Source organism: Ananas comosus, linkage group 8 (assembly GCF_001540865.1).
Source record: "Ananas comosus cultivar F153 linkage group 8, ASM154086v1, whole genome shotgun sequence".
In the NCBI taxonomy this organism is placed as follows: domain Eukaryota; kingdom Viridiplantae; phylum Streptophyta; class Magnoliopsida; order Poales; family Bromeliaceae; genus Ananas; species Ananas comosus.
This window is the reverse complement of record NC_033628.1, coordinates 3002349-3074037: the sequence shown is the minus strand read 5'-3', so window position 1 is coordinate 3074037 and position 71689 is coordinate 3002349. Positions and strand designations below refer to the sequence as shown.

Below are 71689 nucleotides of genomic sequence, written 5' to 3'. Positions count from 1 at the left end.
GAAATAGCTCCAACACTCTCAATTATGGCGTTTTTTTAAAAATAGCCCTCACCTGCCTTTATATTTATCCATATTTATGATTTTTTATTTTTTTTAAATTTTTCAGTATCTAGACTTAATCAGTAACATCATGTGACTAATGAAAGCACCCCACCCATTGGATGGGTGAGTTATAAGATTTACTCTCCAAATGGGGTGTATATGTAACTATTTCTCATTATATTTATAATTTTATATTGCACTTACTAATCTTACTAGAGAATGATAACTAATTGTTTAATAAATCGAATAGTTGAAGATACCCAAATTATTGGTCATTTTATTAAACTCACAGCTTCTAATTATTTTTTACTATATTTTTTAAAAATTTATTAGGTAATTTTATTAAATTACTGACTCTATGGATTATTACCATAAACATATCCATTTTGGTTTGCTAACCGTTATTAAAATTACAAAAGTGCATCTTTAGCTCATAACCGTTTGGTTATTTTGCATTTAGTACCCAAATATTTAAATACAATCTTTGAGATTATAAATTCTTAAAAAGTGTTCGACACTTTTTTATGATTATAAGGAAGAAAATTATTGGCTACATCTGATTCAACACTCATTGCATCTCTTATACTCCTCTAGAATATAATTATTTTGTAAAATGACATTTGTGTACGTAACTCACCATTTTTTGACTATTGGTTAGCTTGATAATTATATTGTTTAACTAAATAATTTCATCACTTGGATTAGCCAGACCTACAAGTCAAACATTTAAATTTGGTATAAGTCACAAAATTATAAAAAAAAAAAAACTGTTTCATCTGAAAAGAATTGGCGATACCCGGTGCAACTACTAAATGTGATCAAGATACTATATTTTGATCCCTAATGCTTAATGATTGTAGAGTTTCACTAAAAACTTCCATTAATTTCATCATAATCAGTGGCCTAAATTTAAAAATTTACTATTTAGTTTTAAATTTTAAGATTTTGAAATTTAATCAACTTTTTCTTGTTATATGAGTTTTTTAGACTTAATTGAGCTAAAAATTTTAATTTTATTAAATTTACTATCAGTTTGTCAAGTTTATTTCCTACAACTTTTTCTTCAATATTTGTCAAACTTAGTTATGTTAATAATAAATATTCCAATATTATGCACTTAGCATGCCAAAATAGATATATCTTTATACAAAATTCAAAAATACCGCTTCAAATTAAATAAATAATATATTTAAATATGAATTCAATTTTAAATGCAAATTTTGAATTTTAATTTGTGAACTAAAAATTTAATTTATATTTGTAATTTATATAGCCAACTAAAATGTTGACATCAACTTTTAAAAAAGTCTAACATTTTGGCGAAGTTTTACAACTTAATATAAAAAATCATTCGAAATTTTTGGTTTCATTGAAAAAAAAGAAGAAAGAAACATGTAGACGGACACATTTGTCAAACTTAATCATGCTAATAATAAATATTCCAATATCATGCACTCAGCATGCCAAAATAGATATATCTTTATTTAAAATTTAAAAATACTTCAAATGATATAGCTCATATTCAACTGTACCGATCACCAATTTGGAGGCTCTATCATCGAAAACAAATTGATGGCAAAAGTGCCGCTATGCTATCGATAGTATTCTAGCTCAACTCACTCTCTTTCTCTCTCTCTCTCTCTCTCTCTCTCTCTCTCTCTCTATATATATATATATGAAGTAGGCTACTATGCTATTAATAGCACCAAGTCATTGGTGCTACCAAGTTTTTGGCCATTGAATTAAGAGATGTGCGGTTAGGATGGTGTAGGCACTTTAGGGTTGAGTGGATGGTTGGTTGAATAGTATGATCTAACGGGTCAAAATGATCAAAAGTGTAGATCTAACGGCGGAGAACTTGGTAGCACAAAGTGTTTCGTGCTATTAATAGCATAGTAGCCGGACTATATATATATATATATATATAGAATTAGGCTGGAATGCTATTAATAGTAAAATGCTCTTTTTGCTATCAAATTTTTAACTCTTGGATGAAAAATTGTAGGGTCAGGATGATATTAGTCGGTTAGAGTTGAGTGGTCCCCCTAAGGTTGAGTGGTCCTCACTGGGTTAGTATTTAATCCAATGGTTAGAAATAATGAAAAGAGTTGATCCAAAGGCTAAAAAACTGATAGCAACAATGTGATTTTCCTACTAATAGTAGCCCAGACCAACTCTCTCTCTCTCTCTCTCTCTCTCTCTATATATATATATATATGAAGTAGGCTACTATGCTATTAATAGCACCAAGTCATTGGTGCTACCAAGTTTTTGGCCATTGAATTAAGAGATGTGCGGTTAGGATGGTGTAGGCACTTTAGGGTTGAGTGGATGGTTGGTTGAATAGTATGATCTAACGGGTCAAAATGATCAAAAGTGTAGATCTAACNCTCTCTCTCTCTCTCTCTCTCTCTCTCTCTCTCTCTCTCTCTCTCTCTCTCTCTATATATATATATATATATATGAAGTAGGCGACTATGCTATTAATAGCACCAAGTCATTGGTGCTACTAAGTTTTTGGCCATTGAATTAAGAGATGTGCGGTTAGGATGGTGTAGGCACCCTAGGGTTGAGTGGGTGGTTAGTTGAATAGTATGATCTAACGGGTCAAAATAATCAAAAGTGTAGATCTAACGGCGAAAAACTTGGTAGCACAAAGTGCTTCGTGCTATTAATAGCATAGTAGCCGGACTATATATATATATATATAGAATTAGGCTGGAATACTATTAATAGTAAAACGCTCTTCTTGCTATCAAATTTTTAACTCTTGGATGAAAAATTGTAGGTCAGGATGATATTAGTCGGTTAGAGTTAAGTGGTCCCCCTAGGGTTGAGTGGTAGCAACAATGTGATTTTGCTACTAATATGTATTATATTATATACTTAATTGTATAATATATTTGTATAATATATTTTATATCTATTTATTTATAAAAAGTCTATTATAATAATAATACATATAGTATAATAATTATTGTATATTAATAATATATATTTAATATATATAATAATAAAAAAATATATAATCATTTTCTATTTGTTTTTTTTTTGTTCTTTCAACAAATAATCGAAAATATATAATATATTTATTAATATCTAAATATATAACTCTTATATACTATATAATATGTTTATTGTAATTTTAAATATATTTAATCTATAAATAAAAATTATAATTATAATATATATAGTATAATAATATTATATATTAATAATATATTTTATTATATATTAAATAACTTTTCATTAATTTTTTTTCTTTCAACCAAACAACAGGCATGGAAAACTATTTTTTTTTACTACAAATCAAACACTAAACGACGTAAATTTTTTTTCCACCAAAAATTTCTTTTCCACAATTTTATGTGGAACCAAACATACCTAAGCTTACAGTAATGAATGTAAAAGATGCATTGTGATGTCGCAGTCTACTTCACACAGAAGTAACTTGTGAATGAAGCTAAAATCCACACCGGATCGAAGTAAGCTATTCTCCAACTTTCGGTTGGCCAATCTGAATAGGAAGCTAATCAAACTGCAAATTTCGGTTGGCCAATAATTTATTCTAAATTATTTTACTAATTGCCTTTGATTGATGGACGTTCTAGCAGTATTAGAGTAGGAAGGAAAAAAATTAGAAAAAAGAAAAACAAAGTGCAGCCTATATACTACATTCTATGGACAAATTATCAAATTGATAGAGAAAGCACCATAAAATTAATCATCGAGCAATGTTGAGCCGATCCAGTTAAAAACTAAATACTTGCTTGACCGAAAACTCTGAACGATAATAATTTTATATATAAGAAAAGACACATTTGTCGAAATTAATCATGCTAAATAATAAATATTATCCATAATCGCATAATGGACATAAGTGGAAAATAGGCCCAAAACTAAAAATTAGTGTAAGAAAAACAGTTGGGAAAGGACGGCATATATTTTCATTATACTCCTAATAAAATGCACCGATAATAACCGTCATTTTTTCTATCCCGCGACTTAAATCTCGTCATTTTTTCTATCCCGCGACTTAATCTCTAATTACGTAAACAGTAGTCTATTGTACAAATACTTATATCAGTTATCAAAAAAAAAAAGTGTGAGATTCCAGATAGTCCTATATATACGATATAATAAAGCTAATACTCTTAATCCGACTTAAACATTTTTGGTGGTGGCAAGGCCCGAGACGTTAATAGAGTTAAATATTTTAGTAAACTTTTAATCATTGTTACTTTTCATAAATATCCTGTACCTAAAATATCTAAATTTTTAAATAAATTTACCTCATTTTTAGTCTTTTCAATATCACGCACTCGGCATGCTAAAATAGATATATCTTAATTCAAAAATTCAAAAATTTGTGCTTCAAATTAAATAGAAAATTATATTTAAATATGAATTCAATTTTAAATAAAAATTTTAATTTTAATTTATAAACTGAAAATTGAACTTATATTTGTAATTTACATAGCCAGCTAAAATGTCGACATCAACTTTTAAAAAAGTCTAACATTTCGGCAAAGTTTACAACTTAATAAAAACCATTCAAATTTTGGATTCATTTTTTTTAAAAAAAAAAGAAAAAAAAATCGAAACCTGCAGGTAGGGGTGAATGCTGGCACGTCCACATTTTTGGGCCGAAACGAGCTCGGGCAGCCCGGCCCGGCCGCCTCGAATTTAATTTTAGGCCGGGCCGTGCCGGGCCCAGCTTATCTACCCTCTGGCCCGGTACGGCCCTTCGGCCTGGGAGGCACGGGCCGTGTTTCGGGCCGGCCTAATAAAATATTTATTTTTAATTTTTTTTAAAAAAATCTAAAATATAAACATCCAATATTTTTATTTAAAATTAACATTTTGATTAAAATAATAAAAAATATAAAAATAATTATACTAAAGTAAATATTTAATTTTTTTAAAAAATAAATAAATTTTTTTAAATAAAAAGGTAGATTTTAGTTCAATGGACTAAAATATTTTGGTCCATTGGGCCAAACTGCACCTCCCTAGCAGACCTTGAGACTTGACAGGAGCCCTCCTCCCCAGGAGCTCAGACCACATGGTCCAAGACAGTTGCCTTGGGGCATGTGGTTCGGGCCCGGCTGGCACGGCTCAAGCGGGCCGGGCCGTGCTGTGCCGATTAGCCAGCTTTACCTCTGCCCGGCACGGCCCAGGCCTGTTTCGGGCCGTGCCGTGTCGGGCCGTCAGACTCCAAAAGGGCAGTCCAGCACGGCCTAGAGCCTCGGACCAGCCTGGCCCGACACGGATGCTACAGTACCTTTGCCGGGCTGTAGCCCGGGCCGAGGTCGTGCCGGGCCGGGCGGCCCACGTGCCGCCCTGCCCGTTTTACAGCCCTACCGCAGGTTGAAATTGATACTCAATTTTACGTAAAAACGTAATCAAAAGTAAACAAGGTGGTATTTGGTGTTTATTTTTATTTCTAACTTATGTTTTAAATTTTTATTTTTCAACTGGAATTTGAATTGTAAATTCATGTTTACATTATTAGCTTTAATTGTGAACCCTACAAATTTAAATTACATTTCAGTTTACACTGGAAATGTTAATTTGAATTCAAGCTTTTAGTTTTAAGTTCGTATTTGAACTTAAATGTAAGTTTGTCCTTACATGCTTACATAATTGTAAACAGTCTTGCTGCAACTACTATCTTATATAATTCTTAGCATTCTACTATAATTAATGAATATACAACCAAATACTGATTGACCATTCCGTATTAATTAATGATAATAACAAGTACTGTATTAATTAATTATAATAAGTACAGTAAGGTACAATTCTGTTCTTAATCCTTTCTTTTGCTTCTCACACTAATTAAACATTATTAATTTATACTTATTTATTACTCTATAAAATTGTTAGAATTTGAATAGATTTGTAGTCAAATTCAAGGTAGATTAGGGTGGACAAATGAAATCTACGCGAGATAAATTAAATAGATTTTGAATTTAAATTAGAATAAAACTTCTAATTAAACTAGAATTGAGTACATTTAGCAATTGCTGAGGAGCGAGTCTACAGTGTCTTGAGGGTGCTTTTGGGTGAGCGGGTACGGCCGATCGAGCCCCCATGGTGTACGGCTCAAGCTTGTCATGATGATATACATCTGGTGCATGAGTGAGAGAGAACGTACGTGTCTTTGGTGAACGTGATTTATTAGTATATTTTAATAAATAGTTATGCTATTAAAGTGGTAAATGAATTACTGCCTCCAAATAAGATTTTTTACTCACAATGTTTAAGCTTCTATCCATCTTCTTTGAATTTCCATCTACAACCAAAATTTCTCCAGGTGTTAGAGCACAGAGTATATTATTTACCATATTTTACTGTTTCTAAATACGGTATAACATTTACTACTTTTACTAGATTTCCCACATCGGTTTGTAGGTCCTTAAAAATGTAGTATGACAACAAATGCAGTAGGAGAATAAATAAATGGATGAATGATTTTTTTTTTTTTTTTTTTGAGATATAGGTAGCACGCTACCCGCTTCATTTATTTTATTTAGAAATAAATTTAGCTGGAAATGTGAATCAACTAGGATTCGAACTTGGGTCTCGGATACCCGCCACCAAGCCTTTTGCCATTTGCTCTACGGACGGTCGGTAATTGATGAATGATTTGTTGCAATTCATTTATAGTATTATATATTTTTTACTTATCTGGCAAAATTTAAATTTATTTTATAAATAATTTAATATATATAAAGTTTTTCTGAGCTATGAATAAATTTAAATTTACTATTTAATTTTTTTTAAATTTTGATTATATTATCTAATCTTTCAATTTGTTTGATTTGAATTATTCAACGATATTTTGTCTTTAAAATTTTAATATATAGTAAATATATTTTATATAAATTTTTATAATTATATAATTGTTAAAATAAATAATTAGTTAAAAATTAAATTGCAACTATTATTGTTTATTTGATTCAATCAAATAAATCAATAGACGGTAAAATTGAAGTTTGAAAGATTAGACAGGTAATTCAAAATTATCAATTTCTCTATTCTTTTAACTTTTACTTTATTTATTTTATTTAAAAATAAATTTAATTAAAAATATAAATTTAAATTTAAATTTGAATTTAAAAATTTCAGATGTGAAGCACCAAGTTATTTGCCAATCGCTCTAGAGACGGTCCGTAGTTTTTCAAACAACTACTTTTATAATTATAATACTTCATAAAATAATTGAAAAAAAAAAATATTTCCGAGCACGAGCTCGAGCTCCTCAACAATGTCGCGAAGCTCCTCCCTCTTCGTCCTCCTCCTCTTTGTCTTCGTCTTCTTCCTCCTCGCGAAGGTATCGGAGGAGTCGAAGCGCACGGTGAGCATCCCCGACGAGCTCGACGACGTGGTGGACGACGAGGAGGACGAGGAATGGCGGCGGTGGGGGGAGAAGCGGCGGGGACCGCAGCGGAGCTCCTCTGAGCCCCCGCCAGATTTCTCCCGTATGCGCCCCTCCGAGATCCAGGCCGAGTTGATGCGGAGCCACACCGGGCCCTCCTACGGATTCGTCAAGCTCCGGTTGGGAGTCTCGCGCTCTAGGGTACGTATGGCGATCAATGATGCCTATCGCGAATTGATTCGTTTCCTAGGAATTTTGAGTACTTTTCGAGTAAATGGAGCTAAAATGTGATTAGAGTTTTTGAGATCATAGTTTGGGGTTTCGATGCTTTGTTCTTATGTTGATTTTGATGCGTTATTGAGAATGCTGTGCATTTAGGTTCTTGATTTTGATCGGGATTATGGTCGTTTATTGTGATTTTTCTCTTGGGGAACTGTTATCTTCTTGTTTATTGTTTGAATTATTACTAAGAACTTGTCATGTTGTGAATATGGGGTAAGAAATTCTTATATACATGGCGTGTGGGGTTAACAGGTGGGATCGAACCCACAATGTAACAGAACGAATGAGTTTAGGATTGTCTCTGATATCATGTTAGCAAAATTTCGATATAAGAGAAAATGACCTTGGAATATATTTAACAATTATATCTGTAACCTTTTATTTATTCAGAATTTAGATTTTAAATTTTAGTTTGGTGATCTGCTTTGCTATCATGATTAGCCATTTTAGTTTTGGTAAGAAGCGAATACTCATTTTCTGTGCGGATTAGTGGCATTGATGATTTCATTGAGTGATCACTGGTCACTGGGTAAGGCCCCATTGTATGCATAATGAAACTGTTTCAACAACTATATATATTGTAAGCTATACTAGTCGAGGTTTTGGTGATTTGCCATGGATGAATGATGGGAAATTTTGTCATTAAACATTGTTGAATGCATGACTATGATAGTTCACTGGTTAATGAGAGATGTCAACATGAGATAGCTTTGCATAACAGCAGTTACCTTAAACATGCCATTGCAGCAATTCATACTCAGAAAGGCTTTAACCTTTGAAGGTTTATTTCACAAAGTTTTTTTTTTTTTTTTTTTTCATCTAGATTCTTTGTTTTTCAAGAAATCTCGTTGTTTGATTGCATGCCAAATTTCTGGCTGCGATGTTTCTCATGGTGTGATATGTTCTAATTTACTGGGACATACTTATGCTGAATATCTTATTTTCCTACTTTTAGTGAGCTTTACTTACTATGATAATTCAAAGTTTTCTCATATGAAAAAGATCTTTATTTCTGTGCTGAATATTGTCTTGGTTGAAAACGAAGGCTAGGGTATACCGGTTTTTGGTTGGTGATTGGGTTGGTTAAATTTTCACTAAAATTTAAGAAGTGCCGGCATGATTGAAACATAGTGTTAACAGCTAAAAAGGTTTTAGTGTGCTCCAGCTAAATACAGTTTTCCGCATCATGCGGAACAGCTTTCAGCCCAAAAATATGGTGATTATAGTTGGTCTCATTTATCTTTTTGTCAAAAATCATGTTTTAATATCTAGTTTTGATTGCTTAGGATTTGAGGTTTTCCTGTTTTGAAGGTTTGATTGCTTGGTGTTGGACTTTTGTCTATATTAGACCTTTGGGCCAGTAACTATTCATTCATAGATAAGTGGAGTTGCCCATCATTTTCCTCCTTGTCTAGGGCATTTCTCATGGAGGATCAATAGAACTCTTCCCTCGATCTGTGATCATTAACCCTGTACATAGTTTTAGTAGCTTCATACTATCAGTTTAAGTTTCATCAGAGAATAATCTCGTTTGTTGGTTTCTCATGACCAATTATTTCAGATTGTAAGGTTAATCACAACTGACAATTGATCAAGGAATAATTGAGCCATCTTGACTCAAAATTATGTTGTGGAAGAATGCTCACATGCTTACAACATTGTTTGGCAAAGAAGATCACTTCTCGTCGATGTCCAAAGTTTCATAGTTACTGGGCATTTGATATAGTTAGAACTAGCATCTGCACTTGTAGCACGTGACAAGATTTTGTTGTTTTGCTATAATTCAGTTATGAAGTGTTGGTTTCTAATTACTTGAACTTATTTAAATTATGGATGTCAATTTGTTAGTTTTGTTGAGGACTGCACAAGTTTTTCTTCAACAACTTGAAGTACGATCAGCTTTGCATTATGTTTTATAGATATTAAGTTTTTCAGGATGATATGAAAGAAATTTTGCTCCATATGATGTTCAAGCTTTTATATTCACGTTTTCTCTAATTTGAAATCTTTTCAGGAGGAAATACCTGAAATTGCTATGAAATGGAGCAAATTACTGAGAACTGGCTCTGTGGAGACCAAGTTCATGGCTTTCGATCTGAGTACCATCATGTTCACTCTGGAGAGGGGGCAAGATATAGAAGAGGTATTGACTTAATTGGAGTCAAACTCAATCCGATGACCTACTGCATATCCCTAATCATGAGTAGGAATTATTTGTTTGGCTTTTTTTATCTATCATGTGGTCATAACTACTTTTGATCCTGTTCAAAAATTTGCTTCAATCGTAGTTTGTCCCAATACTTCCAACTGTACGAAACTAACCTCATTATTTTCAATATTATATTATTGTTAACAATGTACCTTCATAGCAAAGAAAACAAATTTGGAGTTCCTTTATTCGGAACTTTAGAATTTAGGTACATTCTCTTGGCAAATATTATTGATTTTACTGTCATCCGCTTGAGATTTTAGACTACACAAGCAGTTCTGACTGATGATCTATTCTGTAGCTGAAAGAGTTTGTCCTGAGCCAGCCGGAGGCATATGAGATGAAGATCGGGGATCTAGTCTATCGAAGGCCTGGAGATCCTCCTCTCGACGAAGTCATTGAGATGCTGAGGAGAAAGAGGAGTGTTGCTGAGAACCAAGCTTCTACTGAAGATCATGTTGGTTACGAAGATGAGTTGTAGAATTGCTTCGAGGCCGCCTTTGTGTCACCAATAGAAAGGAAGATATAATCAAGTCTTTACTACGTTATTGAATTATAACATCATAATAATAGGTTGAAATTCAATCAATTCTTTCCTACTTTAGGTTGTCAAGAGTGAAGAATGGAAGTGTGTACTCGCCACTAGCGACATTGCAATTATCAATGTTGATACTACTTTTGCATCACCTTGGAAAGTTGCTAGCAAAATTTTGCCTCATCTTCAAGTTCTATGGTCCAGAATCCTGATGAGATGTGGGCTTACTCTGTTTCTTCATAGAACACTAATGTAGTTCAAGTTCTTAGTTCCTCAAGTAGTTCGAGTTTGCTGTTTAGCTACAACTGAATGCACTGGCAAATAGATATCCAATTCGATTGTTTGCAAACTAATATTTCTGGAAATCTAAATAAGTGAAAAAAAAAAATGTGTGAACTTCTTTTCCGTTGCCTAAACAAACTGCATTGAATATTACAGTGTGCAAACATTTTGCCATCTTGACGGTGCACTATTGCATAAAACTTGGAGGACAAGGATGTAATTGTAACCAAACCAGGCCGGCATGTAATTGATATATCTAATAGCGATTTTGACATGTAAGATCATTCATGAATAGGTTTTTAGGGGGTGTTCGGTTTCTGAAAACCAAAATATCTCAAAAAAATAATTTTCTATTTGAAAAATTATTTTTTGTTTGTTTGATTGCTAGGAAAAATAGTTTTTCCGAAAAAAAAAATCCGAATTTTATGGAAAAATAGTGTTTTTCTTTTTTGAATTTTTTATCCAGAAAACAAAAACCGTCGAAAAGAGAGTTTTCACAAAAAAAAAAATTTCCTAAAAGATCATTCCCACATTTTTCCGAGGAACCAAACAGTTTTTTCAACGAGCTCTACTCAAACAACTCATTGGAAAAAGCTCCAATTAGGGCCAAACTGGTTAGCTGAGTTGATGCCCATAGAGCTCCGTGATGCATTCCATGCTAGCAAAAATCTACACAGAAAACTCAATCACCAACACAAAAAAGGGAATAACAGAAAATTCTAGAATTTGAAATGTGGTTTCTTGAAAAAAAAAAATAAAAATCATCAGGTATAAATTTATGTGCTTGCAATTGCCCAAATCTAGTTGAATGAATTGGATTCGCAAGCATTAACAAAGCCTAAAATTCAGTTATTTTAGCTTTTCGCTGAAGTCAGTGAGGTCCAACAGGCGAATCCTTGGGATACTTCCTGCTTCCTCCCTCTCTTTCTCTGTGTTGTATCCCCACCTCCCTGCCAAAAGAAGACAATATTAAGAGCAACTGTAAGAGAGGTACTTAACAGCCAGTACAACACTGAACAAGCAGAGACGAAAAAGATTACCAAGATACAAATTCCATTGATCAAGTGCGGGATCTTTGATGACGTTCTTCAAGGTTGCAAGCCGATCCTCCACAAAACTGGCCAGGACCAAATTAGTAAAATAAGCAAAAGTATTTTCAAGAATGCACTTGTCATAGACAAATAGGATGGAAGAAGTGCACTACCTCCTATTATATTCCCATCAACCCTTCTATCTTATATGTGCATGATTTCAAACTCAAAGATAGCTGCCTATTAAAGGAGCTAAAATCAACTTTCTCTTAAGTAAACTCAGATATTGTTCACCTTTGGTGCATCGCCCATTGGATAATCTATATGGTTTGATATACTATTACTCATTAGACCAAGAGCTATGCCACATTTAATAGGAATGGCTACATGCTTTGGCTGTCTGATGATGCTGGCTAAAGTTAAATTAGTCGCAAACATTTGAACGCTTTCAATGCACTTGGATTTGACATCAGAGTGGGAGAAGAAAAGAAAAGAATTCTTTTCTGTTGCTTTTCTGAATGTCTGGTAATGTAACAAGTAAATCCTATGCTTTCCAGTGTAATAGAAGTAGCACTTGAGATTCTATTTAGAGAGGATATCGTACTTCGGTAGTTAGTTTTGCTTTTCCTCCCCTTTGTTGCTAAAGATTATTTGTTGGGAGTCTTAAAAACCAATAGTTTTACATTTTATGAATGCGACAAAATATGAATTAGGGGAAAAGAACAATAATGTGCAGAATAAGATAGTACTACTACTTGCTAAAAGGAACACATGCAGTATTTAGAATATGAGATGGTTACAATTGTTAATTTCAACATGTACCAAAAATGTTCAATTGACACATTACATGAATATGAACCACAAGAGTTAGGGGAAAAGAATCACAATAATCACAATGTACAGAATAAGAGACTACTACTTGAACAAAGGAACACATGCAGTACTTACAATAATTACAATTGTTAACTTTAACATGAATAAAAAATTGACGCATTACATGAATATGAACCACATTAGTTAGAACTTACTGAAGTTTCAGACCGTCATGCTGTGACATTGACTGCAGCTGTTTTAGCACTTCTACTTTTGGCCTGAAAATCAATAAGATGTCAAATCATAAAACAATGACCTGAAATGGGAATGACAGAACTGAAGTGCACAAATTTATACTAACCCAGTCCCTAAGCCATATATTCTTTCAGAAGGGATATTAACTCCAGCGAGTTCTCGCAACAATGCTTCGGCAAATCTGCTCTGAAGCCAACACAAGACCAATTAGAGATGGAGAGAATACAAGGACAAAAAATGATCCTACAATGTTTTACAGCGGTATAAATATGATAGCATATGCAACTAAACTACTAATGGGAGAACTGTTAGGTATTAAAGAATTTGCTTTTAAAAAGACTTTGGAGTTTGACATGAAGAGACAATTGTAGAAACAGAAAAAAAATCCTTAAGAAAATAAAGACAATACCTGCTTTGTAGTGACAATATACACTTCAGAGCTTGAAAATCTTAAGGCATCGGCTACACCTGGATAAAATCTGCAGCGTCATCTACTGGTCAATATATGAATTGTCGATTTCATTGGTTAAAAAAAGTATATGAGTAAAAGCAGCTATTTACGCACTTACTTTAGAGTCAAAGGAGGAAGCTGTGTAGCTATAGTAGAATTAATTTCACTAGATGTTGTAATAGTTCAGAAAATCTTCTATTACTATTTCGTCATAAGAACCAGCTTTGGTCTTAAATTGTTTAAGATTATTGAAGTTTGGTTAAAAATCATAAATGCATTAAAATACGGCTGCCATGAAAGGCTGTGAGTGATTGGAAACTAAAGAGAACAGATTACAGACATCGACTATTTTGCTATAATAGAGAGGTTGACAACTGTAATGGAGGAGATTACATAGTAACATTAGGACTGTCAAGCTAAGAGAGTCTGCTATTTTATGAAAGAGACTATAAGTTCACAGTTTTCTCCTGTTTTTATTCTCATTAGTTTGTTTGCAAACTCGTTGTTATTACCAATGTTGTTATTAGAAATTAGGGTCCGACTACTATACTTTCATGAGTGCAATTGCCTTCATACTCATAAGTAGTTTTTGATGATAGAGATTCTAGATAAACAATCGATACCATTAAAAATGATTTAGAACATTTGAACTTTACAGAAACTGTTTCATGATTTTTTAACACCATACCATACAATCAAAAGGCCTCAAAATTGATAATTTTAACAATGGGAATGGGGCACTTTCTAGTTTAATGTTATAGAAGAAACCAAATCGGTTGAATTTTTTATAGAAAATTTATTCACTATCTAAATCAAATTAAATAACTCTGATCTTCATTTGAAGAATCCGATTTTCTATTTGTCAAAGGCTGTTCAATTTAACCGTTCATTTTATACCCGCTTGATGGACTTTATAATAATTACGAAGGATAAAGAAATTTAGTTTCTAAATACTTTAAATGCTCGATCATATTTAACGTTATGAATTGTCAATTTAGAAGTTCTATCATTGAAAACAACTAATAAGCACGAAGGCTTCCATACACATAAAACTATAGTAAGCGTTACTCTAGAAGTTAATAAAGTTATTGATTTATTCTCAATATTTGTTTTCCAAAGGAAAATAAGATCTGATGCAAAACTTGTTAATGAGTAACTAAGAATAACAGAATCGACGAAAAACAAAACACAATGAACAACACACCCTACCGGTTGAGGGTTTTCATTTTTGTTTTTTATAAATAATGATAGAATAATTACGTATCTCATGAAAAAAAGTAATTGCCGTAAAAACTTGACAGCACCTTGAAAGCACCAAACACTTTCACAAATTAGAATCAATGCAATGCATCTTATTGTTGTTACCAAAATTACGCGGCTAATATAGTTATAAACTTCAGTTGGGAGGAAATTATGCAATATTTTTTGACATACATTGATATCATTTCTCACTAAAATGAATTTCATAAGTAAATACTCTTAACTATTAACTATTGAACAGTGGACTCTGTCCAACGCAAGAGTCGAGCATTCGTTGCAAGAGCCTGTAATGAATGAGATTGAAGAAATAATGGTTCGTACTTATTACCTGTTAGCGCCTATCCACCCTGAAAAGTCATTCCTTATCCATTCATCCCTCACTTTACCAAACAGATCAATCAAAGCATCTCTCTCTTCATTCCACTCTTTCATAATGACGGGCTTCAGTTGCAACCAGTTCTCCAATATGGCCTGGATACTCAGCCCATCTGCAACCTAGTTTGTATAGAATAGAAGTACAACCTCATTAGACAAAACCTACTGCTTAGTGATTTCTTTCCAACATTAAAGATCTAAATTATTAGATAACAGTGCTTACCGATGATTTTCGAATTGATGGTATCTGAATTTCCAATAGCAACCTAACAAGCAACAGATTTTCATATCCAGTTTCGACCACAGGACGAAGCTGGCAGAAGTTAGAGACATTTGTTAGATTAGACAGCTTTATCACTCAAAATGAATTGTTAAGGTCTCGTTAGGTATTGATGTAATGTTTGCTGAATTTGCTGAAACAAAACACAATAGTAACATAAAATTGCTACTTTTCACATCTATCCAAGTTTCACTACAAGCTATCTGACAAAGACGACAACAAAAGCAAGAAATCCACCAACCTGCACGTCTAATCATATGGTATTTTTTTTTTATTTATAAAAACAATAGACGTAACAACATCAAACAAGGTCTAAATTTTTACTCTTGCAGGATAAAGACAATTTTTTTTTTCATGCTACATCAATAGATTATTCCTAGTGGTTGTTAAGGCCTTACTTCATCATATTTGATTTAAACTCTACAAGCAAGAGAATTGGCTGCCTCTTTGTTCCTATCAAGGCATAAAAGCAGACGCATGTCTAAACATCGCCACTACTATATATTATTAGCAGGTAAAAGAGCTCCAAAAATTGTAGACTTTGATTTCTCAATACTTCTAATAATGTAGATCATGTCTAGGGAAGGAGCTATTGCTAGGCCCACAGTAATCATGGCCCCCCTCAACTTTTTTTAAAAATTACATAAAGATCCATACTTATGGTATAGAAAAAATTAAAATATTATAAATTCAAGAGGCCAAAGTAAAATATTTTTTGTAGAAACCTTGTTCTTTATATTCTGAACTTTTGTTATAATTTACTTTATAATTTTTGGCCCCACCAAAAATAAATTCCGGCTTCGTTCTGGTCATGTCTCAATGGAACAAAAAACAAGAAAATACCTCAAATTTTCGTACATTCAAAGACAAATAAATTGGGTATATTCCATAAATTGGGTATATTCCAACAATCTCTGATGATTTGGAGTACATGAATTATGTAGTTTCTCTTCCAAAATTTTTTTAAAAAAGAAAAAAGTGAGGGGCGAAGCTCACAATGTGCATTTGGTCAATAATCCACTCTTCCGTGGACAAATTCACTTGATCGAACAGAGAAGACCACCGAATCTTAGCAGCCTATTTACAGAGACAGAGAGAGTGAGAGAGGGTAAATAATTAACCTATAATAAAATTAGTCTTTTTTTTTTGAAAAAAAAATTGTAAATTAGAAAATGACAAAAAAAAAAAACCTTGAGAGCGGAGAGGGAGCTCTCGCCGCAGCTGTCGCAGAGGATGCCGTCGAAGTCCAATGCATAGAGATCACCTCCCATCCCTGCTATAAAAAAAAAAAAAAAAAAAAAAATCAGATATAGGTAAATAGAAGTATATCGAAGAACTTTATTAACAAGCTGCTATATAATCTAAAGCTAAGTTATAGAATAAACTCATATGCATATTCATGAAAAAGGAAAACAACAATGCAATTTCACACATTCATATGTTGGCATATAATTTGTTAGGATCTCCCATTCCTCATTGTAGCTTTGATACCAATTGATAGATTTAAATCTCTATCGGACGCCTCTATGCTCCAAGGTAAAAAAGAACCTCCTCTTCTAACTTAGTCTAAACTACAAGGTTCTAAGAAAATCTTAGAAAATCTATCTTGTTTATAACGTTCCATATAAAAGAGGAGAGGTGCTTTATTGGACTTTTTTTATAAAACAACCCTCTAGCATTTTAAAATTTGCGAAATAACCCTCTCAAAATTTTATTTGGAAAACTAACCCTCCTTTCGCCACGTCAGCGCCACGTCAGAATTTCTTTTAAAAGCGGTGAATCGTTTCCCGCTTTCTCCCATTTCTTTTAAGGGCGGTGAATCACTCACCGTCTTTCACTTATTTACTGTTTCTTTCTATATCACATATATAATCCTAACAACCACATAAAAATTTTAACAAACCACATATAATCTTAACAACCTTTAAATCCTAATAATTTATCCATATAATTTCATATAATCTTAACAGCCTAAAAATCCTAATAATCTATCCATACAATCCTAATAATCAAATAAAAATTCTAATGATCCACATATAATCCTAACAACCTCACTTTTTTCTATTTCCTATGTAATTTACGCATAATTTTAATGAATGCGGTGAACGATTCACCGCCTTTAAAAGAATGGGAGAAAGCGGGGAACGATTCACCGCCTTTAAAAGAAATTTTGACATGGCGCCGACGTGGCGAAAGGAGGGTTAACTTTCCAAATAAAATTTTGACAGGGTCATTTTGCAAATTTTAAATTTTCACAGGGTTATTTTATAAAAAAAGTCCCCTTTATTTGTAGGCCTAGAATAGAAATATTAATAATTTTAGTATGATAAGGAAACTACATGCAGAATACATAAATTAAAGACACTCCTAGTCTACCATGATATGACAAATAAAATCTCTTGCCTAATCTACTAATAAAATAATTCTATAATCTAATAATGAGAAAGCTAGCTCTTTGGATCGGCTCAGAATTTAAGATAATCGCAACAAATCCCTCCCCTTTGAAACTACATTGTCTCACACCTTGAGGACAAGGCATGTTTTAAGCGGAAGGGATTGTTGCGATAACTCCGAATCTTACAACGATCTAGATATGAAATCTTTTCATTATTAGATAAGAATTATTTTACTTATTAGATTGGGAAAGATATTTTATTTGTGAGATCTACTAGACTACAAATATTTTCTAAGTTATCTTTCCTTATTTGGTTTTCTTATCATATTAGGATTATTATATTAATTTTAGGCCTACAAATAAGAGACTTCTCCTCTTTTGTAGTTAGCAATCAATTTAATTAATTAATAAAGAAGTGATTCTTCTTCTGGTTTCTAGTTTAGACTAGGATAAGAGATTCCCCTTCCTCTTAGAGCAAAGAGGACTCCGATAGAGATTTTAACTATCAATTGAGATCAAAGCAACAAATAGAAGTAGAAGGCCCTAATATAATTATTGCACTCTTTATTTTTTGATCTACAAGAAATATCCTCCAACTTCATAACGATCCTCAAATCTCATATAGAACTAAAGGACTACAATTGTTGACGACATGCTAAATTACCTTAGGCCCTGCTTGAATGCGTGAATAACTTGTTAGGTATATTCTCTTGATTTATTCAAGAAAATTGTACATTTGGACGATGAGAAGTATGATCAAATGTTTAAAATAGAATATTATTTTTGGCTTTCAAGTCATTTTTTTAGAATAAGATAAATCACCTCATAGGTGAAATATGCTATCTTACCAAATCATCGATAGCAAGACCTTTCAGAAATAAAAAATCAAACTTTCTACTTCCAATCATACTGAAAAAAAAATTCAAATAAGTTATCCTTAGATTAGAGCTGTAAACGAGCCAAACACGAGTGAGCTTGTGACGCCCCACTTCGCAGGGGGTCATCCATCCAAGAATTACTCTAGTTCTAACACGCTTAACTCACTTAACCTCTTGGGCTAGCCACTGTCTAAAATACTATAGCTGGGTTAAGAGTTTTAGAGCTATCATATCTTATGTATAGGATTACCTGGGTCTCACAGAGCTGGATCCATCTTGAGCTCGGGCCAAAATGTTAGAGGCTGGCTAGTGTTCAGCTCGAGCTCGTGATGAGCTCGAAGGTCTAGCTCATGATCAGCTCGCAATTTCTTCAAGCTAGATCGTGTTCGGTTCGCTAGCTCGATTAATCAATGCAACCTCGTTAGTTCATTAACTCATTAGCTCGTTAGCTCGTGACTCGGCTCGTTAGCTTGTGTTTGTGTTCGACTCGTTAGTTCACTTAGAAATTATAATATATTTTAAAAGTAAAAGCCATATTCGTAACAAAATATAGATAGAAAAAAATTAATCTAGAGCAAATCACAACTATTTACAAGTAAACACAACAATGTAAAATCCATTACCATATAACACATTGTCCAAATAAAAACACATCACAACACAACAATTTAAAATGTATTTTAAAATAAAAAAAATTAAGAACAAAGGGTATGCACAAAGAGACCAACATACAACGAATCACAACATAATAATTCAAAATGGAAAAGAGATATCAATGTTCAAATTAGAAATTTGGATCAGTGTTCACATTAGAAATTTTGGAAATAATAATCCAAAGGAACATAAAATGAAAAAAATAAAAAAAGAAGCTATCAGTGAATGAACATACACACTCTAACTAGTGGAATAATCAGAATTAAACAATGCAATGCAGCATAAACTAATGGATATATAAGTAGCAACGGTGATCATATGCTGTCAAAGGAGATACTAGAAATGCATCTTGAGCACAATACAAATAAAGCTAAACTCACGAAAGCCCCGAGGTCGGGGGCAGGAGGACGGGGCGCCGAGCTCGAAGGGAAGGATGATGCGCGGAGGGGCGATCTTTCAGCGGTGGATGTCGCAAAGGAGGCGCCGCTCGCCTCGTTGGAAGCAGTCGTTGGCGAATTCCCACCGATCCAGCGCGATCTACCTACCTAAATCCCTGTTGAAAAATCAACACTAGATCCTCATTAGAAGCCAAACTCCGAAATAGATCGATCGATCGATCGATCGATCGACGAAGCTAGAGAAGTTGTTGGTGCCTGAAATACTTCGGGCGGCGGTGGGGGGAGGCGAAGGTCGCCAAGTGGGGAGGCGGAGAGAGACGAGTCTGCGGAGCGGTGATGTCGAGGGAGCCTGTGAATTGTGATGCTGGGGAGCGAGTCAGGGAGAGGAAGGATTAAAAGGATATATAGGAAATAAAATTTAATTTTAAAAGATCTTGACCTTTAAATTTTGATCCACAAATAAATAGATCCCTTTGATTTGAGTTGGGCTAAAATCTATATTTTACACACATAATTATATATTGAATAATTTATTTAAATATAAAAAATATATGTATTCAACTTATTATTGGATTGAGCGAATATTTGTTAAATAAGTTAGCGAAACGAGCAATTCGATATCGAATTCATTTCGAGCTAAATATGATTTAGATTGTGAAGTGCAAGTTAGATTATCATCTCTACCTTAGATAACTTATTCTAACATTAAAGAGAACGTTAGTATTTGTGACAGATACCACAACAAAGTCAAATAATTTTTTCTATTTTTTTTTTTTAATAGATTAATAATTAATACGATGAAAAGATAAAATTACAAATTATATTAGTCTCACAATCTTAAAGGAATGGTCACCGCCACGAAGGTTGCCGTCATTCGACATTGTCGTTCTCGCCGTTAGTTCTACCCTAATATTCTCTCTCTATCTCCTTCTATGCTGGAATTTTCAAACTTTTAATAGTATAAAAAATAATACTTCTAGTCACTATATTACCAAAATGAAACTTAAAAACTGCTTTGAATTATATGAAATACTTTGATTTACAAAATGAGACTAATTCATTACCGCAGACACCACAAGCTTACCAAGTTGTCAAAAATTTTGATCCTACACATTCCCATTTATTGAGTAGTATGCGGAAAAAAGTGGAAAAAAAAACATCACAAACTACTTCTAGTTCACAAATATATATAAAATAACTAAATAAAATCATTTTACTAAGCGCCGACTTGTAAATAGTTTCTCAACACCAACAAATTTCTCAACTCCAATATAGAACAGCCGCATATCCGACAAAAACACATGCTCTAATTTGTGCTTGTTCGAACAGTTTTGTTTAAATAACACTTACAAGAAGCACTAATCATGACTAGTTAGTCAAATACATCCTAAGATAAAATTAGGCAAAAAAAAGAAATTTTCAATAAACTGAGAACATGCATTTTTAACAGTCACACCATAGAGAATGTCGCAAATGATATCAGATACAAAAATTGCATCCGAACAGGGTCTAAGTCTTGGATGGTGACAATCTCACCGTCATAAATGGAAATGTAGAGGAATCATGGAATATTGCAAATTAGTGAACGGAACAACTCCAACTTGAATATTCAATCACATACTTCATCAAAGAAATTTGCCTTATCATTCTAATAGATTTAGTCAATGAGGTGAAATTCTTCCTTCTGGCATCTTTCTCTCTCTTTGACTTATCCTCCACGGCGGCCAAACCACATGGGTCACCTGCCCTCGAACTATACCCAAAGGAATCTACAAGATTAAGCCCAAAATCATCAAGCTTGATTAACTCATTGTGCTTAATTTGCTGTAATTACTAAACACACTGCATAATTCTATCAAATAGCCAAAAATTTTACACTAAAGATGAGATAGGAGAGTGAAAATTCCAAATTATCAGTCTAATGCTATTATAGTTGTTATGTTTGAAGGTCGCTATTCATACCATATTTCATATTTTGCCTCGTCTTCCACCGACATGGTCACAAAGGTTGATATCAGTAAAAACCCAAATAATCTAACTTTTTAAGTATAATTTACTTTTTAAGCAGTTGTCTAGTAATATAACCAGGTTTCTGGTGAATGTCATCGGTACTGAAGAAAAATTTCAAGGCTGCTTCTTCGAGTCAGATGTATAGTTTACCACTTTTTTTCAAAAGAATTTTTGTCTGCTAAAATTGCTCTATATTATTTATTCTAACAAAAAAGTTTCCAACAGAACTAATCTTTCACAAAATGTTTTACATATCATGGTTAAACAATTCTAGCGCCAAATTGAAGAACAGTTCACTCAGTAGTAAAATTAGGATTATGACAACACATGCAAGTAGTCCCAAAAATCTCAAGTCAGCTGCTTTTTTCTTTGTAAAATAAGTACATTGGTCCGTTAAAAAATGAACGTCTACTAGTTCCTTCCTAAATTATCGTGTCCAAGTCCATTTACATTCTTTTCTTACTCTTCTAGCTTTTAAACTTAAATCAATGTACACCAAGTAATGCAAAATGACAACCTTTACCAATATTTTCACAATTTATTATTTCTTTATCTTTTCTAATTTCATAAATTATACATTGCATCATTCTTATATTGGCTTAGATTCAACTCAAAATATTGGAAAATCTTTTTGATCTTTTATTATAATATTCTTTAAAAATCAATTCGAAAGTTTAATTTCAGGTTTAAAAAAATTTCGAAACGAAACAAAATAAAAATATTGTAAATATAAGGATTAGAAAAGACATGTGGATCGAGACGTGCAGAGCACTGTCCTATAAGCGAAATTGTCCCTCCACGTGCGAGGCTTTCCGGCAATTACTCCTAGTGATACAACGACCACGTTCTACCCCATCGGCACGCTTTCAAGGTGGCACAAGACGAACCCAACAAGCTTCAAATCCAGCAACAAAAGCTCGGCGAAAATCGGAGGAAAAGATCAATGACGAGAAAGCAAGAAAACGAGGTAGAAGGTAGGGTTTATGCGTCGGTTCCACCGAACTCGTGCAACCTCGCCCAATGTTTATAATCAAGGCAAGAATCTTGCTTCAACGCGTTAAATCTATGTAGAACAAGATAAGCCCACGATTATACAAGATACGGATTAGGATTAAGATAAAGATAAAACCGAAAAACTAAAATAAACCGGGTGTATGAACCGCGCGCATTGGCTAGGCTCGTGATCGTGCCGTGTGTTTAAAGGAGAGCATTACTCTTATTTTCTTCCAAACAACTAGCTTGAGAATAAAGCAAATATATATATATATATATATACCATCAACATTCTTTTGGTTTCCAATATGGGATCAACCCTCACACATTAAAACTTTAGTTGGGCTTCCAAGCAAAATCCATTAATAATTATTGGGCTCGTCAAGATGCCTAACAAGTTTTAAATCACAATCAAATCCAATAAAATCCAACACAAGACACAAAGCTCAGCATAATGGTTCAATAGTAAAATAGTCAGTTAATTAGGAATTGGTAAATGCAAATTTATAGCAAATTGTTGATGGCTTGATGCATATCCACCACAAAAATGGAACAGACTAGAATGAGAAGGATGAACAAACCATTTATTCTGTAAACTTATTAGGAGATTTTTGATAAATGATAGTGTACAAGCTCTGATATGAGTTCATAAACAAAAAATGATGCAATCTTCGAGTATACATGTAACATGATACAAACGAATAAATGAAGAAAAAAAATACGCTGGTCACACTTTAGTATCCTTGTCTTACATTCTCTCAACTAACGTATCCCTAGAGCAAGTGGCAAAAGGCTTGGTGGTTGGTACCCGAGACCCAAGTTTGAATCCTAGTTGATTTACATTTCCAGCTAAGTTTATTTCTAAATGAAATAAAACGAAGCGGGTAGCGTGCTACCTATCTCTAAACAAAAAACGTATTTTTGGTGCATTTTATTTAGGGACTATATGGAAGATATGTTATCCTACTACTGTTGATAAGTGAAAACAAAGTCGGTTTCCAGCTTGCAACAAAGAGATAAAATTTTGATTGTTATGGGGCAATCTAGGATGAAGGAAAATGGATAGCACCACTCAAAGGTGTTAACTGGAACGCCAGTTTCCAGGTTTCATCAAAACAATCATCTGTCGAACTGTTTCTTGTTTTTGGCAGAATGAGGCAGTTAATATGTTTTCTCTTATACCCAGATCAAATGTAAAAAAAGTATTTTTGGGGTAAATTAGAAAGCTGAAAATTTTTTAGGAGTATATAAGCAATTGCCCCAAAATAAAAACTGCAATTTCTCTAAAATTGAATTGTGTTAGAAATTTAGCATTGTGAAAGATGGAAAAAATAAATTACCCCACAAAACATGTTTTTTTGTTTTTTTATAAAATTGAATTTTGCTTTTGTGCAGTTGACATGGTTTTCTTGACTTTTGCAACCATTCGATTCTGAAACTGTAAAATTCGCTGAAAAGAATTCTTTTATATAAGTAGTTAGTGATTTACTTACTGTAGGTGTATGTTTGTTGTAAAAACATAAAAAATTAAAAACTGCAATTGATCTCTGAAATTGAATTTTGTAGACATTTTGCATTTTGAAACATGAAAAAACTAAATTACCTCCTAAAACAATATATATTAGAAGGAGAAGAATTAGCAAATTATCCGCAATTTGCTTTTGCTTTTGCTTTAGCTGCTTCTTCATGTCAGCCTAGTAGAGAGTAGAGAGGCAACCATTAATCCCAAAAGCTCACTTAAAGCGTATAGATATAATTATAATGCCCACAGATTTCGATTGTGACTCAGCCCAACCAGCCTCATGCTACTGCGAACATGACTCAGTCCAACATGGCCTCCCGCCACAGGGTAGCATACTGGCCCATTTAAGCAAACAATCCCCCTTCCAGCATCTACACACATTTGTAGCATGCAGGAATCAAACCCATGACTACTGACTCTGATACCATTTGTCGGATCATTGGCGCTAACCATTAATCCCAAAAATTCGAGCTATTAGAAATACGCAACTAATTCACTTAAAGCGTACATGCAGATGCAGCGCCCACGGATCTCGATTGTAACTCGGCCCTACCAGCTTCACGCTACTTCGAACATGACTCGACCCATCAGCCTCACGTCATTTCGAATATGACTCGGCCCAATATGACCTCTCGCCATAGAGCAGGATGCTGGTCCATTTAAGCCAACATATTTAATGTTATTAGATAAAATGAAGTTGGGATAAAAGAATATAGAAATATGTTTCTATGTTCTCTGATGGGATCGCAGAAAATATATCGTAACCGACTGATCGCAATATGCAGAACATAAATTTGTGTACGGAAATAAATAAAATATTTTCTCATCGTACTTTCTCACCGTATGTAACGTAATCTCTCCCGAATCTCAAACTAAGCCTGAATCACAAATGGCGTCGACCTATGTCAGATTTGGTTGCGGTGAGATTCGGCCTCCTTAAGGCGACGAAGGCTTCCAACGCGCGATAAACTAGAGAGTCTGAGACTGCATGAACTATAGCCAAAGTGGCAAAGGCCTCAAAAGGTTGGCAAAGGCCTCCAAAGATAAGGATATTTCAGGCTATTGAAGTGTATATCTAGCTTACCTAACAGCTCTTCGAGCGGACTGACTTTGGCCAGATCTCGAGTACTGGAAGAGAACCCAAGTGAATTAGGCCAAAACCCTAAACCGAAAGTATGCTAGAATAGCTTTAGCTTCGGCATTGGAGGCGGGGGCAGAGGAGCAGCTCTCAAGAAGGTCAGCAGAGTAGTGGATTTGAGGATTGAAGGGAAGCCCTCTAAATTCGTCGTGCACAAGACCGCAAAGATCGAGAGCAACCTGAGATTTTCTCCCTTCAGCTGCAAATTAAGGAGTGACTTCGACAAGACGTTGCCTGACATCAATTTATTAGGATTCAGCGACCCGTCCGTCCTCTCGTTAGTTCCACATTAGAATTTCTTATCTTATAGAATATTCTTATATGTATCTAGATCTGATGAAAATTGTTTAATTCCATAGCGAATGATAATTTTAGCTGGATTTTCTTTTTATCGCTCTATATATGATCTTTCTGTTGAAACATAACAAAAAGAATATTTTCCTTCTCTCTCAGTGATATGCGGTGAGTTCCTCCGTATCCTTGTGCTATAGTTTACAGCAGTGTGGTTTTACATCTTATCGACTACCGATATTTTTTTTTGTTTTAATTAATTGAAATTACCTTAATATTGAAAAAAAAAAAAAAAAAACTGAAGCTGGGAGCTGCGTGATACACTCTATGCGGTCGCCACCTCTGTTGCAGGGCCCTAATTAATTAATTAATTAATTTGATTTGATCTGTTAGTTGGAGTTATTAATTTAATTTTTTAATATGAATCTTCGAATTAGAAGAACTTTCTCCTTATCTGTTAACTGGTTTAGTTCGCAACTTTGTCTTTCTATATATGCACAAATCGAAGTTCATATTACCATTTATTAAAAACTATATAGTACATGGTGCAACCAATCTTTAATTAGCTATTGCATGTTCGAATTTTCACGCATGTATTAATATTAATACGTAGAGCACGTATCTATCCTATTAAATTATTAATTAAATTAAATATAATAAAATCACAATTTGGAGTGAGCGTGGAGCTACCACATTCAATTGAATTTGCGAGGGCATTTGTTTTTGGTATATTACACCTCTAACCTTTTCTTTTTCTTTTAAAATTGGATCTCCCACTTAACTTTTTTTTATTAATTGAGTTTCTAATCACCAAAAATTTTTCATGTGGGCGCTGACGTGACGGTGAATTGGCGTAAATTTTGATCTCCAACTTTTTTTTCAAATTTTCAATTGGATCTCTTTTCTTTTTCTAATTAAAAAAATTTATATTTTTATTAAAATTTTTATGTTAGGTAAAAATGGTTAACAAATTTAGTGACGCCATTAGTTCAACAATTAATCGATTTGATTTTATTTAATAAGAAATTATTAAAAACTATCAAATTTCATAAAAAAAACAACAAATTTTTACTAATTTTTTTACTTTTATCATTTTAAATCCAAGAACTCAAAAGGGAAAATAAATCATGTAATAAAATTTTATATTGAGAAATCAGATATTGATCAAATATTATATTTAATGTATTATTTTAATAAAATATTATATTTTATATATAATTTATTTTCTAAATACTCCAAATACTCTTAGATCAAGGTTTACCGACGGAAGTCAGTAATCGCACGATTTCAATAAGTCGCACATCGGAAAAACGCAGCTGGAAGAGGAAAGGCTCCGTGCTTCGGATAGATAGTAGCTACATATGGTAATATAATATAAATATATATATATATTATATATTATATATATTAATAAATATACTATTTATACTATAATATATGAAACGTATGCTATCCGAAAATCTAGAGAACGGATGAATTAGTTAGTTGGAAAAGGGAATACGGTTGAAAAGCGAACGACTTGACAGAAGGCAGCCAGGGTGACGTCCTAGAACTGTCGTTTCATTTGTGTGCTTGTTCGGATTGGAAGATTAAAGTTATATTAATTTCTGGTTGAGAGTAGAGAGCGCCGAATATGCAGAGGCCAGATCGTTAGCGAGATGTAGCACTTGTATGAGTACGGACGGATAGGGGAGGTAAAGTGCGATGGAAAAGCAGAGAGACCATACATTTTCGGTGGTAAATTAAGAAGTGATGCTCGGGAAATTTACTCATGAGAGCAACTTACATTGACAATGGAAAGAAGATATTTTAAGGAAGAGGAGAAAACAGAAGCGAATTAAGAAAGCAACTTAAGAAGGAGATGATTTTAACACGTATCCGCAGGTAACGAAAGAATGCAGGATTTTAGGCAAGATGAAGTAGAGCATTTTGCGCAGCATTTTTACGGCGGTGGTATCGTATAGGCGATATAGAATGTGCAAAGATAAGATAGAGGAGCGCAAAAGTGAACACGTCATATCCTACATTGATCGGGTACGCAAAAAGAATGCCAATCAGAAAGCGCATATGGCAGCAGGCAAGATATTCTATATAGTTACTGCACTCGGTAGTGGTTCAAGGATTGCAGGATAGGGGCTGGCAATTCAGCTCGTGTTCGCGCAGGCGTCATGTTTCGGCATGGAATGAACTCCGAGATCGGCTGTTGTTTAGTAAAAGCGATGTCACGAAGACGAGCTGGAATTTTTCAGCTGTTTAATAAATGAGCGAACATTGAGATAGGTTTGTCGTCTGGTTCGCGTCGGATACAGTTCGAATAGGATATGATTTTATGAGTTTAGTCATAATTTAGTTTAATTTATATTATTGTATATATAAATAATATTGATATGTGTGAGGGGTAGTGTGTTATTGATTTAGTTTTAGGCGGGGATAGGAAGGAGTAAAGGGTGCGGGCGGTAGATTATAAAAACTATTTATATGTGAAAGTTTCAACTATTACATCAAAGCAAGTTTATGGATAAAATTTATATATTTATTTTTTATAATATGATTTAAAGTATAATATTTTTTTAATTTATTTGTTCGTATGGCAAATCCTGAAGCCAGTGTGTTCGGCTTAATAACACGAGCCGAAACACAGGCGTGGAGTTTTTCGAGTCGGAGATTACTGTTCGAGTGGAGCGCAGTCGTGTTGGCTCGTATTGAGATAAGGACGAGCGAAAGAGGGCCCGACGGCTGCGGTTGGTCGGTCGGTCTACACGGCTAGTGCGGAAAGCTTGAAGGTAGTGGGTTAAGGTCGAGAGGTATATATATATGCAAACTATGCTATCCGAAAAATCTAGAAACGATAATTAGTAGTTGGAAAGGAATACGGTAAAACAACAACTGCCAAAGCACCAGATACTCCTAAAACTTCATTTCATTTTGCTTTTTCGGATTGGAGCTAAAAGTTTATCACATATTAAAGCATTTCCTTTTGAGGAAGTAGAAGAGCCCGAAATATGAGACCCAATCGGTTAACAATTGAAACACTTTATTGAATACGACGATAAGTAAATCATGAAAAGAGAGAACCATACATTTCGGCTGGTAAAATTAGAAGTGATGCCTCGGAAAATTTACATCATAGAAAGAAGCAACTACCATTGACAATGGAAAGAAGTATTAGAAGAGAAGAAACCAGAAGCAATTAAGAAAGCATAGAAGAGAATGATTTTAACACTATCAAGTAAGAAAGAATGCAGGATTAGGCAAATGAGTAGAGCATCTTGCACAGCAATATTTTACGGTGGTTCTATAGCTATAGAATGTCAAAGAATACGATGGAGGCCAAATAACCGTCCATTCCTGGACATTGAGGTACCGAAAAAAATGCCCAACAGACGAACCACTATAGCAGCAGGCCAACAGCTATTCAATTATTCATGTACTGCAATCGAGTAGTGGTTCAAGATGTCAGGAATAGGGGTGGCAATCCAGCTCGCTGTTCGCGAGCCAGCTCATTTCGGCTCAAAATGAACTTCGAGATCGGCTCGTTCGTTTAGTAAACGAGCGAACACGAGCTGAATTTTTCAGCTCGTTTAATAAATGAGCCGAACATGAGCTGGGTCAGCTCGCTCCTGTTCGGCTCGATAACAGCTCGAATACATATATTTATATATTATATAATTTATTAATTTATATTTTATATATAAATAAATAATTATATATAATTATATTTATTATTTAATTTTTAGCAAAATAAAAATATAAATGCGGCTTAATTATAAAAAAACTCATTTAATGTAAATGTTTCAACTATTACATCAAAGTTTAATGGATAAAAATTTTATAAATTTATTTTTTATATATATTTAATATAATATTTTTAATTTATTGTTCGTGTGCCAATCTCTGAGCCAGCTCGTGTTCGGCTCGTTAATAAACGAGCCGAACACGAGCTGGATTTTTCGGCTCGATACTTTAGTTGAGCCAGCTCGTGTTCGCTCGTTTAATAAACGAGCCGAACACGAGCCGACCCCAGCTCGCTCGTGTTCGCTCAAGTTAGCGACCCTAGTCAGGAACTCTAATACAAGATCCTACATCAAGCAGCTACTAAGGAATCACCAAAACCAAAAATTAATGGTAATGGATTAACCTATTGAAGGAAGTTTGATATACAACAGAATGGAAGGCAGAAAGGGTGCATCCTCCTATCCTTCCAAACAAAACAGAAAACTGCAAGCTCCTTAGTTAACAAAACACTTTCCAGCAGTCAGTTTGGAGTTTGCAATAAGAGTGCAGGCAAATACAACAACAAAATATAGACTTTTCTACAAGGAAAATAGCTTACTCTGCATGCAACATTCTAGTATAAACAGGATTTCTATCTTTCGCAGTTATACCATCTCACCAGATCATATCATGAAAGAGACGCAAAAACCAGAAGAAACACGCACAGACACCACCAGTAAACCAGAAACAAACATATTAGCGTTATAGTGATCAAAATACGCCAGCTCGACTTAGTTGCAAATTAATCCGATTAGATAACATCACTGCACAAAACGATGCTATTTGCAACTTCTCCATTCAGCAAAATATTCACATTCTTTGCTACTCTAACCTGTACCCTGTGGCAAGAACTTAGATATCTGGAGGTTGCGAAAATAGGAATTGTCTCAACACTAATCGTCGTGAAGGGCTCATTCACTCATTTGTCACTGCATAGGAAAATAGTTTTCGCATATTATGAAACAGTACCAAATCAGTGCATTAGAACTAAATGCTTAGTAGCAGCATTACCTAGTGCAAAAGGGAGGATAACCTCCAGGTGCCCACCAAGGCGGATCGGAGAATGCGACGCCTCTCCTCCTAGCTACATTAACGATATCCATATCACCAAATTTCGCGTCGATATTACTGGACAACATGTCGACGCAATCGCGAAGATTAGCCGGTGGTGGCCGAGCTTCAGCTTTCTCCCTCAATCTACGCCCAGCATTCCCCTCCTCAGTCGGAGGTTTCAGCACGGAATCCGGAAGCATTCTCTGCGACGGAACTGCTCCCGAAGCATCTTGAAGGGTCTCCAGGGGTCGATTACGAAATTTCTCGATTTCTTCGAGTGAGGGATTCATCGGTACAGCAGCGTCCTCTTTTGATGTCTCGGCATTTCTACTTTTACCAAACCCTAACACTTCGTTACCTCTGGTGGGGGTCTCTTGCGGGGAAACCGACGATCTGATGGTGCAGCCCCTCGATCTGGTGCTACAAACCCTAGATTTTCTCTTGAGACCACCGGAGGATGTAAGAGCGAGCTCCGGCGGCGGGGTAACGGGATCCCGCTCCCTAGGGTTCGGGACCGGAGCATTCGAGAACCCTCCGCCGCGATCGTCGCCGTCCGATGCGGCGCAGGGGGAGTCGGGGAGGGAGCACATGAAAATGGGGGCGTCGGCGTGGGGCGTCGGGGAGGGTGTGGCGCCGCCGAGGGCGGCGGAGGAGGGGGAGACGACGATGGTGTAGGCGTCGTCGGAGGAGTCGCGCTCAGGCTCACCGCACTCGTGCTCGATACAGGAGAAGGGGTCGCCCATGGCGCATTCCCACGCGCAGAAACGACGACGGGATCGACCAGGCGGGGAGGGAAAGAAGAAAATGCCGATCCATGGGCTGAGTACTAGTATTGAGCTGGGCCTAAGATAAGCCCACGTCCGGAAAATAAGCCCAAACCGAATTCAGCCCTGAGTTTCTTTAGTTGAGCGGAATGGTAAGTAGGGATGCAAATGGATTCGGGTTGGTGGAGCTCCCGCTCCAATCCGGTAAGGATATGATGATAAAAAGTAGAAACAAAAATATTAAAAAATATAATCCACCCCGAATCCATTCCGATCCGTTAAGTAAATAGAGCAGGAGCGAAAACCCCTTTCTTCTTTCAATATGCTCCGATCGGTCAAAAATCTGCAAAAAAATCACTCTCGATCCGATCCACCGCGAATGGAGTGGTAAATGGGGGAACAAAAGTAGGATTAAAATTTACACGCTCCGAATCCGTCCCGATCCAACAAGAAATGGAGCCATTGTTAGATAGGGATGTGGGAAACCCCTCCACCCCCGGATCCACCTCATTTGCATCCCCAACGATAAGAGCTTATTTGTTTGGATGAAAGTAGAGAGAAGTGAAGTTTTTTTTGACCGCAAATGATCACTTCTGCTATCTGATTTGCCGTAATAAAGATTATGTCAGAATTCAAGTTTTCGAAACCAAAGTTAATTACGATGAAAAGAGGTGAAGGAAGAAATAATAAAATAATATGAATGATAATGCTTGTTATATTTAAATATATTTAATTATGATTACTCTTTTATTTAGTTTGCATATGTAAAATATGATAAATATCGATTAGTTAAACTTTAATATTTTCTTCATTAGTTTGTACTTAAATACAATGAAAATTGATTAGTAAAGTACTAACAATTTTTTTTACTTTATAATGTTATTGGTGTATTATTATAATTTACCTATATGTATAAAAATATAATTTAGTGATTTCAGATTAAAATTTTTAATTATAAAAAATATAATTATATTATTTTCATTTATTATATTGTATTTTATTATTTATTAAGTTATTTATTATTTATACATAAATTATAATTTTATATCATTCACCTTCTACCAAACAAATAGCTAAAGAAACTCTACTTCCATAACTATAGAAACAAACAATTGGGGAGAACTAGTTTTCATTTGAAGTCCGTTTTAACCCAAAGTCTAGTTTTGATGAAACAAACAAATCCTGATTCAAAGTCGACGCCGAGTTCTCTATAGAGAATTTCACCTACATATAATCACGAAACAATCACCTACCCTAATTCGACTCCTACTCTAATTCGATTATTCAATACAAATTTACGATCAATCATACTCGAATTTTGCTCACCTTATTGATTATAAATTAACTCACGGTACTCCCGCAATGCTCTCATTATACAATTGAAGACAACTTTCTTTGCTTATTATCTCTAGTGGTTGATCTACAACAACAATCAATCAATGGTGGAGCTTGCACGTACCCCGGAGGTCATTGGAGAGTGATCGGCTTCCCTACCAAGTGCCTCGCGAAGATGGCGATGTTCGCCCTTCATCGCCAGTCTCCATGACCACCTCCCTGACTATGGTGCCTGCTCCTATGTCGTCATATTCGTCTACCTCCATTCCTCTGGAGGTGTCGGCACTCCATCACTCTCGACTTCGTCCATGTCCGCCGCCTCCTCCTCAATAGCCTTCTCACATCCACGAAGTTCGAGTTTGAATTGTAAATTATATCTACAAATTCTCTATTTTCTTTGTCATTAAATAGAGATAGATATTACTGTTAAATTACATTAAATAATCACTATTCTTCACAGGCCTAATTAAGCTATTGGAGAACTGTATTTTTTTTTATTCATACGAAGCGTTCTATCTTTGAAACAACTATTATTATCCAAAATTTTTTAAGTTATTAGATGATGATATTTTTAATTCATATATTTGAAAATTATTATGCTTATTTTAATTGTTTATGACAAATAATGCTAAAAGTTAAGTAACTAAGGAAAATTGCAGTTCTTGATTCGCATACTTTTAGATTTTTTTTTTTTTTAATTATCACACGTTTTTAAGACACTCAAAAAGGGTAAAAAATACTATGTTATGTATACAAGAAAGAAAGAAAGAAAAAAGTATATTACATTTTAAATAATATTGAAAATGAGCTGTGATTTAGCATGCTTCTTGAAATTTAAATTCTATGAATATTTTAACCCTTTTTCACTTTTATATTTTTCCGAAGCAAGTGACCTTTGAATACACATAACTACATATTCAAATATAACTAATTAGTTTTTAATTCTAATTAATTACTAACAAATTTGTTTGCACAATTTTTTGAGAGCCTCTACAATAATTCGCTGTTCGTGAGCATTGGGGGGATAAAATTAGAGGGCATGAACATATGGAGATCGTGTTTTTGGGCGGCGGAGGAGTAGGCGGCGCCGCCGAGGGCTGCAGATGAGGGAGAGGCGGCACGAGTGTAGGCGTCATTAAAGAACTCACACTCACCGCACTCGTGCGTGATCCAGGAGAAGGGGTCACCAATAGCGCATTATCACATGTGAAAAACGACGATAGGATCAGTGAGGCGAGGTGGAAAAGAAGAGTCTTTGGCTGAGTACTATCAGGCTGGGCCTAATATAAGCCTATGTTTAAAAAACAAGCCCGAATCGGATTTGATAACAAGTTTCTATGGTTTAGCAGAACCATAATGAAAGTCAAGTTCTGTGTAGAGAATTTCACCTACATAAAATCACAAAATGATCTCCTATCCTAATTTGACTCCTACTCCCAACTCTAGATTATCCAATGCAAATTTGCAATCAGTCCTATTCAAATTTCGTTCACTTTATTGATTATAAATAATTCATGGTACTTCCACAATACTCGTTATACAACTAACGACAATTTCCTCTGCTTGTCTCTAGTGCTCGATCTCACACCAACAATCAATGGCGGAGCTCACACTCTGTCCCAGAAGTCCCTGAAGGGTGATCGGCTTTCTCACCATGTTCTTCAAGAAGAGGACGGAGGAGGATGACGTGCGCCGCCTAGGTAAAAAGCTATAGGAGTAGAAGCCGGTTTTTGACATGATTATGAAATCGGGACATGCCGTTCACCCCTTCCTCGCCGCCTCCACGACCGCTTCCCCGACTGCAACGCACAATCCTACGTAATCGCATTTGTCTAACCCCACTGCTTCCTTTGGAGGCACTGCCACTCTTTTTCCATCACTCTCGACTCCTTCGATGTCCGTCGCCTCCTCCTTACTAGTCTCCTCAGCTCCACTAAGTTCAAGCTCGGATTAATTGTAAGTTACATATATACAAATTCTCTCTTTTCTTTCTGTCTTCGAATAGAGATAGATATTACTGTTAAATTATATTAACAATCAGCCTAAGCTATTAGAAAACGGTATTTATTTTTAATTGTACGAAGTATTTTATATGTGAAACAACTCTTGTTCTGCAAAATTTTTAAAGTTATTAGATGATAATATTTCTAATTTATATATTTGAAAATTATTATGAGTTGATCTAGGATACTTTTACAAGTATCATCCCCAAGTTGCTATCACCTTTTTAGCCATTGGATCTACTTTTTGATTACAAATAGCCCTTGGATCAAACACTATTCCACCTACCACCACCTACCACCACCTACCCCCATCATCTCAACCTCCCATCTCTCAATCCAAGGGCTAGAAACACACAAGTATCACTTAGGTGATACTTGTAAAAGTATTTTAGCCCTACTCAATTATTATACTTATTTTAATTGTTTATGACAAATAAAGTAACTAAGAGTCTAAGAGGCATCCCAATTATTGATTTGCATATTTTTAGATTCTTTTTATCACACATTTTAAGATACTCAAAAAGGGTAAAAAAATACTATGTTACTTATCCACATAAAAAAAAAAGAAAAAAAAGAATATTACATTTCAAATAATATTGAAAAAGAGTTGTGATTTAGTGCATTTCTTAGAATTTATATCCTATGAATATTTTAACTATTTTTTATTTTTATATTTTTTGAAGCAAGTGTTTTTTGAATATGCATATTTACATATTCAACTATGACTAATTAGTTTTTAATTCTAATTAATCATTAACCTATTCATTTGCACAATTTTTTAATAGCCGCTACAAACTTTTCCCTGCTCACGAGCATAGGGGGATCAAATTGGAGGACATGAACAATATGGAGAGCGCGTTTGTGGGCGGCAGAGGTGAAGACGGTGCCGCTGAAGGCCGTGAAGAGGGGATGGCGGCAGTGTAGGCATTGTCAAATAACTCGCGTTCACCGCACTCGTGCTCGATCCAAGAGAAAAGGTCGCCCATGACACATTATCACGTTAAAAAATGAAGATAGGATCCACGAGGCATAGTGGAAAGAAGAGTATTGTGCCGAGTAGTATCAGGTTGGTTCTAATAGAAGCCCACGTCTAGGAAATAAGCTCGAATTGAAGTCGGCAACAAGTTTCTCTAGTTGAGCGGAATGGTAACTAAAGTCGAGTTTTGTGTAGAGAATTTCACCTACATAAAAATCACAAAACAATCTCCTATCCTAATTCGACTCCTACTCCAAGTTTGGATTATCCAATACAAATTTGTGATCTATCCTGCTCGAATTTTGCTCACCTTATTTATTATAAATAACTCACGGTACTCCGACAATGCTCATTATACAACTAATGACAGCTTTCTCTGGTTGTGTCTAGTGCTTGATCTCATACTAACAAACAATGGCGGAGCTCACACTGTACCTCAGAGGCCACTGAAAAGTGATTGACTCTCTCACCACGTGCCTCAAGAAGATGATAGAGGAGAGCGACATGCACCGCCCAGATAAAAAGCTGCGGGAGCAGGAGTCGATGTTTTGTAAAAGGCTGCAAGAGTAGGAGTCGGTGTTCAACATGATTATAGAAAGCCTGAATGCACCATTCGCCTCTTCGTCCCTCGCCTTTCCGATTGCAGTGCCTACTTTTACATCATCGCGTCCGTCTACCTCCACTGCTTCCTCTAGAGGCACCGCCACTCTATTACTCTTGACTGCTTCATTTTCCACCACATCTTCCTCACCAGTCTGCTCATTTTCACCAAGTTCGAGCTCGTATTATAAGGTACATATACAATTTCTCTTTTTTTCGTGTTTGAATAGAGATAGATATTAATGTTTCTTTACATTAAACAATAATTATTTTTCAAGAGTCTAAGCTATCGAAGAACGATATTTTTTTTTATTCATACGAAACGTTTTATATGTGAAACAACCTTATTTCTCAAAATTTTTAAATTATTAGATGACGATATTTCTAATTTATATTTGAATATTTCTATGCTTATTTTAATTGTTTATGACAAATAATGCTAAAAGTTAAAGTAATTAAGGGGCATCGACTTCTCGATTCGCATATTTTTAGATTCTTTTAATTATCACACATTTTTAAGACACTCAAAAAGTATAAAAAATATTTTGTTATCTATACACATAAAAAAAAAAAGAAAAAAAATATTATNTAAAGTAATTAAGGGGCATCGACTTCTCGATTCGCATATTTTTAGATTCTTTTAATTATCACACATTTTTAAGACACTCAAAAAGTATAAAAAATATTTTGTTATCTATACACATAAAAAAAAAAAGAAAAAAAATATTATATTTCAAAAAAAAAATCGAAAAAGAGCTGTGATTTAGCTCACTTCTTGGAATCTAAATCCTATGAAGGAGCTGCGATTTAGCCCGCTTCTTGAAATTTAAATTCTATGAATATTTTAACAATTTTTCACTTTTATATTTTCCAAAGCAAGTGATCTTTGAATATGCACAACTACATATTCAACTACAACTAAATTAGTTTTTATTTCTAATTAATTACTAACCTATTCATTTGCATAATTTTTGATAGCCGTTACAACAATTTCCTATTTGCGAGCATTGAGAGGTTTAAATTGGAGTACATGAACAATACGGGGAGCATGTTTTTGGGCGTCGGAAGAAGAGGCGGCGTCACTGAGGGCCGAGAGGGGGGATCGATGAGGTAGGGTGGAACAAAAGAGAGTCTTGGATTGAGTAGTATTGGACTGTGTTTAATATAAGCCCACATCCAGGAAATAAGTCCGAACCAAATTCAGCAATGAGTTTTTCCGGTTGAGTGGACGAACAATAACTAAAAATCAAGTTCTGTGCAAAGAATTTGACTTTAATAAAATCACAAAAGATCTCTTATCCTAATTCGACTCCTACTCTAACTCTGGATTATTCAATACAAATTTACAAATTTGTGATCTACGCGACGGAATCTTCCAAGCTGAAGCCGCTTGAGTGATACATACATATTGTAACATCCTCTAATACATTAGGAATTGAAAATAGATAACATCTTCTAATACATTAGAAATTGAAAATGGATAATAGTGTAAGTTATATAATATAATTAGATATGTAAAATGCAGATTTTTATCATTGAATTTTTTACTCAAATTCAAATATAAAGAGGTGCATCTATTACATTACATATAATGAATTGTGAGTTTTGATCCAGGTGGCGGGGTGTGGGAATAGCCGGTGGGGTTGGGGGTGGGTGGGACAAAATTTTATAGGCATGATCCCCAAACTAATTAGTTTGGGGACCATGCGGATTGGCGCCATGTGGCCCATCCGACGGCCACGGAAAGAAAAAAAAAATTGCATTGTATTTTTTTTGAGAGAGAGAAAGCAGCGGGTACCCGTCGGATCGGCCACGTGGCGCCCATCCGCACAGTCCGCAAACTATTAGTTTGTGCCCTGTATTTTTTTTTTGAGAGAGAGAAAGCAGCGGGTACCCGTCGGATCGGCCACGTGGCGCCCATCCGCACAGCCCGCAAACTATTAGTTTGGGGACAGTGTCCATAAAATTTTTGTCCGGGTGGGCCCCTCGGGGGCTCAATTTATTTTTTTTTCTTTTTTATTATAAAATGTTAAAATATATAATTATTTATACATAATTTTTAAAATAGTTTAAAATATATATATTAAATATAAATTTTATTTTAATAATATTAATTAATTAGATATAAATTGTATAATAAAAAATAAAAAAATATTGATGGAGTTTAACTTAATTATTTAGTTTAATAAATTTAGTTGCAAAAATTATATGAAATATACTAGCTAAATCTGTAAAGCTAAACGATTCATCAATATTTTTTTATTTTTTATTATACAATTTATATCTAATTAATTAATATTATTAAAATAAAATTTATATTTAATATATATANATTTTAATAATATTAATTAATTAGATATAAATTGTATAATAAAAAATAAAAAAATATTGATGGAGTTTAACTTAATTATTTAGTTTAATAAATTTAGTTGCAAAAATTATATGAAATATACTAGCTAAATCTGTAAAGCTAAACGATTCATCAAATTTGAAGTCAAATTATCATTAACCGATTCAAATCTAATATATAAAAATGTCAAATAGTAAAAATAAAATTTTGAAAAGTTAGATAGCTGATTCAAAATAGTTCGTGGTTCAAAACATTCTATATATTTTTATTTTGATTTAATATCAAACTTTAATACTTTAATACTATATTTATAGTTTATGAGCGATCAATTTCACATTTAAAATATTTTGAAATATCTAAAATATGATTGGTCAACTTTTAATTTTAACAAATAGGTATTTTAAAATTTATTAAATAGTTTAACTTATTCTTTACTCGAATAAAATTACTGATTGAACAAAACTGACCGATACTCAACTCTCTCTTTATATGAAATAAAATTAAAATATAAAAGGGTAAATTATACTTTTGGTCTTCAAATTATAAGACGTGTGACATTCTGGTACTGGAATTTTAATGAATTTTGTTTTTTATTCAAACTATAAGGCATGTGATATTTTAGAGCTCATACTTTAATTAAATATAATTCCGATTCGAATTATGAGACATATGATATTTTAATTCTCAATTTTTACTGCTATTATAAATATAATTTATTAATTTTATCATTTTTTTATTATTTTTATACTTTTACAACAGCTGTTACTGTATTTTCTTCAGTTTTCTTTTATTTGTATTTTTTGTTTTTTATTTTTTTAATCTTATTTGTTTCTATAGAACGCGGGATTCTCCGCTAGCTTATTTGTGAAAATTCAGTTGGATCAAAAATCTAACCGATAGGATTTTATTATTTTATTTTTCTTTTATATATATATATATATATATATAAATATATAAATATAAATATAATATACACCCCACCTTTCAACCCTTACCAATCCTAATTCCTCCCCAAATTCCCAATCCTATTTCCTCCCCAAACATCGCAACTCCGCATCTCTCTCTCTCCGCGTCCCTACCGCCGCCGCTCGTCGAAAACCACGCCTTGGACGAATCGTCTCTCTTCGCCTCCCGACCTGCATCGTGTATCCCCTCGTCGAGTTCGCCCGCCACCTCCGCCCTAGGTATTTCAAGCACAACAGACTTCTCTAGCTTCGTCGAAGCTAGATCGATCGATCGATCGATTTCGGAGACCTCGATCTCGTTTTTTGGCTTCTAATTATGATCTAATGTTGATTCTTTGGCAGGGATTTAGGTAGATCGTGCCGGGTCGGTGGGAATTCGCCAACGACTGCTTCGAACGAGGCAAAAGATCGCCCCTCCGCGCATCGTCCTCTCCTACGAGCTCGGCTCGGCACTTCCGTGAGTCTAGCTTTATTTATGTTGTTCTCAATATGCATTCCTAGTATCTCCTTTGACAGCATATGATCACCGTTGCTACTCATATATCCACTAGTTTATGGCGTATTGTGGTAATTCTGATTATTCGACTAGTTCGAGTGTGTATGTTCATTCACTGATAGCTTTTTTTTTTTTTTTTTTTTTTTTTTTTTTTAATGTTCTTTTGGTTTATTATTTCCAAAATTTTCTAATTTGAACATTGATATCTCTTTTGATATCACTTTTCCATTTTGACTGGTTTCCGTGATTCATTTGTGGTTTTGTGGATTTGGGGTGATGAATTATGCTATTGAGACGTGAATTTTGATGTAAATTAGGGTTTTATTATGCACATTTGTTGTTTCATCTATCTTTGGGATGCTGTTGGGTTAAAGGATTTGTCTTTAGGAATTAATAGTTGATTTCTAAGTTTCAAAACCAAAATTTTCATTCCATTTTATTGCAAATACGGGGAGATATTGCTTCCCGTCCGGACTGGTGAAATGCGTTTTATGTAGTCTCTCTTTATTTCAAATTTGGGTCACATGAATTCCGGATGCTTGTTTTTATCTTATGTAGTTCTTTGATTTTTGTTTCTTTAGATTGTTAGCTAATTTTGCCTTTTGGGAGGTCTATGGTCTTATGCTAATTGAGTGATTAACTTCTTAAGCAATAGATATGAGAAATGGGTGTCTAATACACAATATTTCATTTCATTTAGGTTCTGACAATTGCAGAGTTTCTTTATGAATTACGAAACTTTTTCAATTAGTCCTAGGGCATCATTGTTGAAGCTTTATTTCTGAGCACATATGTTATCATTTAGAGGTTTGATTACTTCAGAGTGATTCATTTGAAACTGTTCCATTTTGTTTTGATGCCAGAGCGTATCAGCCTTTTTCGAAGTAGCATCTTTTTGTCTAGTTTTCATGATTATCTACTTTTATGATGCATTTCTTTTAACATTTATATGATCTAATTTGATTAGGTTTTCAAAATGTCTGGTGATGAGAAGGAGGTAGAAGGGAGTTCTTCTCGTGGAACCGACTGGGAAGTAGTGTCTCTCACAGCATCTACCTATGCAGCTGCTCCAGGTCCAAAAGATCTTGACACAGGAGATGAGAAAAAAGAGAAGGATGTTAGCAAAAGCGAGCGAGGATCTTCTAGTGATTTGTTCATGTCTGAACACTTTGTATTCCCCCCCAGCGAACATGAGAATTTACCTATAGTACCTGACTATAGTGAAATACATAGTGAAAGTGAAGGGAGACAAGTAGCTGGTGATGTGGCTACAGTTCATGAAACCGAGTTCTTTGATGAAGGAAAAGGTCTTCCTGAGGGGGAAGAGCTGAATTTGGTTGGTGAAGAGGAATTTACTTTAGCGAACGATGATAGTGATGAGTTTGATGAACCATCACAGCAAGGAGAATCACCTACAAAGCATGCTAAGAAGGATGAAGATGATAAATATTGTGGGTCCGGTCTTCCTTGTGAATCGTGGTTGAAGAGGCATGCGACATGCTTATATCGCCACGCAAAGGAGACAACCACATTGTGGTCTGTTGTGGTGGCTGCAGCCCTGGTGGGTCTCGTGATTTTAGGGCAGAAGTGGCATCGCGAGAAACTGCAGCTTCATCAGCTCAAGTGGCGGTTCAACGTCAAGAAGTGAGGTGCGCTGATTTTAGTTGCTTTGGGTTTGCCTAAGATACTTCTCTATTTGGGCTTTCGCTCTTTAATAGTCAACATGACAATTTAATTTAATTTTTTTTTTTTTATCTAAGTCATTGTGAATAGCTTTTCATTTTGGCAGTAGATGAGCAATGGAATTGAAATAAGTAATTTTGCTGAGATATATGTTTGGGAAACAAATAATTTATTTTATGTCAGCTAAAAGCGGCAATACATTTGGTTTTTTTATATTTCATGTGAGTTTTAAGTACTTGTGCAAAGTAAAACGATTTGTAGATAAGCATTGTTCCTCCGTGTGTAGATCTTATGCAGTTTACTCTCTTTTTCTCTTTGTTGTACAATTACAATTTTTACCACTTCACATCCATCTTCTCCATTGCTCATTTTATTTTTTTTTGCCTTACTGAGTTATTTATGGGCCTTTGCTATACATTAATGTCTAGTTCAACATATTTAGTTCATTCATTCTTGTTAAAAACTATATGGAGATATTCTCAACTATGGCACATTTTGAGATGGCTCCTGAATTTTATTTTATTTTTTGATTGGCACCCTTATTTTGTTTATTTTTTTGATTTCGGTAATTTTAGTCATTAAATTGAAGATCTTAGCAAATTCAATAGCATTTTTTTTTAAATAGTGTAATTAATTTTATTTTATTTAGTGTAATCAATTTTGAGAAGAATAAAACTGCAACAATTAATGGCTAATAGTTAATAGATCTATTAAGTTTAATAAACATTTCAACGTTACTAATTATAATAGCTGAAATCAAGATGTTAGAAATCGAGGCAGGGTGTCAATCAAAGATATATATTTGAGTGGCCTATTTCAAAATGGCCTATAGTTTAGGGACTCTTTTTGCATTTTTACCTTTATTTTTTGTTTATTGGTAAACCGTGGATGAGGACTATGACAAGATGTCTAACTGCATAGTAGATGCAGCCTATAATTCATTTTTCCATAATATGATAATCACCTTGCGAGTAGAATGCACCATCTTAGAAAATCATAATCTTTAGGACATCGCAAATGACACAATCAAACTCCTATTTTATAATCCATAAGAAGTCTCATATGGTACAAGTTATTGCTGTATTATTAGTTCTGGCATTTTGATAGGTTCTAAATGAATAAGTGGTTGATTATCGCACAGGCCTCGTGTAAAAAAAAAAAAAAAAAATCCAAACAGGTCCATATTGTTGTTTTCTCTTACAAAGCATATCATTCAGCTTTTTATAATTGAAAAATGTCAACAAAGAGATGCTTTATGACATTGCACCATGTGTGTTCTATTATTTTGTTCATGTGTTTCTTAAATGATTTTACTTTTTTTTTTAAAAAAAACAGTTATTTAGTTACTTATTACATGCTTAAGCATTTCGATTCAGTAATGGGGTATTTAGCATGTACAGATACTTGAATTCTTTAAGAGTCACTGGTTTGAGTAAGTTGTATTGTACTTTGATACAAATGTTGTCATATGCGTAGTCATGCATTTTCTTGTACATGAACTTTTTTAGTCCTTTAGAAACTACTTGTGTTATAGAATTAAAGCCTTAATCTTTGAAGTATGTTGTAAATTTCCTTCTCTTGGGAGTTCTGGTAATTTTGAACTGACATGCTCTCTTTCTAAACATAGAGGATGGGCATGTGCAAACTTATGTGGAAAAATCAGATTAGAAGAAAAAGGTAAATGGCTATAGAAAAACTATAACATAGCAGAATAGATTGTGATTAGTTATATTAGACAATAATAGTATGTGTTGTTGAAAATAGCTGATATTAGTTGATATTTTTGATATCTATTATCTTTATATTCATATAAAATTATGCAAAAGGCGATGACTAGAAACAGAAAATATTTGAATGGAGATAAAGCCTTGTGTATAACATCCATTTTGTGGAACGTGCACAATGCCGTATGTGAACGTTACTATGGGAGATAGGATAAACATTCATCAAATTAATTAAAAGAAATAAAAGATTTTTCTTCTTGAATTTGGCAGAGTTCAAAGTTAGACTACAGGCTTGTTTGGGTCAGTTGGGGCTTCTTTAAAAGTGAATTTCAGGTAGAGCTTGGTAAGATGCCAAAACATAATCTTTGTCATAATCCGTTATCAGTTTTTTCAATCAAGCCAGAAGCTGAAGGTTCAAAACTTTGAGCTTATGTTTGTGTGCATTCGACAGCTCCTTTCAGCTGTCCCCTCAAACCAGAAGTTCTAGAGATTTTTGCTGCCAAATATCTGACTTCTTCTTTGCAAATAAAGGATGTGTTTCAGAAGCGAGGCCAAAACCGGTACTAAGGTTACTGGACCACTCATTAATAAATCTGGGATTCTAGTGTCAACAATACTCGTTGTAACTTATTTTGCTGGAGTACAACTTTGTTGCAGAGATGCCATCAGTAATGAAAAGTACATGGTGTAAGAGAGAGGGGAGAGGGGTTGAAGTGGAGAGTGAAAGAGGTGTTAGGTTAGCAAAATAATTGGCAGTCTCTTGGTTTTCTATAAATTAAGATGTGAATAGGCAAGTATTTGGGGATATGGGGAGAAAGAGATTGAGAAGGAGATCATCAAAGTGTATAGGCTTCTAGAGACAATTTTTGGATAAATACCATGTGTTTTGTGGTACTAATAATGTGAGAAACACTAAGAATGGTGAAAGACTATGATATGTGTCTATTACTCGTGGAAATTTTATGTTAGGTTATATCAGTGACATGTAGTTAATTAGAATGAAAGTAAACTGCATATTATGTCCTTGTCCAAAAAAGCAAACGTGGTCATTAGAAGTAAACTAAAGCTTACTCCTGCAATCATTATCTCTGTAGCTCGCAAAGGTGATAGAACCAGGCCCCAAGTCACTCTTTTCGTTATAGTATAGATGTCTTTGATTTGATAATGGTAATGATCTTATTCATAAGAAGAGTAATTTTCTGCTTTTTGGGTAAAGTTGATGTATTGTCAAATTTTTCCATCCACCTTTTTGTATAGTTGATATACCTTATGCATATTATGATGTCTTGATTCAATCAAAGCGATCCTCTTTGTGATCTTATCCAATCATTGAATGGATACTCTGTCAGTTTCTGGTAATTCTATTTATGAGAAGATAATGCTCACTTCTCCATATCATAGCCCTGTTCCACCTTGATTGGCATACTCGACTTCCTCCCATATAATTTTTTTGCATGTATAAAATTGTGAGATGGTCCAATTTTAGCCTTGATTAAACCTTTAACTGCAGTGTGTGTACTTCCATTAGATCTTCTTTCGTGTAGCCATGTTGCATTTAAACTGAATTGCTGTTCATACTTTATGATAAAGGTTTATCTGCTTTTGGGTTTGTTTTCAACTTTCCCAATTCTTGTTGATTATTTTGACAGAGGATGGCAGTGTGCTCGAACAAATAGCCTGTTTAAAGACATTTGTTATGTGGCCGCCATCACAGCGCACTTACCTTTGGCGATGGAGCCTCTCTGAGCGTTCAATTTAATGATGATGATGATGATGATGATGATGATGACGATAAAATCTATATTTTGGACTGAGACAGGATTTAATAAGGAAGGATTGGATGTAATTTATGATAAACGCCTTTTTCTTATTGAGGAGACACTCGCGTTATTCCGTTTCTGAGCTTTTCTTGCCCCACATGGTTTTGTCACCCAAAAGTTTGAGATTTCCTTATGTCTTATGCAAAGTAAGTCCTTAGTGTTATTAAGGTTATCTTTTGTTATTTTTCTTTTCTCTCTCTCTCTATATATACTTATATTTGTTAAGGCCTAGTTTCTGAATGATTTATCCACCTTGATTTCTAGATGGCTCTAAATATTTTTGCAAATTTTAGGTCGTGTTACATGTTGTGGTTGTCTTTACAGTGCATTCCTAAAATAGGCCTATGTATTGTTATTGAACATTTCTGTTTAATAACATGTTGCAGTTTCATGGTAACTACTGTAGGGTTCTGTTCGCGCTTCGCGGCGGGTAGATATTGTTTTAACCAATTAATATATATAATAATATTTATTAAAATTTTAAGGGCATAGGAGAAAGATCAAGAAAAAAAGGTTTTTGAGCTTGTAAGTCCCTACTTTCATCTAAGAAAAACTCTCATCGCAGTGGTGAAATTTAGAATATTATAGAATATTAATGTCTTCTCCTAGAAGATGATGTTGTGAGATGGATTTCATAAAACTGTAAATCCTTGAAAAAACTAACAAATTTTTCATTACTGATTCTATTTTAAAATATTTTAAGGATGATAAGTGATTATAATGTATTGGATGCAAGAGTATTAATATGGATTTCGATGGGCCACATAAAAGTACGATATATCATTTTTTTATTTTCTGATGGTTTTGGTGGGATGATTCCAAAAATAGGTTTAGCTCAATTTTTCCAATATTTTTATTATTCAGCTTGTGGTGTGAATTTTTAATATATCTGTCTAGTTCCATGGCGAGATACATGTGTTAAGAAGAGAACAAAATTACCATTCTATTTTGTTGACTTTTATGAGTTAAAAAATTTCTGAAAATTTTTAACTTAGTTACTCTTTTTTTTTTTTAATTATTTTTTGATGAATTTTACATCCGATTATTTTCTTGTCTAGAAATTAATGCAACATTAATTTGCCAACTAAAAAAAAGGGCTAAGTAATTACATATTTGCCAAAATAAATCCCTCAAATTAGAACTTCTAGCTAAATATCTATGGAGTCACTCATAAAGAGGGAAAAAATTGGTAACAAGCTAATCCTCCAAATAGTAGAGCACTATTATCTTTTTGTGACTTTTTAAAAAGTTGGCAACTTACAATTTCATCTCTTGACTAAAAATATATAAAATGATCGCACAACGTTGTATTAAAACAATAATTTGATTTTATTGTATTAAAAAAGTAATTTGGTACAATTTTCATTCATGAACTTATTTTAAATGTTTTTTGCGGAACTGTTGCGGTTAATACCCACAAAAATTTGTCTATCTATATTGTTATTATTATTATTATTATTATTTTTTTTTACTTTTTTTTTTTCCTTTATCTATTCCGAAAAGTAAGACTAATATTTGGTAAATAGAAAAAAAAAAACAAAGTTTTATTGTGACAAAAGTTTAATCTTTAATGTAAAACTAGTGAAAAGACCCGCGCTTCGCAGCGGATAGAAATTATAGAAGTTACCAATAAAAAATAAAAAGTATTCATCAATAAAAACAAAGAAGACGTCGTGGCCAGGGCGATTGGTGCATTGGAATGTTAACCCTCATCTCTAACCCCTATTAATGATGGAGCCCTATGTTGCTGCGGTCGCAAGATGCTGCGTCGCTGCCATTGCCACAGACATTGCAGGGAACCTCATCCTCATCCTCGACTACGGATTCCAGTACACCACCCACCATATCTGTCAACTCTTCTCCTCTCTCTTTCTATGCATCTTCGGAAACTCTCCTGTCTCCTTCATCTCCAACAAAAAAAAAAAACAAAAAAATCCAAAAGAGAGAAAGAAGTGATTAAACGAAGCCGACTTCGACACAGCCATTTACAACGGCGATGTGGAGTGTAGAGAGGAGGTCGTGGATAGTGGTGTGGCGGAGGAGATCGGGATCGACATAGAGGGAGGAGCGGACGGCATTGGCGCCCTCTATTCGGATCGTGTCGAAGAAGGCTCATCACCCACCTTTTGGTGGATCTACACTGAAAAAGACAAGATAATAGAAAAAATAGCAATGAAGAAAGTAGAGGAACCACAACATATTGGAAGAGAAACAGTCGCATGGAAAAGAGAAACGGTCGTGGGGAAGAGAAACGGGTAAAAAAAAGGGAAGAGGTCAGGGAGAGCAAACTTGAAGATGGAGCCCACACCCAGCCTTAAAGGTGGGGCTGCCACGTGGTTTTTTTTTTGGGATTAATATAGAGTTATAGATTATAGATTTTTGCTCATGTTTCATTGAGAAACTGTTGAAAGCACTTATTGTTTCTCTGTCAATATTTATAAAAGTTGTGCCACTGGCAAAACAAAATAAGTAATTTCTAGTGACAGTTGAAATGAAAATAAGCTTCCAAATCTTTAGTAAGGAGATGTTATTTGCAACATTTGAATCTAGTTGCGGTGAAAAGCCGTGTAGTTGTGGTATCAGCAGAAAATCTATTCAGGTAAAAATATATGAAACTTGAACTATGAGTCATTGTGAATAAGCTATGCAATCTTTCAAAATTGATTTTATTACCTAACTTTCAATTTTTTTTAATTTCTTTTAGTCAATAGTACTTAATTTTAAAATTTAAATTAATTACCTTAATAAATTTATAGTTGTGAGAATTGCATGAATTGTACTAATATATCTATAAAGATAAATGACGTATTTAAATTTTAAAGTTGAAGTATCGTTGACTGACTTAAATAAAACAAATTAAAATATTAGATAATAAAATCAAAATTTTAAAAGGTTGAATAGCAAAATCAATGATCCATAGTTTAAGTAAGTTTTATATGTCTTTACCATCTATTAAATGTGACTGTAAAACATTCTCAAGAACAAAAATTTAAGTGAACACGGTAACACAGGATCGTACCAAAAACTTGCTCACATGGTAGGATATGATGTGTGCTGTACCTTTTTGGATCTCGGTGTATACTGGTCACAAAAATACGTATGTACCGACTATTTTGACATGAAATATTTATTTTCGTAGGCACGCTTATATTCTAGTTGCTTATTATACATCTTTTTCAAATCTTTTACATTTTATTAAGATAGCTATTTATCAATTTCAAAGAAAAGAGATTTCAAATTATGTATCGTGTAGATATCGTGTTGATATGATATGATACTGTAGGTACGATTTATATCAATGATCACTTAAATTCTTACTCAACAAGCTCGAGTCGGGCCAAGCCCTGGATAAACTTTTAAATAGTCATTGACAAAAAAAAAAAAGAGAAAAAGAAAAAAAAAGAAAATAAAAACATATGTGGATCAGAAATTAGGCATGTGTTAACCAATTTAGCTCTTTGATTGAGATTTTGATTTTCTTATCTAATTTGTTTAGAANAATTACAGTCATTAAATTTGATAAAATTAGCAATAAATTTGATTAGTTTAGTAAAATCATTTAATTCTAAACAAATTAGATAAGAAAATAAAAACATATGTGGATCAGAAATTAGGCATGTGTTAACCAATTTAGCTCTTTGATTGAGATTTTGATTTTCTTATCTAATTTGTTTAGAATTAAATGATTTTACTAAACTAATCAAATTTATTGCTAATTTTATCAAATTTAATGACTGTAATTACTTTAAAGCAAACAACAAAAAACCAATTTACAATTGATAACTAATAGAATTATTAAAGTAAATAAAACTTTTAATGTAACTAAAAATGACAGAATTAGGTACACCTACATTCCCAAATAAGCAACCTAAACATACTTATTCATACAAAGTTTTAGTTATCATAAATGAGTAGGGCTACTATACTCTTATGAGTATAGGAGCCTTCGTACTCATAAGTTATTTTCGATGATGGAGCTTCCGAATCGACGATTCACTCTGTTAAATATGATCTAGAGTATTTAAAACTTCTAAAAAATAAATTTGGTAAATTTTCGAAATCATAATAAAGGCCATCAAGCAGGCATAAAATGAACGGTTAAAATTGAACGACGTCCTAAAAATGAATGATCGGATCCTTTAATTTAAGATCGGAGTTATTGATCTTTATCTAGGTAGTGAATAGAATTTTCTATAAAAAATTTAACCAATTCCGATTCTTTTACACCGTTAAACTAGCAAGTATCCTATACCTGTCATTAAAAATTGTCAATTTTGTGACTTTTTGATTGTAAGGTAAATGATGTCGAAAAATTATAAAATTTAATTTCTAGAAGTTTTAAATGCTGTAGAAAACGTTTAACGGTATGAATCATCGATTCGGAAGCTCTATCATCGAAAACGACTTATGAGTACGAGTGCGATCGTACTCATAAGAGTATAGTAGCCAGACTCATCATAAATATCCCTTCAAAATGGCATAGTTTATAAATATGTCACTATCCATTATTTGACTAGTTAAAATTAATTTTTCCCTACAAAAGAACCATTCTAACGTTAAATAAATATATTTTTATTTATATTTATCATCATTTTTCAGTTTTAATTTTTTTATTTTATCTTTTCTGTCATTCTATATGAATTATAAATTATAAATTCTATTTTTTTTAAAAAAGACAATTTCTCACAAGGGCATAATGTTGTTAATGGAGAAAATTTGAAGGTCAACTAATGGTAGTTAAGTTGTAGAGATAAATTTCTATTTGATATAGGGATGAATGTTTAATTCTAAACCTTCATAGGAATACATATGAAATTATCCCCACAAAAAAAGAAGAATTAGAAGGGGGATACACATGAGATTAGAGGAGGTGGTAAATATGAAACTATTCCTAATTAAAAGGCATTGATGATAGATGAAGGGTAAAGTGAAAATTCTAATAAATTTTAAAAAAATTATTGCTATAAATTTAAAAAGTAATTTTGATACAAAACAGTTTTAGAGGAGCTACTATATAATAATAATAATAATAATAATTAAGATTAAAAGGGAGGTATACACCACTCTTTGGTGTTAAAGATAATGCTAATGAAATTAGAATTAGATTATTTGATCTTATCTATTATTATATTCGATTATGGTTAAAATATATTCGATTATTTAGATTATGGTTAAGGTGAAATCGAATGAGAGTAGGATTCTATATAATTAGTTATAAATAGATAGGTCGGGATTATTTGGTTAATGAAGCCGGAAGTTGTCATATTTAATTAGCGCTCGTCCCGAAGATTGCATATGGTGATGAATTATTTTATTTAATAAAGTTATTTTATTTTGCTTTCATGACAACGTACTAGATTTTTTGATTTGTCTTCGTCCTCTCTTATCTTTTTTATTTTATTTTTTGTGGAGATCTTTATATACCATTATAAGTATATAGAATGTATTTATTGGAGGCTCACCGTAACATTTGGGACATATACCTAATATTTTTTAAAAAATAAAAGTTGAAAGATCCTTTTAAAAATTGTTTATAGGTGTGGGGTCTGTATGCATGTTTACCTTATTTTCCTTTTTTTTTTTTCCATAAAATACCCTCGTCTCCGTTCTCATTTTATTTTATTTTATTTTCCATGAGATTAGAGGGCGTGGCCTTCGTCATTCGGCGCGATCGGGTTTTCCACCGTTGTCGCATCCGCTCCCGTGGCGGCTTCTAGGGCTTGAGGAGCCGCCCCCCTCCGCCGGGAACCCGCACCCCGTTCCAAACCCTAACCCTAACCCTAACCCCAATTCGAAATCCAGGTACGCTTCGACCTCTCCTCAGTCGAATCAGATTCAATGGTTATAATTCATAGCTAGGCCCTAATCGATTTAGGTTTCTTTGTTGGGAAATCCATCCTTTGTGCTGTTCGATTGCCGTAGCGTTTGGAATGAGTTGTGCTCGTGTTGAGCTCTCCGTGTTGGATGGTCTTGGATCGATAGAGTCTAGGGTTTTGATTCGCCGACGAGGTGGAGTGCTTATTGTGGCGTTACTTATTGGCAGTTTAGATTGGGACGAAACTGTGCTTTATAAGATTAAGGTTTCCGTTCCCTGATTTAGGGACACTATTGCTTCAAAGATCCTTCCTTTAGCTTGTTTAGGTTTAGGTCTTAGAGTGCTTGAATCAGGTGAGGTGCTTCTTTTCTTTTTTTTTCGAAGGAAATTTAGGATTGTTAAATTCTTATTCTTTTTATTTTTCCCTGGTTTTCAGAGACGAAACACTGGGATCTTATTTCCCTCATTGAAGAATTTTTTGCTCTATTAGTAGATTTCGCCAAGAGCTTTTGGGAAAACCTGTAAATTGGTAGTCATGAGTCATTTTGATTGTATTGAATGGATAACTCATCCAGTGGAAGCGAAATCTGTAATTTAGATTGGAGAAAAACTGAAATTAGAAGATTGAGGTTTCCATTTGCTGTTTTAGAGCCGCTAGTGCTTCAATGATCCTTCCTGTAGGTTGTCCATGTTTAGGTTTAGAGTACTTGCATCGTTTGAATTACCTTTGTTTAATAAATTTTGGTTATCTAGTTCTTATTGTTTGACCTTTTCTGTGCTTTCAGAATCAAATCACTTGGAACACGGTTTCTCTCTGTGAAGATTTTTGTCTTTTATTAGTAGATTTTGCCAAGGGCTTTTGGGAAAAGCTATAAATTAACGGTCTTTAAGTTTTGGGAAAAGCTATCAATTAACAGTCATAAAGTCAGTTTGATTGTATTGAGGGGAGGTATAGTGCAATGGATGCTGCCGAATCTGGCCGAAGCCGCAGCAAGAGAGAATATGAGTATGATTTTGATGCTAGGAGTAGTAGAATGGATGATGAGGGGGACAGGGAAGATGCCGACAAGAGGAGGAGCCGATCAAGCAAGTCGAGGAGGCACGGCCAGGCCGATGAAGTAGAGGAACTCGAAGATGGAAGGAGGAAGGTTTCAGGGGAGATGGATGACCTTCGGAAGAGGTCAGGTAGTGGGGATGATGATGATTATGATAGGAGAAGGGAGTCCCGATCCTCCAAGTATGTGAGAAAAAGCCCGAATGATAGAGGCGAGAAGAGATCGAGTGATGCGTATTATAAAGACAGGGATGGGGATAGCAGTAGGCAGCGGAGAGATGAAGAGAGTGAATGGGACTCTTTGAGGAAGGAGAGTAGTAGAGAGAAGAGTTTGAGGTATCCAGACAGGAAGGATAGCAGTAGAGAGAGAGAGCGAGGGCAAAGTGAAGAGGAAAGGAATCCCTCTCATAGGAGATGGGATGAGGCAGATGTAGGGAGGAAGGGTGATGAGAGTAGCAGTCTTGATAAGTCAGAGTTGAGAGATGGGAAAACTTCTTATCATGATAAGCATGGGAGTGCAAGAGATCGAAATGAATCGGGTGAGAAGGGTGGGAGGTCCAGTAATAGGGAGGAGAGAAGGGAAGTTGTTGAGAGGAGCAAGAATCAAGGATACAATGAAGACACCAAGTTGGATACAACTAGTTATGATGATAAATCAAACACACTCAGAGATGATAAGCATCAAATGGTACAGGAGAGATCTCCAGAAGAGAAAGCCGAGAAGCACAGGAAACAATCAGATGCTGTACAGGGAAGTCGTGATGAAGATGGAAAAAGGGAAAGGTCTCTTAATTTGGATGAAGATGGACGGTCTGTATTGAGGGATAGCAGCAATAGAGAGAATCGCCGTAGTAAAAGATCTCGGTCACCTGAGAGAAATACACGATATCACAGAGAGTTTGCTGAACGAGATCAAGCCTTTTCAGATTCTGACAATGAAAGAAGCATGAGTATGAAGGGTAGTAAAGACGGGGAGGAGGCCCATGGGGGTGATAGGTATTCAAAGGGAAGGGATAGTAAATCAAGTGAGAAATATAGGGATCACGAGGGGTATAAAGAACAATGGAGAAGGAATAAAGATGGTGATGAATATGATCCTCTGAAAGAATGGGATTCACAGAGGAGCGGGCAAGAGAGGGTGGACAGTGGCAACTTTCACAATCGGCCCGGATATAGGAAAGAATCTAGAATCAGGTCTGAAGGTGCAAAGGGTTCCGACTCGATTGAGATTAGACCTAACAGGAATCTTGACTTCGGAAGGGAGGGTTCTGTTTCGGGATATAGCGGTAGGAGAGCTGAAGTGGGTTCGCAGCAGAATTTTGGTTCAGGAACTAGTGACGATGAATGTGGACCAAATTACGGCTATGCGGATGATTTACAGGAGAGATATCATGACGATGGCTCATCTATTGATCAAATTTCTGGGAGAAATTCTCTTCCTCCTCAATCTGGGAGAGGAAGGATGACTAAAGGAGCTATGACTTCTAATCGTATGGGTGCTGGTGAAGGTGCTTCTAGTATCTTGATTTCTCCACATGGAAACAGCCCTGGAACAGCTTCTTTCAATAGGGCTTCTCAAGGACCCAAGGGTGGCCGACCAGGTAGAGGGGGAAGAGGCAGAATGACCGGGAGAGATTCTCAACCAGTTGGGGGAGTTCCAATGCCTATGATGGGCCCTCCATTTGGCCCTCTTGGGTTGCCACCTGGACCAATCCAGCCTATTGGGGCAAACATACCCCATTCACCGGGCCCACCAATTGGCCCTGGTGTATTCATTCCTTCATTTCCCGGGCCCCTTGTTTGGCCAGGAGCTCGAGGTGTCGACATGAATATGTTGGCTGTCCCACCCAACATTCCGCCTATCCGCCTTCCTGGGCCTGGTGGGCCTAGGTTTGGGCCCAATATGGGGGCTGGCTCGAACCATTCAATGTACTTAAATCAGTCTGGTCCAGGACGAGGAACTCCACCAAACTTATCAGTTCCAGGCTTCAACCCTATAGGAACACCCAATCGTGAGATGCCACATGATAAAGCTCCATCTGGTTGGGCCCCTCCAAGAAACAATGGGTCCTCTGGTAAAGCTCCTTCGAGGGGAGAGCAAAATGACTACTCACAGAACTTTGTTGACACTGGTATGAGACCACAGAATTTCATTAGAGAACTGGAGTTGACAAGTGTTGTTGAGGACTATCCAAAGCTGAGAGAACTTATACAAAGGAAAGATGAAATTGTGGCCAAGTCTGCTTCACCACCTATGTATTATAAGTGTGATCTACGTGAGCATGTTCTCTCTCCAGAATTTTTCGGTACCAAGTTTGATGTCATACTTGTAGATCCTCCTTGGGAGGAATATGTTCATCGTGCTCCTGGCATTACAGATCATATAGAGTATTGGACATTTGAAGAGATTATGAACCTGAAGATTGAGGTTGTTTTCTCTTCCAGTTCATGTTTTCTTTGCATAATCTTATGTCTTGTACATTATCCTATCATTCTCATCATTTACAGATTCTTAATTATGTTTCCATCTGATTGTCTATTGAGCAGAAGAGTAACATTGTTCAATCGTCTTACTAGGCAATAGCTGATACTCCATCATTTATTTTCCTCTGGGTCGGCGATGGTGTTGGTCTGGAAATGGGACGTCAATGTTTAAAGAAGGTAGGTAGATTTTGGATGTTGCTATCTTTTTTTTTTTTTCTTTTATTATTTGTATTCCTTGTCTGGAAACTTGCTCGAAAAGTTTACATCCTTTAACTATATTAGATATCTGGCAAATGCAATTGCCAGTAATCGGGCATTCGAAGTTAGATCAGAGTTTAAAATTAGCAATCATATTTTGCACTTTTTGCCACGACTCAAAAGAGTATGTAATATTAGAGTTTTCATTTTTCGTGCAGTGGGGATTTCGGAGGTGCGAGGATATATGTTGGGTTAAAACCAACAAGAGAAATGCGACTCCAGGTCTACGGCATGATTCGCATACATTGTTTCAACATTCAAAGGTTGTAAAGAGGAACCCTTCATTCTAGTAATTGTTTTCTACCGTCTTCGAGCCCTCTTTTATCTTTGTAATTTTTTTCCCCCTCTGTTCTTAAAACATCAATGCTTTTTCTGAGCAGGAACATTGCTTGATGGGCATAAAAGGAACTGTCCGTCGGAGCACAGATGGGCATATCATCCATGCTAATATTGACACTGACATTATCATAGCTGAAGAACCTAGCGATGGTTAGTAGTTTTCCTCTTGAGATTCTTATCTTTGCTTCTTGTTCTTCATTTCTAATTTTCCCCCAAGATTGTAGTAAAATTCTCTTTGCCCGCCTACCCGTAATTCTTTACCCTTCCTGTTCAACTGTATCAATTCTTTTTTCCCCCGGCTACCTTATTGCTTTAGAATATTTTAAGCTCGATGACCAATAGTAGTAGTCATCCTATCTTGTCACCTTCTCATCTAATAATTTTTGATGAACTGTAGTTTTCCTACTATGTTTTCTTGGTTTTCTATGAGAGAAAAGCTTGGCTTCAATATCTAGTTTTCCGCTCACATTATTATTTCTTCATGGCAAATGTTGGGGAAACTGTTTTAGGAAGTATCAACATGCTTTAGTTAGATTATTTTGATGGTATTGATCCTTCTTTTCACCTTTGTGTTTAGTGGGAGCTGTCGCTAGTACACACGTTACTGGTTGTTCCGCGACTTGCTCATATACTATTCAACTGTTCATGTGTCTAGACAGTTGTTTTGTTCTTTGTAACTTAGAAGAAATACTGTCCTATTTGCACCGTGATTTTATCAATTTACATATGTGAATGCACACTTTTGCCCTTTAGACATTTTAACTTAAATTAGATGGGAATATCACTCTGGGTTAACACAGTACTTGGTTCTTCCTTGCAAGCAGGTTCAACTAAGAAGCCTGATGACATGTACAAGATCATAGAGCATTTTGCTCTGGGCAGGAGGCGGCTTGAGCTCTTCGGCGAGGACCACAATATCCGTTCCGGTTGGCTAACTGTCGGAAAAGGATTATCATCCTCAAATTTCAACAGAGAGGTAGCTGAATCATTAACTAAACATGCATCCAAGGCCACTCTCTGATTTCGAAATTCCAAAATAAGCTTCACTGCTCTATTTACATAATTATTCTGCAGGCCTATGTCCGGAGCTTTGCTGATAAGGATGGGAAAGTCTGGCAAGGCGGCGGCGGTCGGAACCCGCCCCCAGATGCCCCCCATCTAGTGATGACGACCCCCGAGATCGAAAGCCTTCGTCCTAAATCACCTCCAGCTAAAAGCCAGCAGCAGCAGCAGCAGCAGCAGCAGTCTATTCCCCCTCTGCCACCTTCAAACGCCCAGAACCTCCGGCGGCTGTCTTCAGGGAACTCGCCGCAGAACCCAATGGCCTCGGTCCATCCCGGTTTTATTTTTGATACTCCAATGTCGGACCCTGTGGCCCCTGCCCCCGTCTCGGCCCCTTGGGCTTCTTCGCCGATGGTGGGGTTGAGAGTGCCGGAGGAACTACATGCCAGTCTGGAAGATAGGTTTTTTGATGGTTTTGGATTTAATTCGGTCAATACGCAGAATTTTGGAGATCGTGTTGATCTTGAGTCTCATAAGATGCCCAATTTTTTGTAACTTTGATTGATTGAATTTAAGCTGGGTGCTGATCCAGTGGAATTTTTTGTGTTCAATATCAGATGCTATTTTCTTATTGTCAATTTGCAATTTGCGGTTATTTCTGACGTAGGATGGGAAAGTTGTGGTAACTGTGTTTCGATTAGTCCTCAATTCGAGGATCTGAGGCTGTTTAAGTTCAATCCTTCAACTAATTAGCTATTTATTTGATTCAATTCACCTAATCCTGTAGTGTAATTGAATGTAAATGGAGGAAAAAAAAAAAAATCTTTTTCAAGATTGTTAGGTTTCTTTCTTATTGTGAAATTGGGAGACTCTTTTTTAACAAATCAGGAAGAATAAGCTGCAATGGCTAACCCAGGATCTGGATACGCCTGAGCTTTTTCAGTTTGTACTTTTTTCTCTTGTTACAAAATGTTTTTAAAATTAGCAACGTGTTTAAAATTAGCAAAATATATATATTTTTTTAAAGGAGAAGGGTAGAATACAACATTTGACAACTTAAAGAGGTTATGCCTTTTTTTTTTATTTTTGATTTCACAAGCGGAGTCAAATTTTGGTCCATGCGGGAATGTAAGCTATACTCTTTTTTGGAGTGTAGAGGTAGTAGTGTTTTTTGTTTACCGTTTTCAAATTTGGGTTTCGCTAGTTAATAATTTTTTCTAGTTCAGACCTCTGACTCATGAATCTAATAAAATTTTTAATTAGGCTAACAAAAATTACTCAAATTGGACATAGAAAAGAAGATTAAAAAAAAATCTGGAGGGGTCAACATTTTTTTTTTCTCTTGATTTTTTTTACGAATGGAAAATATTCTACTGTCTGCGCCCCCTCAAGTATCGGCCATTCCCACATATCTTTCGGAACTACAAATTTTTTTTTTCCTTTTTTTGATTGTGACATTTTTAATTTTCTAACTTTTAAAATTAAATTATTTTAGCTACTTGAATTAAATGTTCGGTTGACTTTAATAATTCCGTTCCAGTTTATTTGTTAAAGAGTAATTAAATTTTGGTAAAATAAGCGATAATTGGATAAAATGTCCAATTTATGGGGCTAAATTATTTTACTTCGAAAAATTGAAAGTTAGGAGAGTTTTAAATAGTTTGATAAAACCCGAATAGGAAACGAATCGACCAGTAATTTATTCTGAATCCTTGTAAGATTAGGAGGGCGTGTATTAGTTAGAATAGAAATATTATGAATCTGATCCTCTTGTTTCCTAATTTGGAAACGAAGTAATAATCCAAATCATACGAGGAATCTTTTCCTATTTATATTTATATATGTATAAATACAAAACTCCCCTCGGTGGCCTTTGCGTGTGTTCTTCGCCCCATTCAATCGCCCTCTCCCTCACTCGATCTCTCTTCACGCCTCTTCTCTCCAATATCTTTATTTTCATTCAAAATAAAGATTTTTCGTCTATTATATCATAAACATTCAGGATATTCTCGTACTACTCATATTCATTTCATATTCATTTTGAAGTTAGTTCCTTAGAGAAACTTTATGTCCCATATCTAATACCTATGAAATAGGAATGTGCTTAGTTACATTGCGCGAGAGCTGAGGGAGAAGCCCCTGAGCTTCTGGGCACCCGGCATGGAGGTGCGCTGCGACGCCTACGTGTTCACGACCCACATGCAGATAGGCGTCCAGCACTCCAATGTCAGGACCGTGATAACGACGGAGAGGGACAGAAGGCGCACCTGCCGCTGCAGCGGACGCACGGAGGTCTGCTTCAAGTTCCCGCTTCCCCGGCAATGCTGACCCCCAAGCGGAGCAAGTGCCGCACCAAAGTCTACGAGGAAAACGGCGTCGTCAAGATCACCATTCCAAAGTGGTGAATTCTTGTCGCTGCCGCCGTCTGAAGAAGCCCCACCTAGAATCAGAATTTCCTACAGTCTACGACTCCTTTCCCAGCGATTTCATTTCGTTTTCTTTTTTTCTTTTTTTTTCAGGGGGGGTTTCGGAGATAAATGATAGGGAAAGCAACGGTCACAGCTCCGTCGTGAGTGGCAATGAGGATCATGCTACTGATAGTCGCTTCCGAGGATGAACTTGTCGCTCGCACCTCTTCCTCCTTTTCCTCATCCTTCTTCTCCCTAGCCTAATCTACCTTTCATAGTATATTTCCCCATAGAATCGTCTAGATGCTTCTATAATGTTCTTCTAATATCGAATTGAAAGATCGAATTGAAAAATTGGATCATCAAACCCTTTTCAATTGAGTTGTAATCGAATACCATAATGATGCCAAAACCTTGATATGCTGTGAATAAAGCAAGGGATCTGCTATGAATAAAGAAAGAGATCAACAAATGAAGACTTCTAACATGAACAGTAGCAAGGTTTAGCATATCTATCTATAAAAGCAGTAGGTATGGTTAGACCAAAAACAATCAACACCAAGAATGATATATCTAAGGGAGATACTCATAAAGAAACAAAGAGTCGAGAATATTTGGACTACGTCGGGTGAAATCATACCAAGAAGCTCTTATAGTTCAATATTCAGCTTAAAACCTGTAGGAAAACCGATCAACCGCATGCAACCAGTATGTAAAACATTATCAGTCATGTAGTGTGCAATAGTAAGATTAGAGAAGCGAATGGCTTCCATATTAGTAAATAATGTCACTCCGAGAATGATTTCTAATATAACACTGACGCAAGGTTGGACCAAACAAAGTGCTTCTTTTGGGCATACTCAACACTTGATAGGTAACAGTAGATAAGATAAATTGTCGTGAATAATTAAGAAGGTTTGGGAAATGCAATAGTATAAGCTATGAAGCAAACATTTTATTTGATTTATTTGAGAACAGTATTTTGAAGGATAATTTGCCAAAAAAGAATCTGACAACTGTAAATGTGAGCACTTGCATGAGTGTCTAAATACCTTTTGTGCACCAAAGAAGGCTGTTCCAAATTGGCCAAAAAAAATTCTTGTGAAGAAATTAGAGAAATAGGTGACTGCTGCTAAAAACTGAAGCCACAAACACTATAACAAACTGGCATAGTATTGCTTTAGCCCACTTTGCAAACTTTAGGACCAAACTGCCTCTTCACTGCTTAATCAATAATACAAAAATATTGACAAAGATAATGCGAAGTTTTATATGTCTGAGTAGACAATTAAAGTAAAATGAATATCTACCGAACCAAAAATACAAACCTCAACTAACTCCAGATGCTAATTCAAACGAAATCTTACGTGAGAATGCATATCGGAAAAGAACCATTTCATCCATTCTCACATGTGCTAAACTTTAAGGACCACAAAAAAGAGAAAAAAAAATGTTGTTAAAAATGATTAGGAACCTATAAATGCCATTAAAATCATCACTGTTAATACATTGAACAGTTGGAGTGCATGGTAAACACCCGTGACATCGCGATCTCCAAACAAACGATGGCCTTGTTGACCTCTCCTAAATGCGAAGAAATGAATCGTAGATTAGAAAGATTTGATCAAAAGGAATAGATTAGAGGGTGAGAGAGAGAAAGGTAGAGAGGAAGCTTATAATGCCGATGATGAAAGAATCGAATTGGACATCAGATGACGCAGTAAAGGAGGATGGCAATTGAGAGAAGGCAAAGAAGCGGGCGCTGCTGCTACAGCCGACGGAGAGGTGGCCGTGGTGAGGGGTGAACATTTTGTTTAACTTTTTGGTAGTATAATATGCATGCTCTTAAAAAGAAACATTATAATAAGTTTTACCATGTATATTTTTATAGATATAGCTCTAAGTCTCAAAGACAAAATCAAGTAGAAAGCTAGGAATATATTTTTCTCCTTATCAACCACTTCCAACCACTAAAACAAACAAACATTGAGATATTAATTATACTTGCCTTCTCAGTCTCCTAAAGGCTATATAATACCATGTAAGAAGACTAAAAGTAAATATAAAGAAGTAAAAGAGAACACTCTTCATGTTAGCTTCGCAGAATTTGATGATGAGAAGAAGAAGAAGAACAACTTTTTTATCAAAAATAATGATCAGAGTCATATGCCATGTGTAACATATATATATGTAATAATCTAATAGAGAGGAAAGAAGTAAAGTCTATAGGAGAGAGGAATCCTTAGCCATGGCCTCTCCTACCTACGGTGCCACCAGCGGCCTCGCTTCACCAGCTCTGGCGGTCCGCGTGCACCACCAGCAGACCCCGCACTCTGTTGGCCTCCCGATGTTGCCACTGCCACCCCAAGATGCGTCGCCTGGCTGCCCACAGAATTCTTCCTACCGTAAGCACAAAACTAAGATCCTGTTTCTCTTCCTTAACAATGCAAAGAGCTCGTATAATAAAGAAAACCAACACATTCTATTTCTAGATGGTTCGGCTGAAAAAAAGACTCTGTAATTCTCGGTTTAAAAAAATTTCACATGTTTCATTAGTGTTTGCTTATACTCATATAGCAGTTATTCCAAGGATGAGAAGGAAACGGAAGAGGAGACGGAAGAGGAGGAAAATGAGGGAAGGAATCATGTGTTCCTTTCCCCTCTTCCGCCTCGGATGATTTGTCATGTAAGTCTCTTACTTTTCTTTTAAGCTAATATTATTTTATACTAACATTATTTTCTTTTCATTTGTTTTTTTTTATACTAATATTATTTTATACTAACATGATTCCCCATCAGAATTATGTTTTCTTTTCTTTTAAGCTAACATTATTTTCAGCTAACAATATTCTCTCTCTCCTTCTCTCTATCTTTCCTCCATCTTTCCTCTCTCTATCCCTATCTCCATCTTTCCTCCCTCTTTCCTTGTCCCGTTCGATTTTTCTCTCTCTCGAACAGATGTTGAATCCGAGCACAAGAAAGCGGAGGATCGGAGCAGGAATCGAGAAAAAAATACTACATCTCATATTGATCCACATTTTCATGCGGCCTTTCTTTTCTTTTACAACTTTTAGCAAACTCTCTCTCCATCTCTCAGGTTCTTACGTGGTAATTGATATTATTATTCTGGAACTAGAGTACCTGGAAGAGTGGTCCCAGGTGCCAAGACGGGCAAGTTTCCAATAAAGAAGACGGCAGAGGGGGACGGGAAGGAGAAAAACAAGCTGCTGGGAATGGAGATGGTTTCTCATCCTCGGCCGACCACCGCCGCGACAGAGCAGTGCATGGGCGGTGCCCCTCATTATCGGCGGAGATACGTATCGACGTGTATGATTGACGCACCACGATCACGAGAAAAGATGAGAAGGAAACGGGAGAGGAGGAGACGGGAGGGGAGGAATCATGTGTTCCTTCCATCTCTTTCGCCTTGGATGATTGATGTCAGATAACACTCCTACTTTTTTTTTTTAAGCTAACATTATTTTATATATATATTATTTTCTTTTCATGTGTTTCTTTTATACTGACATTATTTTATACTAACATGATTCTGCCTCAGAATCATATGTTTCTTTTCTTTTAAGCTAACATTATTTTCAACTAACAATATTCTCTCTCACTCTCTCCATCTCTTCTCTCTCTTTCCTCGTCCTGGCTGATTCCTCTCTCTCTCGAACAGATGTCGAATCCGAGAACAAACAAGTGGAGGATCAGGGCAGGGATCGGGAAAAAGATCCTATTCTCACGCTAATCCACATTTTCATGTGGCCTTCTTTCCTTTCACAACTTTCAGCAAACTTTTTCTCTATATCTCGGGTTCATACGTGGTAACTTTATGGGGACGTCCATGATATTTTAGACTTTGGGTGGAGTATACATAAAATTGCCCCAATTTTAAATTAGATGTTGGAAAAAGTCAAACTATAATCAATTTTTTATTTGTTTATTGATTTGATTTTTAAATTTATTATTTAATATCATATCATTATTCACAGAGGTCTTAAATAAATAAATTAAAAAAGGATTAATTTCATAGATACTCTTTCACCCACCCCTAATTACATTGATACCCTCCAAAAATTGTTAATATAAAAAATACTCTTCAAATTTAGTAAAATTATCAAAATTATCCATACTACCTGTATTTCAAAAAAAATATGGCTAAAATACTCATTTTACCCCTCTCACTTTTATAACTATTATAATACATATTTTATTACCAAGATAATATGCTTTTATTATAAGTATTTTTTTAATTTAATTTAATTAATTTAATATGTCTTCATTTTAGATAGTTTAATATGTCTTTAGTTTATTTCCTTTAATTAGTGTGTATATATATATTCATTTTATTCGTTTAAATACAAATGGAAGAATTAGATATTTTTGTTAGATTTGTTTTGAGATTTTTATATTGTTGTAGACCTAGTTTGAAAATTCTTTATTTTATTTAAATTTGAATTCTAGAATTGAAATTTAAATTTAGATCCAAATTTTAAGCAAAATATCTTTAGCTAAGAATTTTCAAATTGAACTTTGAATTCAAATTGTTCCAACTATAAATTCAAATTTATTGACTAAAATTTAAATTTTAAATTTTAATTCTTAAAATAAAATTTAAATTTATGATTTAGATTTAATTTTAATAATGAGTTTCAGTTTGAATTTTGAATTCAAATTATGAATTTGAATGTTTAGTTCGAATTGTGATTTAAATTTAAATTTTAATGTTAATTTAAATGTGAATTCATATCGCAATTCAGAATTAAGGTCAAAGAATAAATTAAAATATGGTTTAAATTTTATATTCAAATTACGAATTCAAATTTGAAGAAATGTTCTAATTTCTATGTTGAACTTTTATTTTAGAATTTAACTTCAGTTATTAGTTATAACTTAAACTTTAAATTAAATTATAAATTAAATTTATGTCTTAAATTTTAATTATAAATTTAACTCGAATTTAAGTTTAAAGTTAAAGTTTTAAATATAATTTTGAATTGAATTATAAATATAAATATAAATATAAATATAACTTGCGCATATAAATTGTTTAAGGAATAAAAATTACAGTTTGTCATAATTCATTTTATAGCCAACCAAATAACCGAACAAAAAACTCACTTTTGCAAAAGTGAGTTTTTTTTTTTTTTTTCATTTCAGTCACTTTGGAGCAACCAAACATGTCTTAAGGGGTCAAAAATTTTTTTTTTTTGCCAGTGGAAAATATTTGACAAATAAAAGATAAAATATTTTTGGTGTGAGATACATAAGTTGTTTAAATTGCTGCCAGGGTCCAGGGAGGTCGCCTCTTACAACATATCAGTAATTTTGTTTTGATGGAATGCCACATCATGCGGATTGGGGATTACCTCAACTATTGGCCATTCAGAAAAAGTTTTCTAAACAACAAACTACAATTTTTTTTTTTCTTTCGATTAAGATATTTTTAAGTTTTTTATTCTTAAAATTAAGTTGTTTAGACCTCTTAGTTGAAAACATTGTTAAATTAATTAGTTAGTTCCGTTCTAGTTTATTTGTTAAAATCTAATCATTAATTTGATAAGATTATCTACAATTTGATAAGATGCCAAATTTGTTATCCTTAAACTATTTTGTTGTGAAAATTTCAAAGTTAGCGAGTTCTCAGCTAGGAAAAAGAAAGTTTAAAGTTAACATAAGCTAACGTATAGTTTGTTAAAAGCCCCTCCTAATCATCTTCGATTGGTGAATATTAATTGCAGCAGCGTGTGTATTAATTAGAATAGAAATATTATTAATCTGAGTCGATCTCTTGTTTTCTTATTTGGATACCGAATTATTAAAATCCAAACTATATAAGGATTCCTTTAATCCTATACTACTCAGGCAAATAATTAACTTCAATTATTTCTTTCCCTCCTGTAAATATAAATAATAAAATCTTTAGAGTAAGTGGCAAAGGACTTGATGGTTAATACCCGATGTCCTAAGTTCGAATCCTAGTTCAATACATGCATGCATGCCCCGTAACATTCTGCGGGAGCTGAGGAAGAAGCCCCCGGGATTCTGGGCCCCCCAGCATGGAAGAGCGCCGCGACGCCTGCGTGTTCACGATCCGCATGCAGATAGGCGTCCAGCGCTCCGACATCAGGAACGTGATGACGACGGAGAGGGACGGAACGCGCGCGCACGCTCGTCGTTAGTAACGAGCCCACCTGACGCTGCAGCGGACGCGCGAAGGTCTCGTGCAAGTTCCCGCTCCCCGGCAATGCCGACGCCGACCGGAGCAAGTGGCGCGCCATCGTCTACGAGAAAGATGGCGTCGTCAAGATCACCGTGCCCAAGTTAAGCACTAGCAGCTGCAGCCTGAGGAAAAGCCCAACTCAGAATCGAGCAGATCTCCCTCCTACGTCCGTGCATGATTCGTTTTCCTCGTTTGTTTGGGGCTAATTAATCACAGAAAAACTTCGTTAGCTTTGTTATATTTCACTGCCCTGAAATGTTTAGAATCTTTTTATTTACAATTGTGCACCTTTCCCTTTATATAATAAATATAAAAGGCTATTGGTACACCCAAAATGCGTGTAGGATAAAAAGGTTAATTTTATTTGTACCCTCACAAAATTATAAAATATTATAAATATACTTTGAATCATTAAAATTTCATAAATATCTCTCTAAATATAATATTTCTTTTCATAAATATCCTTACGGTTAATTTTTGCTAACTTCCCTCAACTTAGCATTTTTTATTTTATTTCAAAATACAAAATTATCATTTTATCCTTAATTTGTTCACTATTTGCTTAAAGGGTTAATTTCATCCGTACCCCTCTAAATTTCAAAAATATTATAAATATTCCTATAAATTTTGTTATAGCATAATTATCCTTCTAAATACATATTTTCTTTCAAAAATATCCTTGCCGTAATACTCCGTCTCTTCAAATTATATTAACATTAGATGACAGTCCAACAATATTTAAATTTAAATTTAAAATTTTAAAATTTAAAATTTAAAAATTTAAAATTGAAAATAAAATTTAAAATTTGACAGTTCAAAATTTTATATTAAAATTTTTAAAATGACATATTGAGAGAGTTACCGACCGTCCCTAGAGCAAGTGGCAAAGGGCTTGGTGGTTGGTACCCGAGACCCAAGTTCGAATCCTAGTTGATTAACATTTCTAGCTAAGTTTATTTCTAAATGAAATAAACGAAGCGGGTAGCGTGCTACCTATCTCTCAAAAAAAAAAGAAAAAAAGAAGAGAGAGAAAAAATAAAGATCATTATGGAGGGGGGATTGTCGAGATTTGGACTCACACTTCTAATTTATATAACATGCAGTATTCACTTCGATATCAAGGACACCTTCCTCTCTTCGGGGGGGGGGGGGAGTAATAGCTTCTTCAAGTTTGTATCTGTACCTCGACTTTAAAGCATACATACATTAATATGGATGAACCTAATAGGCGAGATAATCTTTAGCAGGAATTGTTGTAATCGACGAAATCAAGATCAAAGCATCCTTAGTACTATTTAGCTCCTAACTTTTGATAATTATAGGGGGGGTGGTATTTTAGGTTAGTTTATATTTAAAATTGTCTATTTAACTTAGATTGCTCATGTAAACTATTAATCATATTTTTTTTTATTTTAACTTCTACAAAAGTAATTTAAAATTTTTAAATTTTTTGCGAATCATCAATGGGTGATAAAAATTGTAATTAATTTGATAAAATCAATCAATATATATATATATATATATATAATAATATACTATATAATATATATATATATAAAGAGAGAGAGAAGGATTAGAGAGAGAGAGAAGAACGGGAGTAGCCATTACTATCAGGTGTACGGAGGCCTCCGTGGTACCAAGTTGTTTTAATGATTCGGCTTCCAAATTATGCGATCAGCTACGTGTTAGACTTGATCTCACTATTGAAGTATATTTGGAAACTATAATTTCATAATTTTTCGGGAAGTCCGACCCAACCTATCACTTAGCCAAAGTTTAAAGACGAGCTAGTCGAAAAAAAATAAACGGCTGAAAATAAAATATTAATTAAAAAATGTGGTAAAGAGCTTAAATTTAAGATAAGACCAGGTACTGATTTATTTAATTAGTGAAAAAAAATTTTTATAAAAATTTAATAAGATTGACATTGTTTTACATGTTAAATTCCATACAAAATCGGCATCAATCTACATTAAATTGTTCAATTTAATAAATTTTGAATCCCTAGCCAAAATGATTATTCGAAAATGGTATGAAATTTAGTTTCAATACTTTTAATAGTATAGATCATGGTTTAACCGGGAAGCCGCGATTGACGATTGGAAAGCCACATGTATCGAAACAACTTGGTGACAGGGGCTCCGTCACCGATAGTATACCGACCTGGCTCTCTCTCTCTCATCTCTCTCTCTCTTCTATCTCTGTCTCTCTATATATATATATATATTTTATATTATATATATATATTATACTATAATTATATAATATTACAGGTTTCTTTACAGGGGATTTCGATATATTCAGATCTCTTCGATTTTACATGTGAGTTACTACTGATACTGTAATATTCGCGCGTGTTTGGCTTTATATGTGAGTAGATGTAATGATACGATATGCAGTGGTATATAAGATTATATATTTAGTTCATCTTATATTTCGTAATTTTGACAATAAAATATAGTTTATTCCAAAATTGCCCTTAACGATATTTGGCAATTTTTTTACTGTTTACAAATAGTATTTTTTACTAATTTTTTTAAATAATTGAAAATAAAATTTAAAATTTAAAAGTTAACAATTTAAAATTTTAAATTAAAAATTTTAAAATGACGTATTGAAAGGGTTTTGAGAGTTTGAGGGATAAACTTGTAATTTTATATAACAAATAAGGTTAACCGGCATTCACTAATCCAAGGTACACGTTCCTTCTCAGTAATATTTTTTGTATAATCCGACACCATTTGTAATGCTACCAAACATAGTAATTCTAACAAAATTGCCTCCTATAATTCTGCTAGAATAACCCGAACCAAACACACCCTTAAAAAATTTATAAGAATATTGATGAAATTGCATTAGAGGTTAAATTTGGCATTTTGACTCTGTTATAGCTGAACATGACGGAGTATTAGTTATGAGGGCATTTTTGAAAAAATTTATGTTTTTGGAGAGCAAATATGATATTTCAAAATTTTTAAAAGATATTTAATATTATAGTTATTTGGAAGGGTAGTGTCACGCCCCGGATTACACGTTCCTCGGGCGCGCCGACAAATCCGCCGTATACAAAGGAATTTTCCCTGTATACGAAGCGATAGCTGTACCTGTAAATCAAACAATACTACAAACAGTAGTATAGAACTGCTAGGAGAAACAGAAGANGTGGTCTTTCAGACCTTTTTGAGCCCTATGACAGGTTTGTGAGCTTGGAGCGTTAAACGCTTCCAGGTCACGCAGTGTATCTTAGTATAATCATATTTTATTACAATCATATTTTCATCCTCACAATAGACTGTAGTTAGTAGGTTCCGCCTTCTCTACCTTCCTTGTGTACTAAGGAGGGGAGGGCAGAGGAGGAGAAGGTAAAGGAAGAGTAGAAAAGAGTACTAGCACCACGCAGTTAGTATGTGTAGCTATGCATAGAGGCGGCTATTACTCCCCGTGGCGGGCACGTGACGAGACAACGCCGCCACCAGCCGGCTCCTACTCCCTGGTAGAGGTAAGGGTCGTCGAACAAAAAGAGGAAGGGCAGGGGAGACGGCAGAAGAAATAACCTTTGAACGGGTAGAACCGTGGACCCTGGTGAGAAGATCCATGAGATCAGGGTCTTATTATTATAGTTAATGGTGCATTCTTGGACTCTCTACCTCTCTTTCAAACGACTTTTCCTTTCTTTCCGGTGTACTTTTACACCTAGTTATACTCTACATCATAGAAAAAGAGCTAAGGACGGGGCTAGGAGGCGAACGAACACGAGCCTAAGTTGTAGACAAGTTCTCTCTCTTTTTAGCTTGCCCTGCTCCTTTCTCCCTCCTTTCTACCTCTATCCCTCTCTCTCTCCTTTCTACCTCCTTTCTACCTCTCTTACTCTCTCTCTTATAACAATCGACTTTTATTACAATCGAATTTTCTTTTCTTTTGTACTAAGACTACGCCTTAGTATAATCATATTTTATTATAATCGAATTTTCTTTTCATTCTCTGAATGTACTGTTTAGTAGGCTCCGCCTTCTCCCCCTTCCTTGTGTACTAAGGAAGGGAGTAAAAGGAGGAGAAGGCAGAGGAGGAGAAGGCAAAGGAAGAGTAGGAACCTTATTGACGATATACTCATATTCGTTTGTGATTACTTTGTACACTTTAAAAAAATTTGGCTCTTAATGTCAGAAAAAAAGTCGGCATGGTAGATCTTTATCTTACACAACCAAAAGAAATAATATGCTCGAGAAACGTAACAATTTCGTTCTCTTTGTCCTAGAATCAAAACACGAATGCCATCCTTCTTAAGACACCCGTCGGTCCGCTGTGTAGAACCCCACCGTCACCGTTGTAGCCCTCCGGTTGTCTCACGCTCCAGACAACCATCACGTGCGCCTGGCGGTCTCGACCACTTCGCTCCGGCGACCACCGTGGCATCCATCCTCTCCGGTACCGATTCCTAAGGAGAGAGGATATCTGAAATGAAGAAAGGAGAGATAATCTAATAATGTATATATATACCGGTCGTTGACAGTGTTCCGACCTACGGCTCGCATCCCGAGAATTGTAGTATTTTATGCAGCGCTAAGGTCACCAAAGAGTTGGATTTAGCCTACCCTCAGATTGCATTCTGCACGAGGTGTAACCGGTGACAGGTCGATGGCTGTATCGGTACACATTTTGTACCGATACACTTTTGATGGTTGTACCGGTACACTTGTGGCGAATTTCGAACCTGAGCCTCGGGTTTGCATTTTCGTAGAATGTGTACCGGTACACTTTCCCGTGTACCGGTACACTTCGGCAGAATCTGAGCAGTTTGAACTGCAGGGGGTTTTTCGCAATTGTGGACTTCTATTTGACCACCCACGCCCCCTTGGGCCTTCCCTGAGCTGAGTAGGGTGGAGATCAAGGTAAGAGAGCCCTCCATCCCTTTCCTTCCATTTTATTTGGTTTTTAAGGCTTTTATGCCTCATTTTTGCTACTTTTGCATCTTGGAGGCTTTTTCCACCATTGGAGAGGACTTGGGGCTTTGTTAGAGGCTTGTTGGAGGAAAGATCTTCCACCCCATTTGATTTGGAGCCCAAGTTGAGACTTCTAGAGAGGTTAGCAACATGATTTGAGCTTTTGATCCATGTTTTGCTAAGTTTTTGAGATGAAACCCTAGATTTGATACTTAGGGCTTATTTTGGATATTTTGAATCTAGGGCTTTTGGGGCTCAATTGGTTGGATTAGAACCTTCCTTGGGCTTGGATTGGAAGGGATTTAGCTATTTTTTGGAGCTTGAGAGAGATTTTCTACACATTAGGTGAGTTTTAGCCCTTTTGCTAAATTTGTTAAAGTTTGATCTTACAGTTGATCGTAATACCCGTGTATCTTTTCGCTCGATACTTTTAGGGCATTTTGAGACTCGGGGATAACTTTGTTCGGCGAAACGAGGCACTACGCGACGGTTCGGTGGGTTTGACCTAGTCTACATATGAGAAATTCTCATATATGGTTATATATGTTCCGTAAATTGGAAAAGCATGCATATTCATCCTAATTATATTTATTATGATTTTTAGAATGCTTAAAATGCATATGTTATATATGATAAAATTTTGGACCTCTAGGTAGTAGAGAGTTGCTTGGGAGACCTATGGTTGCATTTAGCATTCTTTATGAGACTTGGTTTCATGCTTCTATAGTGTAAATGAGTTCGAATTCATGCATTTAAACTTGAGTTTACTTGTGATATGAAAGATGACAAGATTGCCATTTAGAAGGTATGTGAACTAGAGAGCTAATGTCATCAAGCGGCATTCAGCTCGGGACATGTGAGAACCTAGTGGATAGGGCCATTGAGGAATGTGGAACATGCTTAAACATTAAATGTCTAAGTGTCATAAAGGGGCACTGGACCTAGAGAATGTTGGAACTTCATTTGTAACTTAGAACTAGATCTTCGAGATGCTAGTGACTATACCATGTTAGAGACATGAGGGTTGGATACTTGAGCCATTGACTACGCTTGTTTGCCATTTGTGCTCATTCGCACATGCTTGTGAGGGTCGCTCCCTACAAGCCGGCACTCCGAAGTTAGCCTACGCGACTTATGTTCGCTCGTGCGGTATTGAGAAGCCTACGGGGTCGAGTGGGACAGACACATTCCAAGAGTAGGGATATCGGGTTACCAGAGGCACTTAGGCGGCACAAGCTGGACTACCTTTGGTAGGTCCTTGATTGGAAATGAAAATCGACACGGTGTTGAGAATGAATAATCGCTACTAGAAAGGCTTAGTAGTTGGATTAGGTGACATGCTCATGACATAGCAATGGGGTATATAGTACACTTGCCGGTTTCATGCATTGCATCATAATATACTGGGTTATCTTGATAGAGCGTACTCCTTATATTTTGGCATATGGTATTGTGAGGTTTACTTGTTTATTAGGTTGAGGCATATTAGTATGTATCGGATATATTACCTTATGATAGCGTAGATGTACATCACATGACATCATGCTTATTGGAGACATAGTAGTATAGCATTTTATTCATACTTTCTCTCAGCAGTTTTTGTGTTCGCTATTTATTGCATATTACTATATGTCGTTACTTACCCTTTTCTTTTGGGGCCTAGTGGTGCATTGAGCTGAGGTCAGTAATTGCCCACTGGGAACTATAAATTATAGTTCTCACGCCCTCTTTTTCTCGATGTTTTTCAGAGCCTTCTACGCAGGGTGAGGCCAGGGATCGCGGGAAGGGAGTTGCTTCGAGCTAGCTTACTTCGAGGACGAGTTGCTAGATGGTCTACCTCTCGATTTATATTTTTTTTTGCTAGAGGTTGAGAGTTTTACCAGTGTACTAGAGACCACCATTTTTGTACTTTTGAGACAGATAGTGTACTACTTATAGTTTCTTTTATTGTTTAGCTTTGTTTCTTTACCTTGGTGTAGATGATAGAACTTTACTCGCTCTGATATCATTAGTTGTTACTATTCTATTTGTTCTATTACTTGCTTTTACTTCTGCTTTTATTCTAGACGCCTTATATGTGTAGACATATGGCGGGTCTGGGCACGCTACCGGGAGGGCCTCCGCCGGTCCCGGGGTGTGACA

At 35.0% G+C, this 71689-nt stretch overlaps 6 protein-coding genes across 11 annotated transcripts; 3 read left to right on the top strand and 3 right to left on the bottom strand.

The window, feature by feature from the left end:
• LOC109714258 lies at nucleotides 7267-10723 on the top strand. Its single transcript, XM_020238801.1, has 3 exons — nucleotides 7267-7627; nucleotides 9723-9851; nucleotides 10219-10723. Exons 1-3 carry the CDS (start codon nucleotides 7316-7318, stop codon nucleotides 10396-10398), a joined length of 621 nt encoding a protein of 206 aa, XP_020094390.1. The 5' UTR covers nucleotides 7267-7315; the 3' UTR covers nucleotides 10399-10723.
• Nucleotides 11319-19676, bottom strand: LOC109714257. 3 transcript variants are annotated; one of them, XM_020238800.1, is made up of 10 exons: nucleotides 19502-19676; nucleotides 16390-16472; nucleotides 16196-16276; nucleotides 15143-15232; nucleotides 14873-15039; nucleotides 13243-13312; nucleotides 12940-13019; nucleotides 12794-12856; nucleotides 11775-11851; nucleotides 11319-11684 (listed from the first exon to the last, which is right to left on the bottom strand). In XM_020238800.1, exons 2-10 carry the CDS (start codon nucleotides 16468-16470, stop codon nucleotides 11584-11586), a joined length of 810 nt encoding a protein of 269 aa, XP_020094389.1. In that variant the 5' UTR covers nucleotides 16471-16472; nucleotides 19502-19676; the 3' UTR covers nucleotides 11319-11583. The 3 variants fall into 3 exon arrangements, with proteins under 3 accessions (XP_020094389.1, XP_020094388.1, XP_020094387.1); XM_020238799.1 differs by having other exon boundaries at nucleotides 16390-16475; nucleotides 19507-19676; XM_020238798.1 differs by having other exon boundaries at nucleotides 19507-19676.
• LOC109713674 lies at nucleotides 29724-31104 on the bottom strand. Its single transcript, XM_020237844.1, has 2 exons — nucleotides 30264-31104; nucleotides 29724-30181 (listed from the first exon to the last, which is right to left on the bottom strand). Exons 1-2 carry the CDS (start codon nucleotides 31046-31048, stop codon nucleotides 30172-30174), a joined length of 795 nt encoding a protein of 264 aa, XP_020093433.1. The 5' UTR covers nucleotides 31049-31104; the 3' UTR covers nucleotides 29724-30171.
• Nucleotides 39312-45296, top strand: LOC109714259 (ATG8-interacting protein 1). Of its 2 annotated transcripts, XR_002217278.1 has the most exons (5): nucleotides 39312-39517; nucleotides 39641-39755; nucleotides 40762-41443; nucleotides 43105-43154; nucleotides 44851-45296. XR_002217278.1 is itself a non-coding variant. In XM_020238802.1 (4 exons), exon 3 carries the CDS (start codon nucleotides 40771-40773, stop codon nucleotides 41440-41442), a length of 672 nt encoding a protein of 223 aa, XP_020094391.1. In that variant the 5' UTR covers nucleotides 39312-39517; nucleotides 39641-39755; nucleotides 40762-40770; the 3' UTR covers nucleotide 41443; nucleotides 44851-45296. The 2 variants fall into 2 exon arrangements, 1 of the variants encoding a protein (XP_020094391.1); XM_020238802.1 differs by lacking the exon at nucleotides 43105-43154.
• LOC109713904 (methyltransferase-like protein 1) lies at nucleotides 50640-56628 on the top strand. Its single transcript, XM_020238180.1, has 7 exons — nucleotides 50640-50823; nucleotides 51622-54318; nucleotides 54468-54551; nucleotides 54791-54895; nucleotides 55013-55121; nucleotides 55796-55947; nucleotides 56046-56628. The coding sequence occupies exons 2-7, from the start codon at nucleotides 51796-51798 to the stop codon at nucleotides 56526-56528; spliced, it is 3456 nt and encodes a 1151-aa protein (XP_020093769.1). The 5' UTR covers nucleotides 50640-50823; nucleotides 51622-51795; the 3' UTR covers nucleotides 56529-56628.
• LOC109713632 lies at nucleotides 60504-61891 on the bottom strand. Of its 3 annotated transcripts, none has more exons than XM_020237788.1 (2): nucleotides 61523-61891; nucleotides 60504-60781 (listed from the first exon to the last, which is right to left on the bottom strand). In XM_020237788.1, exons 1-2 carry the CDS (start codon nucleotides 61796-61798, stop codon nucleotides 60644-60646), a joined length of 414 nt encoding a protein of 137 aa, XP_020093377.1. In that variant the 5' UTR covers nucleotides 61799-61891; the 3' UTR covers nucleotides 60504-60643. The 3 variants fall into 3 exon arrangements, with proteins under 3 accessions (XP_020093377.1, XP_020093378.1, XP_020093379.1); XM_020237789.1 differs by having other exon boundaries at nucleotides 60504-60763; XM_020237790.1 differs by having other exon boundaries at nucleotides 60504-60759.

What these genes read in the sequence shown, in the direction of transcription:
- LOC109714258 (XM_020238801.1), top strand. Translation starts at nt 7,316, where the DNA reads ATGTCGCGAAGCTCCTCCCTCTTCGTCCTCCTCCTCTTTGTCTTCGTC. An exon ending in TGGGAGTCTCGCGCTCTAGG is followed by an intron (nt 7,628 to 9,722) that starts GTACGTATGGCG and finishes AAATCTTTTCAG; the next exon opens with GAGGAAATACCTGAAATTGC. An exon ending in GGGGGCAAGATATAGAAGAG is followed by an intron (nt 9,852 to 10,218) that starts GTATTGACTTAA and finishes TCTATTCTGTAG; the next exon opens with CTGAAAGAGTTTGTCCTGAG.
- LOC109714257 (XM_020238800.1), bottom strand. Translation starts at nt 16,470, where the DNA reads ATGGGAGGTGATCTCTATGCATTGGACTTCGACGGCATCCTCTGCGAC. An exon ending in GCTCCCTCTCCGCTCTCAAG is followed by an intron (nt 16,277 to 16,389) that starts GTTTTTTTTTTT and finishes CTCTGTAAATAG; the next exon opens with GCTGCTAAGATTCGGTGGTC. An exon ending in TTATTGACCAAATGCACATT is followed by an intron (nt 15,233 to 16,195) that starts GTGAGCTTCGCC and finishes AACTTCTGCCAG; the next exon opens with CTTCGTCCTGTGGTCGAAAC.
- LOC109713674 (XM_020237844.1), bottom strand. Translation starts at nt 31,048, where the DNA reads ATGGGCGACCCCTTCTCCTGTATCGAGCACGAGTGCGGTGAGCCTGAG.
- LOC109714259 (XM_020238802.1), top strand. Translation starts at nt 40,771, where the DNA reads ATGTCTGGTGATGAGAAGGAGGTAGAAGGGAGTTCTTCTCGTGGAACC.
- LOC109713904 (XM_020238180.1), top strand. Translation starts at nt 51,796, where the DNA reads ATGGATGCTGCCGAATCTGGCCGAAGCCGCAGCAAGAGAGAATATGAG. An exon ending in CATTGTTTCAACATTCAAAG is followed by an intron (nt 54,896 to 55,012) that starts GTTGTAAAGAGG and finishes TTTTCTGAGCAG; the next exon opens with GAACATTGCTTGATGGGCAT. An exon ending in AGCTGAAGAACCTAGCGATG is followed by an intron (nt 55,122 to 55,795) that starts GTTAGTAGTTTT and finishes CCTTGCAAGCAG; the next exon opens with GTTCAACTAAGAAGCCTGAT.
- LOC109713632 (XM_020237788.1), bottom strand. Translation starts at nt 61,798, where the DNA reads ATGGAAGGAACACATGATTCCTCCCCTCCCGTCTCCTCCTCTCCCGTT. An exon ending in ACCTGGGACCACTCTTCCAG is followed by an intron (nt 60,782 to 61,522) that starts GTACTCTAGTTC and finishes TGCTTACGGTAG; the next exon opens with GAAGAATTCTGTGGGCAGCC.